General features: G+C 36.8%; 2 protein-coding genes across 3 annotated transcripts; one reads left to right on the forward strand and one right to left on the reverse strand.

Moving 5' to 3' along the window:
- The first annotated feature begins 9,188 nt into the window (after positions 1 to 9,188).
- Positions 9,189 to 16,606, forward strand: sap18 (Sin3A-associated protein). The gene is made up of 4 exons (XM_039744015.1): positions 9,189 to 9,385; positions 9,599 to 9,708; positions 12,910 to 13,032; positions 16,327 to 16,606. Exons 1-4 carry the CDS (start codon positions 9,305 to 9,307, stop codon positions 16,481 to 16,483), a joined length of 471 nt encoding a protein of 156 aa, XP_039599949.1. The 5' UTR covers positions 9,189 to 9,304; the 3' UTR covers positions 16,484 to 16,606.
- Positions 16,607 to 19,289: 2,683 nt separating this feature from the next.
- Positions 19,290 to 57,840, reverse strand: ska3 (spindle and kinetochore associated complex subunit 3). Of its 2 annotated transcripts, none has more exons than XM_039744016.1 (12): positions 57,733 to 57,840; positions 52,332 to 52,438; positions 48,923 to 48,987; positions 47,852 to 48,017; positions 45,543 to 46,014; positions 34,077 to 34,135; positions 30,123 to 30,280; positions 29,759 to 29,902; positions 29,304 to 29,480; positions 28,311 to 28,408; positions 26,670 to 26,803; positions 19,290 to 20,374 (listed from the first exon to the last, which is right to left on the reverse strand). In XM_039744016.1, exons 2-12 carry the CDS (start codon positions 52,435 to 52,437, stop codon positions 20,205 to 20,207), a joined length of 1,749 nt encoding a protein of 582 aa, XP_039599950.1. In that variant the 5' UTR covers position 52,438; positions 57,733 to 57,840; the 3' UTR covers positions 19,290 to 20,204. The 2 variants fall into 2 exon arrangements, with proteins under 2 accessions (XP_039599950.1, XP_039599951.1); XM_039744017.1 differs by lacking the exon at positions 57,733 to 57,840 and adding an exon at positions 54,529 to 54,546.
- Between the last annotated feature and the right edge of the window lie 14,249 nt (positions 57,841 to 72,089).

The raw sequence follows: 72,089 nt of genomic DNA on the forward strand, positions 1-72,089 counted from the left end.
TACTAGAACATCCATCTGTTTCTGAATCTGCTGTTTTTAATATGGAGCTGCTTTCTAATAGTGTATGTAGTACAGCTCTCTCGCAGCTCTCAGACCCCCTGTATGATTCCTACATATGTAACTTTAAAATGTTCCTTCATGTTACACTGGTTTTCCCTGTGCCTTTGGTCTTCTGTCTCATCCCAGAGATTTGCAGATCAGGCTGACTGACAAGTCTTTTGGGGCTCAAAATGGCTAAACCAGTTTGTGTATGAATGTGTGTATATGTGACAATGAACTGCAATGGACTGGTGCCACATCCTGGGCTGGTGCCTTCCTTGTTGGTTGTTGATGGAGGGGTAGCTGGTGACCCTGGATAAAGTGGGGACACAAATTGTATACAAGAGATTTTTTTTTTCAGGTGAGCTACATATGAGACTGGTGGTGTCACTACTTGAATGTTTATTTTCTATGTTATTTTAATAAATTAACGAAAATAAAGCCATTGTTTTTAAGTGATAGAATTGGAAAGCCAAATGGGGTCCAAATATCACCCAAGATGTCGTAAAAATGTCAGTATAATTAAACTATAAAAGTAACTGGCAGCCATGGAGAAAGTACATAAGAAAGGTCTCCAAACTGTTTTGATGGAGAAAAGTCATATAGTCCAGGCTATCAATTAATCATTGATTCCAAAGCACAACCTCGCTGAGACTTGAAGGTCCCAAGTGTGTTTGTTTGCACCATGTCTGGTCTGACATAATTGGTTTCATGTGTTAACAATTGCTTGTGTCAAAAATGTTTCCCAGAATTTGTATAAATCTGGTCTTAAGCAAGCTTCCAGTTGTGCCACATGTTCTTTCAGAAAAATGTTCTGCTGGCATATTCTCTACATACCCATGAATACTTAAATTAGAGGTCTAGGGTTGTGGATTCAATTATTATACAGCTCTTAATTATATCATAAAACTGATTTGAGTACAAAAAGTTTGGAAACTATCTGCTAAGTGTGTCATAATGCCAGAAGTAATATAAATTTATAAATATATATGCGTGTTGATTGGTGCTTTCAAGAACAAATTTCACTGTACGCTGCATACATAACAATAATGGCACTTTAATCCTATAAGTATATACAATGAGGATCAAATCTAGGCCTGTCTCTGTGGAGTCTGCATGTTATTTCCATGTCTCCATTGTTCACCAGGTTTTCCTCCTAAATCCTAAAGGCATGCAGGCTAAATCAGTTGGAGACTGTGAACCTGTCTTGTGTTGCTGGGATAGGGTCTAAAATGATATTAAGCTAGTCTGAAAAGAGCCCTAAAGTCATACAGAGTGGAACTAACCATGGCTTATCTAAATTGATGAAGAACAGAAAAACATCATCTTATACACATGAACCTATGAACCTCTGGGGAGGTCACAGCTAAGACATATGGCATGGTAGTACCACATATAATTACCTCTCCATGAAGAGAAAGCAGAACATTGGCGCAGTGGTTAATATAGCTGCCTTGAGGATTAGGGTACTCTGATTTTATACATCTCCAAATGTGCAGTTTAGGTTAACTGGTTAAATTGTGTCCGGTGTGAGTGAACGTGAGTGTGTGCATGAGTGGTGCTTGAAATAGGCAGCCTGTCCAGTGTTGTTTCAGTCCTTGCACCCAATGCTGCTGGGGTGGGCTCTGTTCCCTATGTGAACCTGAACTAGATTAATTTGCTTTGAAAATGTGTCTACCTTAATAAAAGGATAAGTGCCTGTGTGCCTGTCTGTGTTTCTATCTGGTTGCTTTGTCTCTCCTTTGTCTCTGTCATTCCAACAGATGGCACATCACAAAAATTAACACTGCTTATACCAAATAGTATATAACAGAGATATATGCATTGTTTTTGGTCATTTGAGCAGATGGTGCATCATAAACATTTGTAGTAATGCATTTTATTACTACAAATGTTTAAGATGTACCATCTGTTGGAATGACAAATGCAATGCATCTTATTACTACATGCATTGTAAAATACATTCTAATAGATGGTGCATTGCAAACATTAACATGTTCATTACTTAGATTTTAATCCATCATATATGTGTAACACAGCTAAGTACATGTATAAATGGTGATAAATAACGAAAATACATGAAAAACAAAGTATACAGTAGATGTAGTAACAGATTGCTTTATAGCATATTCAAATGATTGAAAGTATCAAGGTATCTGTTTATGCATCCATTTTCATTACAAGTAGGGTTGCTGGAAGCTGCAGTGAGTGAGTCCCATCAGCACCAGTCCTCCACAGTATACACACCCCAGTGCTTACTCACACCAGAGTCATCTTAAAGTTTACTCGCATCATTTCCATGTTACAGAAAATCCACATGAACATAGGGCAACATAAGTAGTATAAGTGGCACATACGATGGACAGGCATCCCGGGCAGGAATCAGGAAGATCCCTTACCTGGACAGGAGGGCCTGAGTGAACAGAAAGGCATCCCAGCCAAGAGAGCGAAGGATGACGCACCCGGACAAGGCTGCCCTAAGGGAGGGATGGACATCCCAGCCAGAGAAGATTCCCGACCCGGACAAGAAGCCCCAAGCAAATGGACAGGGGTCCCGACTGGACATGATTCCATAACCTTCCCTGGACAGGAGACAAGAGAAGGACAGGGATGGACTGTCTCCAAGGGGTGATTATTCTCCCCAGGTACTAGATGGCAGAAGCCCTCCAATATTGGTGCCCATTCAGGAACCTGCAGGAGTTGTAGTCTGGCAGCACAGCCCTGCTGGAGTCTGTGGGTGCCACAAGGGGGTGCTGCAGGAAGATACACTCCCCACTATACTGGAGTGCCATATGATCTGGAAGTGCTTCCAACTGGCAGTAGCCCTGGCACCTGAAGTACTCCTGGCTCCTCAACAAAACACACTCCCTTGTCCAGGTGAGTCGGAGCTGGGAGGGAGGAAGGAAGGCAACACTCGACTGGAGGAGGGCAGTGCAGTGGAGAGTGGAGACTGTGTCACTTTGTGGAGGTATTGTGGTAAAATAAATCATCCTTTATTTGAACCCAGGACTCTGTGTGTGTGTTCATGTTGGGGTTTGGTGCTTGCTGGCACCCTGTTTCCATCACAGTAGTCACAGAAACAGTCACAACTTTAGGACAATCAACATTCTCAAATACACTTAATCCAAGACAGTGCACCCAAATGCACATGGGGTCAATTTAGAAATAAAATGAACTCATAATACATGTCTTCGGAATGGGGCAGGAAAACCCACGCAGGCAAAGGGGGATTGTGCAGATTTACCACAGATAGCATGGCCTAGGCCCAGGAATTGAGCCTAGGTTAAAGGATCCTTCAGGACACAGCACTAGGCACTGTGCAACAGTGCTGAAAAAAGTGCAAAATATACAAAATTATTATACCATTAATTACATAAACCTTACATAATTTTGTAAAATTGTATAAAATAACCTATTGCCAGGTATGTGGAATATTTTCTAAAACAAATGTCCCCAACTCCGGTCCTGGAAGACCACAGTGGCTGCAGGTTTTCATTCTAATCATTTTCTTAATTAGTGACCTGTTTTTGCTTTGCTTTTAAATTAATTTTAATTGACTTGCTCTTGAAGACTCAGACCCCTTAATTGCTTCTTTTTCCTTTATTAGCTGCCAAACAATAATGAGATACAAAATGAACCAAAACAACTGGTGCCCATCATACTGTATCTGAAAATAAAGAAAGATGAAGGTCTCAGGAATGCTGATCTGCTCAAGTCACCAGAACATTTCAACAGAGCTCTTGGAAAGAGGAAATCAACAATTTCGGAAATGTCTGCTATTGCACAATGAGAGCAGCAACAAGCCATAGAATTAAAGAACGGATTTAACTAACAACATGAATCAGAGCCTAATTAAGAAACTGGTTGGAGTGAAATTGGTTGGAGTTTGAGGCCCTGACGTACAGAGCATCCGGAAAGTATTCACAGCACAGCACTTTTCCACATTTTGTTATGTTACAGCCTTATTGCAAAATGGATTACATTCATTTTTTTCCTCAGAATTCTACACACAACACCCCATAATGACAACGTGAAAAAGGTTTACTTGAGATTTTTGCAAATTTATTAAAAATAAAAAAAATTGAGAAAGCACATGTACATACTGTAAGTATTCACAGCCTTTGCCATGAAGCTCAAAATTGAGCTCAGGTGCATCCTGTTTCCCCTGATCATTCTTGAGATGTTTCTGCAGCTTAATTGGAGTCCACCTGTGGTAAATTCAGTTGATTGGACATGATTTTGAAAGGCACACATCTGTCTATATAAGGTCCCACAGTTGACAGTTCATGTCAGAGCACAAACCAAGCATGAAGTCAAAGGAATTGTCTGTAGCCCTCCGAGACAGGACTGTCTCAAAGCACAAATCTGGGGAAGGTTACAGAAAAATTTCTGCTGCTTTAAAGATCCCAATGAGCACAGTGGTCTCCATCATCCATAAGTATCAGAAGTTCGAAACCACCAGGACTCTTCCTAGAGCTGGCTGTCCATCTAAACTGAGCGATCAGGGGAGAAGGGCCTTAGTCAGGGAGGTGACCAAGAACCCGATGGTCACTCTGTCAGAGCTCCAGAGGTCCTCTGTGGAGAGAGGAGAACCTTCCAGAAGGACAACCATCTCTGCAGCAATCCACCAATCAGGCCTGTATGGTAGAATGGCCAGACGGAAGTCACTCCTTAGTAAAAGGCACATGGCAGCCCACCTGGAGTTTTCCAAAAGGCACCTGAAGGACTCTCAAATCATGAGAAACAAAATTCTCTGGTCTGATGAGACAAAGATTGAACTCTTTGGTGTGAATGCCAGGTGTCACGTTTGGAGGAAACCAGGCACCGCTCATCACCAGGCCAATACCATCCCTACAGTAAAGCATGGTGGTGGCAACATCATGCTGTGGGAACTGGGAGACTAGTCAGGATAAAGGGAAAGATGACTGCAGCAATGTACAGAGACATCCTGGATGAAAACCTGCTCCAGAGCGCTCTTGACCTCAGACTGGGGCGACGGTTCATCTTTCAGCAGGACAACCACCCTAAGCACACAGCCAAGATATCAAAGGAGTGGCTTCTGGACAACTCTGTGAATGTCCTTGAGTGGCCCAGCCAGAGCCAGGACTTGAATCCGATTGAACATCCCTGGAGAGATCTTAAAATGGCTGTGCACCGACGCTTCCCATCCAACCTGATGGAGCTTGAGAGGTGCTGCAAAGAGGAATGGGTGAAGCTGGCCAAGGATAGGTGTGCCAAGCTTGTGGCATCATATTCAAAAAGACTTGAGACTGTAATTGCTGCCAAAGGTGCATCGACAAAGTATTGAAAAAAAGACTGTAACACAACAAAATGTGGAAAAAGTGATGCGCTGTGAATACTTTCCGGATGCTCTGTAGTTGGTCTTCTGTTGGCTTGCTCACTTGACATTTCATTTATGTTTGAGTGACATTTAAGGAAAGAAATTAAGCAATTCAGATGAACAATAAAGAAATTCAGGGAAAACAATTTATAAAAAATCAATTAGAATTAATTCAAAAGAAGTTAATAAGCAGCAAAAACAGGTCACTAATTAAGAAAAGGGTTAGAATGAAAACCTGCTGCCATGGTGGTCCTCCAAGACTGGAGCTGGGGACCCCACTCTAGAATCACAGCTATTTTCATGTTTTTCCTTGAAGCTCTGGAGCAGAATGATCCTTCAATCCAAGCTCACTTTCTGAACTCATTTTGCAGTATTGTTTTGCAATGTTCACTTTATTATACTTTTTTTTTTTTAGTTTTACCATTTGGATGGATGTTTTGGTTCCTGCTCATGTACACTCATTGTATAAAGTTTGCATATTTTCCCCATGTCTTTTTGGGTTTTCTTCACACATCCCTAAAGACAAACATGTTTTAGGTGAATTTGCAACTGTAAAATGGCCTAATGCGTGTGAGGACTTGTGCTTGAACTTTTGTCCAGTCCAGAAATGTACTGCTGGGATAGGTGCTGGCCCCTCTTGACCCAAAATTGGATTAAGTGGGCTTGAGAAATTTTATGGCTTATTATCATCCTGTTATTGACTTTGCTGGTGTCACATTTTACTTACTCCATGGCTGTCAGATTCTGATTATAGCCCTGAACAGATCTGTGGGAGCCTTTTTGTGCCCTGACTTGGTAGGAAAACCGTTAGCTCGGTTCTTGAGTAAAACTGGGATATATGTGCAAACGGCAAAACAAACAAAAGTAAAATAAAACAAAGCGAGTGACACACAAATTACAGTAATATTCAGTAATAGTCGAAAACCAGTCAGGACACGAAAATAATCACAAAAAAGTTCAGAAGGTTTTATCTGCAAATCAGATAACACTCAGTGCAAACGCTGACCTTTTTCTCCTCTCTGCTGATTAATTTGAGGTCACAACCACTGGAGAACCTGCCCCTAGAAGTGTGGGATAGGACCCTGACAACTGTGCACCAACTCAGCTCAATTGTATTGTCATTCATTCACATACATAGTATATGATTGAACAAAATGTTGTTCTTTTCAGTCCCCAGTGCATAGGCAAAACAACATACTGTACATTTAGCATACACCATAACATTACCAAATCCAGAACAAGACAAAAGATGCAGAACTATAAAGCTTGAACAATGCTCAATATCCATATTAAAGAGCAGAGTACAAACTGACAGTACATATTTGGAAATGGCTCCCATATTAGGGAAAGGCTATAAGACTTCAAAATTCAGCCCTGATCGTGACATAAAAAAATTAAAGAGATTAAAAGAAGACAAAACAGATCAAACCTGTAGAAAAGCAATGGCAGCAGTGGCAGATTCTGCTGTCTCAAAAACTGAGCTACACATCTAACTGAGCACAGAAAACGCCCAGAGACAACATGCAGACTTCACACAGATAGTGAACCCGGTCTCATGGAGCAATGAGGCGTCAGCAATAACCACTGTGCCACTCTGCTCCCCATAATGAATACAAGCACCACATCAATGCACTAAAAAAGGGAGCATGTCGGCACAGTTGTTCATGATGTGGCGGCACAGCCCCAAGGCACTTCAGCCCAGTTGTAGCCCTGGTCACTATCGGTGTGATGTCTGGACATTCTCCTTATGTCCGTATGGCATTTGGCTTGCACCCTGAAGACATACAGTTTAGAATAACAGGTGACTTAGTTGACATTAGAGGACATAAAAATCCTAAAGAAACGGTGACAACACCATAGTCTGTTTTCTCAGGCAACAACTGTACAATAATGTAAAGAACACTTTTGTCACTGACTTTGGATTCACACATCACCAATTATAGTGTTATGTCACTGACAAAAGTTTTAGTTGCATTGCTTTCTTTTGTGGTATTTCTGAAATGACCCCGAATCAGTGAGGGTGGGAGTGTGAGTTAGCCCTTCTTTGGACTGGATCACCATGTAAAGGTGGGCCCAGTGCTGCCAAGATTTTCTCCAGTTCCATTTAACAATGCACTGGAAGAAGAGGGTTTGAAAGGCGGATTGATACTTTCCAAAGGGAGTTATAACTTAAGCCACCATATGTCTCAGTTTTGAGCAGGATGGCTCAATGTACAAACTTCTAAAAATGCCATATATTCAGAATCACCAGGGAGAAAACAAAAACACAAACAAATTCTTTAAAGCAGCAGGCCAGCGGTAATTACAATAAAGTACAGTAAGTGGAATATTATGTCACCTAGGTGGGCTCCTGTTGCATATTGAATAGTCAGCTCAAAAACATCTGGACACACTTGTTGTAATCTGCCTGTTATCTACTAGTGCTATGGTAATAAAACATTTTTACGGTAGTGAGGAATATCCAGCACTTTATATTAGATATTACCCTGTAATGGTTAAGGCTTTGGACGTCATACCCTTAAGTTGTGGGTTATACTCCTGCTTCTGACACCGTGCGATCATTAAGGCCCTTCAATCGGCCTGTGCTCCAATGGGAAAAACAAAAGAAATTAAACTAATTGCATCTCAAGTGTTGTAGGTTGCCTTGAATAAAGGAGTCCAACTCATAATAATAATGTTTGGCCAAAGGCCTGCAGATACTGCAGGATCAACTCTGCATAACGTAACTACATAATCTGCAATCTGTATCCTGTCTGGGTTTGGGTCCTGCTGTGTCTGATGTTGCCAGAAATATCTCAGGCCTCCTGAGATTCTGCATTGGAAAAATCCAGTTTATGGAATGGATGGTTTGATGAAAGAATGCTTCTTAGTGGACAATAGCTCTCCATACTTTTCTTTCTGGAATAAGTTTCAGCTCATGGACTAGCGGTTCACTGTTTTTGAGCTTTTCTTTCTCAATCATCTTCTAAAACTTGCAAACATCCACTCATTCTCTAATAACCCTTCTTTTCTCACGATCCAAATAAACTACTTTATTTGTGGCTTCACCACGGTCTTTTCTAGACGATAACAGGTTTTAATCTGGTGTAAAACGTTTTGTAGTCCATTTTGTCAGTTTGACAACTGTGCAGTTCAAAAGCATGCATATTAGTTTGGTTAGGTTTTACAACCATGTGCCAAGTATTTATAGCATCAGTGTTTTACTTTTGAAGCTGATGACCACATATTTATCTCACACTTTTCTTCATCCATGTTGGTGCTTAACTTTAGGAGGCCAAAATCTTTTTAAAAAATCGCCTATTCTGTTGAAGACATTAACTTGACTGAACCAAGTCCGATCACTCTGTTACACAACACCTTCAAACTCTAAAAATTCTAGCCTTCATGTGGAGAACAAAAGCCAACTTATTTAGGTTGCCGACCTAAATAAACATTTCATAACCTGAAGTTATATCATTTCTTCAGACCACTGCCTATTTCCACTTTATTATGCTACTGAACAATATATTCGACCATCTTCACAATTCTTTTTTTTTTTCACAAAAGCACATCTCCCGCATCCATAATCGACACTATACTAATCACGTAAACAGTAATTCATAAAAAACATAAGGCATTTTTATACTTCGCGTTTTAATAAAACAGCTGTGTTGACCATTTACTGGTTATTTTATCACGCATCATCCCAGTTTCTTATAAACAGAAATACTTTAGTGTACACGACACATAAACCCCTTTGACCCTGACGTTACAACCCATCACATATCCGACACTGTGCTGTAATATCGCGATAATAACTACGTCACAGCTACATCCGGTGTAGCAATGCGGTGACCTGGAAGTGCATTTTGAGTGGTCGGTCGTGTAACTCAGTAACTGAGCATTAATTAACGTTTGTTGTTTGTTTGCAAAAAGGCATTCTTTATGGAAAAAATGGCAGTAGAATCCCGTGTTACACAGGAGGAAATAAAGAAAGAACCGGAAAAGCCAATCGATAGAGAAAAGGTGATATGAACGCTATTTTCCCTCGGTTTTTCGTACTTGCATGTTGACCGCGTTTGCATCTGTATTTTAAAGTGGTGAAACGGGGCTTAAATCGCATTGATACCGATTTTTGCACACTGTATGGAATGACGTACTTTGGGATAAACCATTTTATTTGCTTTTTAAAGATTGTTTTCGGTTTACAGTTCGGTTTTGTTTTTTCCCCCCCAATAGACGTGCCCGCTCTTGTTACGAGTCTTTACCACAAATAATGGTCGGCATCACAGGGTGGATGAATTTTCCAGAGGAAACGTTCCAACTAACGAGTTACAGATCTACACCTGGTAAGTATATTTAAGCATGTGCTTAAACGGAAACTTTAAATTCCATCTGACAAATAATGGATGTTTAATTTGGTGAAAAGTTCGGTCAAACATTTTAATTAAAAGTAGTTGAACCGTTTTTACCCGTGTGTATTCTCTTATTGTAGTCTGTCTAAAACCAGTAGATCCATGAGATTGTAGAATATAAGTACAAAAAAAGTGAGAGCACCACTTAGAGGACTTAATGTAGGAAGTGATTTGAAGAACAGTCGCTTCTCGGCACAGCGTTTGGCTTCATATGTAATCGAGAAGCTTCAGGGCCGTGATGGGTTTACTCGTTTCTTGTTAAAAAATAACCTTAGGTAGACCACATTATCGCCAAATCAAAATTTGTTTAAAAAATTTAAAGTGTGTATATGTATGTATGTATATATGTATATGTGTGTGTGTGTGTATATATATATATATATATACACACACACAGTACAAATGTATATACAATATACATATATATATATATATATTAAGTTGAGCATTGGTTTTTGAATTGGAATTGTATTTTTTGTTTCCTAAAAGGTGTCATTTTACTTGACTTCTCACAGCATTTGTTTCCTAACAGTACACAAAAATAAAGATGAAGTCTAAATAAGACAAGTAACAAATCAAATGCTGTTTTTATCATTACAGCGGTTTTTCTTTGGGTTTGTAACATTATTTTTTTCATAGTTATACCAATGAATCCAGTCAAACTGCCCTTGTGAAGGTTGACTTTCTAGTTACTTTTCTCAAAACAAAACGGAATGCACACTGTACTATGTTGGTTTTTAGTCTTACAATTTATTAGCGGCCCTTTGTTGGACTGGCACCCTTTCCCATTTTGTTTTCTACCTTGTGTCCTGTGCTGTTGGGTTAGGAGTTGGCCTTTGTGACCATAAAATGAATTAAGCACACTTGAGAATGAAACTAAATTGTATTGGCCTTTTAATTTAGCTGTTATCCAGGGATATGAAGAACATTAACTCATAAATATAGGGAACAAACAGTGCATCCAAAGAAGGGTTTAGACTCTTTTTAATCAATCTTATGAGAGAGAGAGAGACTGAGTCTATAAGAGCATTTAGTCCCCGTGTTGCACCATTCTGTACATTGCCTTGTAATGCAATTTGGTGACATGGATGATTCCGCCCTCATAATAATGGTGTCAGTGTATTCGGTACATCATCATTAACCATTCTTCTGTTTTTATAGTTTCCATGAAATGCCATAGGTTACATCATATTCTGACTGATATAGTTTAATCAAAGGAATTAAATATTAGTGAGGTGGGGTTCGGAGGTTGTTGGTTATAAAGTCTTATTTATTATGTGCATTTTCTTTTCAAAGCCTGCATATTCTGGGTTCATGTCCAAATGGCTATCCAATGAAAACCCCATTAACAGACATGTTTCAACCAGTTAGTTCTCTGGCAGTTTTTGTTTTTGACTTGAATTTTACTTGCGCTGAGTCCCGTTTAAATGTGTGTGATATCGAACTTGAATGTGTGTAAGTCAGAGACCACGGGTCCTTTCTTCTGACTGCATTGTAATGTTTCTGTGTGGCAAGTGTTTTTAACGTTTGTCCCGTGTATGCTGGACATACATTACATAGTATACTGTAAACCGTGTTTCTTGTCTCTGCTGCAGATTTCTTGGTTTTAGATTTAAAAAGCACTGTGTGCAGTGTGTTTCTAGGCTTGTGTGCTACTTTGATGCCTTCTCTGGGCAGGACACATGCTGTGCCTTCTGATACCCCTGATGCCAGGTGGGATGTGGGGTTTTGTCAGGTTGGAGTCAATTGTTTGCTTGGGTCTCTCGTGCCTCCTCACTGTAAGATGAATTTCTCTGGGTAGTTTAGCATGTTTTTTTGTTTTAATTGCTATACTGCCATTTCTACATTTCTTTAAGCATTACAGAAAAAAATCAATTATACCTGGAGGTTTGTTTTCAGCACACTTAGTTTGAAAAAATATTTAATTTCTGTTTCTCTATGCTTAATACTAAGTTCGTGTTTGACTTTTGATACAAAAAAATGCCATTTATGTGTTATTTCAGCCAGGGTTCCAAAGCTTGTTTTATGTCCTTTTTGTTGATGTTACTATAATGTTTCTTATGTTCATTGCCTGCATTGTGTACAGTGCCTTGGTTAAGTCCCATGTGTTCTGTGAAGGTCCCCTGAGAGACAGGGACACCCACCAATTGATGCAAGGAACTGCCCTGTACCTTATAAATCCAAAGGATCTTCCACAGTCCCTGGTGGTTCAGTGTGAGTGCACTCTGCAGTGGGTTAGTTATTTTTTTTGCTGTGTGTGTGCCTAACCCCCCCTGGAATTTTGAGCGTTTTGCTCTGTTTTTGACCTTCGCCATTGGATTGTAAATTGGGACTTTACTTGCTATTGGAGTTGCCTTTATAGGCATTGTATTTCCTTTGTGCTCATTGGAGCTTCACAGTTTTGTTCAGAACATTTTTGATTTTTGTTAGAAATAAATCTTGTTTTATAAAGATTCTTCTAACCTACCTCTTTTTGTGTCTAGTCAGGGATTTCTGAGTGTTGTCATCATTCAGCCCTTTAAGTGCTTTTGGAACTTTTGAGATATGTGCTTTTGTACACCTAGTTTCACACCATTATGCCTTCAGTGGGGAAATACTTAAGATCAATTCATATGCAATTTCTGCTAGATTTTTAAATAAAAATTGTGTTCTTTATGAAACATTGAACTAGGAGATGATGTGATCTATTACGTGTTTTAGTCATACATTATGGGATTGCTGATGGTGACAATTGAATATTGCCCAGTTTTTGTTGCAATGTATAATTAGTAGATTTAAGACAAGCAACAAAAATTGCATCTACTTTTTTGTATTTGGGCATGTGGAAATCTCTGCAGCAGTGTCAACATTCCCAGCATGCCCTCTGTCATACAGCAGAAGCAATTCATTTTATAAATGGCACACTGAAAATGTTAGCACTGCTGCACAGATTCCGGGAATAACTGTTGTGTCTACATTTAAGGCAAACACTTGGGTTCATTTTGGTTCTCAGTGTTGTAAAAGAAAGTAAGAACTTAATATGCAAAAGTCAGTTTGCCAGCATTGTCATATTAAAATTGCAGCAGTTAACATTTGTATATGCTTATGTTTGTATTTTTGTATCACAAAGCTTTTTCTTTTTCCTCCTCTTCTTAGGATGGATGCTACTTTGAAAGAACTGACAAGTTTAGTTAAGGAAGTTTACCCAGAAGCTAGAAAAAAGGGCACACATTTCAGTTTTGCCATTGTGTTCCCAGACCCAAAAAGGCCATGCTACAGGTAGGTGGAGTATGAAGCTTTATTCTGCCTATTGAATGGAAGAGGTATTCAGTAAAAGATGGTAACATCATTCTGGATGGTAGCACCTGTAATTGTGTAGTTCGACTAAGTCAGTAGACACTTTGAATTTGAGGTGCAAACAGTATAGCTGGAGTAATTGTGTGTTATTAGGTTTACAATATGTTCTGAGCAACCAAGATCCCATATTCACATTTTTGTGTAACATTGGCAGATGTTTTTCAAGGAACCAATAAAAATTTGTTAAAAAATAAAAAGCCCATCAAAGTTGTATTCTAGAAATGTGCTGCAGACGTATTTGTGATTACATGTAGAGTATATGGTAGGGTACAAAGAGAAAGTTGAGAATCATGTAGCTTGCATTAAAGTGCAGTGTTGGCAAGCTCCTTCAGATGCTTTGTTTGGTCCTGGTTCTGATTTACCACTTCTAGGGAGGTAGTAACAAAGTTCCACAAGCATAAAAAAGGAAAACGAAGACCAATGACTTTAAATTTCTTCTTCTTCTTTCGGCTTCTCCCATTACGGAATGCAACAGCTGATCATCTTCTTCCATATCTTTCTGTTCTCTGCATCTTGCTCTGTCACACCCATCACCTGTATGTCCTCTCACACCACATCCATTAACTTTCGCTTAGGCCTTCCTCTTTTCCTCTTGCCTGGTAGCTCTATCCTTAGCATCTTTCTCCCAATATACCCAGCATCTCTTCTCTGCACATGTCCAAACCAACGCAATCTCGCCTCTCTGACTTTCTCTCCCAACTGTCCAACTTGAGCTGACCCTCTAATGTACTCATTTCTAATCCTATCCATCCTCGTCACACCCAGTGGAAATCTTAGCATCTTTAACTCTGTCACCTCCAGCTCTTTCTCCTGCTTTCTGGTCAGTGCCACCGTCTCCAACCCATATAACATAGCTGGTCTCACTACCATCCTGTAGACCTTCTCTTTGACTCTTGCTGATACCCATCTGTCACAATTCACTCTTGACACTCTTCTCCACCCATTCCACCCTGCCTGCACTCTCTTTTTCACCTCTTTTACACAATCCCCATTACTCTGTACTGTTGATCCCAAGTATTTAAACTCATCCACCTTCACCAACTCTACTACCTGCATCATCACCATTCCACTGACATCCCTCTCATTTACACACATGTATTCTGTCGCAGTGGTCCTACTGACCTTCATTCCTCTCCTCAACCTGCTCCCTACTATCGCTACAGATCACAATGTCATCAGCAAACATCATAGTCCACGGGGACTCCTGTCTAATCTCATCTGTCAATCTGTCCATCACCATTGCAAATAAGAAAGGCCTCACAGCCGATCCCTGATGTAATCCCAACTTGAATGCATCCGTCACTCCTACCACAGACCTCACCACTGTCACACTTCCCTCGTACATATCCTGTACAACTCTTACGTACTTCTCTGCCACTCCCGACTTCCTCATACATACCACAGCTCCTCTGAGAGGCATATGACAGGGAACCTCAAAAGTACTCTTTCCATCTGCTCACCACACTCTCCTCGCTCATGAGTACGTTTCCATCTTTATCCTTTATGACCCTAACCTGCTGCACATCTTTCCCAGCTCTGTCCCTCTGTTTAGCCAATCAGTACAAGTCCTTTTCTCCCTCCTTAGTGTCCAACCTCTCATACAACTCATCATATGCCTTTTCTTTAGCCTTTGCCACCTCTCTTCACCTTACGCAAGGTTACAAGAGCATAAAGATTTTTCAGTCTTCTAACACATCTGATACGCTTCTGTTCTTTTAAGGTTCATTTCAATAAAGTCTTTGCTTACTGTTTACCTTAAGCTGTTTGTAAATAACTTATTTTTTGCATGCACATTATTCATAATTTAGGGCATTTTATGATTATCTTAGACCAAACAACAATCAGACATATTTTTGTGGTATATATAGATATAGACATATATATATATATATATAGATATATATATAGATATATATATAGATATATATATATAGAGTATATATATATAGATAGATAGTGTATATTTTTTTTAACTGTTAAACTTAAGTTAAAAGTAAACTTCATTACATAAATAATTTGTATTTTCAGGTATGTTTGCATGTAACGTGAAAAGTCTTTGTCGTGTACTTCAATAGTCTGGTTATTCATGTAAACCCTTATTATAGAAATCAGGTTAACAGGAGTAGATTTTTCTGGAAATAACCCAATTATGTGGCCATGTAAACCCAGAACTGGGTTACTGTTAAGGAGTTTGTAGTGTGCATATTTCCATTACACTCCATTAGCCTGCACATGCGAAGCTATTACTTTCAGTAGCCACAGGTAGAAGCATCCACAAAATACATTTCCAGAGGCAAATATTCAGGAGAGAATACATTATTCCTTCTCCTGGCTGAAATAATCTGTCTCACTGTTTCATCAAATTTGTGAATTTCCCCATGGGATTAATAAAGTATCTATCTATCTATCAATCAGAATTTACAGTATGTTGATGAGCTGAACATGTGGTGCTAAACGCCCAAACACAATCTCGAGCAGTAGGGTAACACATTAAAAGTTACATACATTACGTGCTCCAGTTAGTTTTTAAAGTAACAAATAACCTAACACAGTACTTTATTTTATTGAAGTAAAAATACCTGCGTTGTTATTCCAGCAGCACTTTGTGTAAGTCAAGAAGCACACATAGCAGGTCCTCAGCCCCAGCGTCAGAGCGTTTTGACAAAGGAGAACTCCAGAAGATGACTTGTGCCTGTAAATTCAGAATTTTAACTAACCGGGTTATTCACCTTAATCAGATTGTGTGCACATGTAAACACTCGGAATGTCTTGTCTGTCTGCTTGACTCTCTGTACATGGATTTGTTTGAAATTGGTACTCACTCTTCAAGGGAATTTGTAAGGAAAGTTCCACTTTTTGCTGTGGTATCTGAAATACAGTAAGCTGTGCATAATTTTCGATTTTAAAAACTTTGTCTACTTTAAAAGTGAAACATGGTGTCCCTTCAATTACAGGTTAGTTTTTGTTAAATTTCCCTTGATGGAGGTCACTACAACTTGTCTATTTTGTATTTTTTCCCTATTCGTCTATCAGACAGACAGACCACCCAATACAAGTAAATGCCATCAGAGCTGGGCACGCTATTATGTGCTGCCTGTGTGAGCTGCGGCGGTGACTGGAGCAAACCGTGGGGCTGAGTCCTGCCTTCATCACATTTGCTTTTCTGCAACTTTACATGCCTTTAATAAATTTGTGGCTGTCTTCTTTTATTTCCAGAGTTAAAGAGATTGGCAGTACAATTTCTGGAAGAAAAGGCACAGATGACTCCATGACATTGCAGTCACAACGATTTCAGATTGGGGACTATTTGGATATTGCAATAACTCTACCAAACAGGGCGCCACCACCTCCAGGGCGCATCCGCCCATATTAAAGCAGGACCACCAGGAAAAAATTAATTTGGCTGACTAATCTGTTACTTTTTTTTTTTTTTTGTATATCATTCGGACCCCCCCATCCCTAGAAAGATTTTGAATAAAAAATGGCCAGTGTTTTATGTGGTGTGGTTTTTGTTTTTTTAATTCTAAATTAGCAGGTTGGAACTCAATGTAGAATTCATTGTGAGGAGTTGCAAGTAAGGGGTTCCTAACTGTCATATCCAGTCATGGCCAAAAGTTTTTAGGATGATACGAATATTAATTTTCACAAAGTCTACTGCCTCAGTTTTTATGATAGCAATTTGCATATACTCCAGAATATTATGAAGAGTGAGCAGATGAATTGCAATTAATTGGTCCCTCTTGGTCATGAAAATGAACTTAATGACAAAAAAATATTCCACTGCTGTTGTGAAAAATGTCCAGCAACCGCCGGGACCGTCTCCTAAAGTTGATTCAGCTGCGAGATCGGGGCACCACCAGTACAGAGCTTGTTCAGGAATGGCAACAGGCAAGTGTGAGTACATCTGCACGCACAGTGAGGCAAAGACTTTTGGAGGATGGCCTGGTGTCAAGAAGCGCAGCAAAGAAGCCACATCTCTCCAAGAAAAACATCAGGGACAGACTGATATTCTGCAAAAGGTACAGGAATTGGACTACTGAGGACTGGGGGAAAAGACTTTTTCTCTAATGAATCCCCTTTCTGATTGTTTGGGGCATCTGGAAAAAAGATAGTCCAGAGAAGAAAAGGGGAGTGATACCATCAGTCCTGTGTCATGCCAACAGTAAAGCATCCTGAGACCATTCATGTGTGGATTTGCCTCTCAGCCAAGGGAGTGGGCTCACTCAAAATGTCTAAGACACAGCCATGAATAAAGGATGGAACCAAACATCCTCTAAAAGCAACTTCTTCTAACCATGCAAGAACAGTTTGGTGACAATGCCTTTTCCAGCATGATGGAGCACTGAGCCATAAGGCAAAAGTGATATCCAAGTGTCTCAGGGAACAAAACATTGAAATTCTGGGTCTGTGGCCAGGAAACTCCCCATTGAGAGAACTTGTGGTCAATCCTCAAGAGGCAGGTGGACTAAGACCCACAAATTCTGACAAACTCCAAGCATTGATCATGCAAGAATGAGCTGCCATCAGTCAGGATTTGGCCCAGAAGTTGAATGTCAGCATGCCTGGGTAAATTGCAGAGGTCTTGAGAAAGAAGGGCCAACATTGCAGATATTGACTCTTTGCATAAACTTAATGTAATTGTCAATAAAAGCCTTTGAAACTTCTGAAATGTTTGTAATTATACTTCAGCATACCATTGCAACATCCGACAAAAAGTTCTAAAAACAGTGAAGCAGCAAACTTTGTGAAAACCAATACTTGTCATTCTCAAAACTGTTGGCCACAACCAAATAAACAAAACATTACCACAAAATGTTTTTTTCTTAAATGTTCCAATTATTACTTCAGTGAACTGACTGGGAATTGTTTTAAGTGGGAAGTGCAAGTGAAGCTGTGGCACTTCCACCTCCACTTTGTTTTGAGAATTTTCATGAAGTCTGTAAATAAGCTGCTGTTTATATATTGCATCACATCACAGACAGAATTTTTTGTTTTGAAGACTGACCCTGAAAATGACTTAGAATTGAGAAAGAATAGAGGAAGTAGTGCTACACGTTACTGCCAGGTTTAGCAGGGGCTCAGGCTGTTACATGTGGAGGTGATGACAAACATGCTAACTGCTGTGTATACTTTGATACTTCTGTATGGTACATTATGAGTAAATGTGAATTAACCTCGGACTGGTACAGATTACTACACAATCTTAAGACTTAGTACTTCTGAAAGATAAATGATCATATGAAAGGCTCAAAGTTATCATAATGGTAAATCAATTCATTTTCTGGACTGTCAGTAACAAGTTACTGGGATTTGGTTCAAGGAATAAGCTGATTGTGTAATGGATGACAGTCAGTTGCGGAGTACACCGTTTGTTGCCAATGTTCAACAAATAGTCTTATAAACCAAACTAAAGTTTCCATTAAAATGTCATGCAGTTCATTGTCCGCATGTGTATCTAAATGTCATGGTGGACACAAGAGGCAATGAAAAGACTTCTATTAAGAGAATCTTCAGTGATCATCTTTTATTTGTGCAAACCCTCTTCTGTAGCCAACCTGACATGCTCAGGAGGTGGAATCTGTGGCAGTTGCAAGGGGCTTGTTCTGGGTAACGGCAACTGTGGCATCTCATTGAACTTAACAGTTGGTAAGAGCCTGTGGAGGGGGAGCATGGACACGTATGCAGTGATATTACTTGGTTATGTTGTGCTTTAGTGGGCACATAATCACTTTGGAATACACCATCAAGATCATTAAAAACACGGTCCAGACACTGGTTTGATTCTTGAATTTCTTGGCCGTTGAAAGATTCTCCATGTTCCTGTTTGGAGCCTAAGTCATGGTGACACATTCACATTTCATTACTAGTTATGAAATGCTTCTTAAATTTCTTTTTTCTAATTAATTAATGGTTTGAAGCCTCACAGTATCCATTGCTCCAGTTCAGGACTCGCACAATGTGCACACCCTTAGTCGGTTGTTAACTGCACATGAATGAATTCAGCAGACCCAAATCAAATCCCTGTAGTGTCCGCCGTGTCACACATTGTCACTTTTGATTCTTCATTACAATTCACTCCAAGCTGGAACATTTTCTTCTGTCATCCACTTTGGCTGCTCTTCAGGAGGAGTCCTGCAATGGCACAGTTCCACCACTCTGATCTTGGTAAACTGATTAGTCAAGAATGGATAACTGCTGAGTCGGACTGTTCTCTACCTTTAGACATTCAATTAGAACAGGAGACATTATGTTGGGATTTATTTTGTACAAATTGGTTCATCAATAAGCAACACCCACTGTAATGCTAGAACTTTGTAATTCACATATCTTAATACAGAATAGTTCATCACAATAGAACTCTCCTTCCAGGTAGAAACTTTTTTGATCCCCTTTTAATTAATGTAACAGTGACACAGCACACGTTTGATTTTGATGTGTAGCTGGAAGGTGAAAGCTGTAAGGCTATCTATGCACTGCACCACCATGCTACTCCAAGATATAATTTGTGAACTACCTTTATGGAGTTGGTTTCTGTTTTGACACCACCACAAGTAATGAAACAAACACAAGAAAGAATGCAGCCATTAAAGATACCAGGCCTGTAGGTCATTTTCTTTTACTCAAAATGCAAACATAAAATGGTATGCAAACGTTTTTAAAAAAAAAAAAAAAAAGAAAGAAAGAAAGAAAAAAAGCCATTCCATTGTGACACAAACTGTTTTCAATCCAACATTGAAAACTGAAAGAAAGCAAACAAAAGTACATAAAGTCACCTAAATTCTAGAGCAGCGCTGCAAATGCAGAGTTGTGGGTCATAAGTCCAGTCCTTTAACTTTTCATATCGCCCAGCCACTGCCTTTGACACATACTCAGATTTTTAATACCACTTGTCGCCCCCCCTTTATGAAACAGTGCACATCCACTGCAGCTTTTCACTTCTACTTACACATCAAATAAGTTGATTTTAAGAAAGGTCTTCAAAAGAAACTAACTGCTTTAAAACGTTATAGTAAATCTTTGGACATTAAAAAAGTAGGCATAACAGAATTGTGGAAACAAACAAAACCGAGATCCACAATGAAGCACTCAAATGTTCACTTCAGAACTAGACTGTACATGCTGCCATAGGTAGGAGTCCAGTTTTCACTAAGCCTGTTCAGTTCAGTCAGACAGAAAAGGTACATTTTAACTTTGGCGCCTGTCCCTGTTATGTCTTGCAACTCCTTCTCGTTAAAATTTGTCTCCGGGCAGTTTGAGTCATTTCCTGAAAAAGCAGAAAAATACACAATAATCGTACTATGAGTGTTTGTATACATTTAGACCAAGTACTGTGCACAATGCCTTTGATTTGATGGTCATCAGATTATCAAGTTCCACTAAAACAGAAGGCTGCACGAGGGAGAATCCCAAGGGAAAGGGTGGGTGGCCATTTGCGGAGGGTCTTTGTATGCTGTAACATTTCCCTTCCCTGCCACTTCTACTACTGTGGCTGCTGGGAACTCCTTCACAATTGTTAATGTTTAAAAACCAAATGCTATAATCAGAATACACAATACAGTACTTACATGTATTGTAATGTAACATAATGCCAACAGGTGATATCAACTTGATTATAATGTACTTTAGGGCACATCAAAAACTGGTCTTTTGGAGGTAAAAAGCAACACGCAGTATGTCAAAAAATCAGCATGACGCGTTAAGACTGCCGCTGGGAAGTGTTAAAATAAGCCCAACATGTCAAAGTTTTAAATTGGGGTCCTGATCATCTGTGGAGCATAGATGTATGAAGGAGTATTTTGTACAAAACAAAATAAACAAACATAAATAAATGCACTGAGAAATGTGCCAATAAAAAAAAAATCATGAAGTGATTATATGGGTATAAATATCATGAAAAATGTTTTCTGTTGCTTATCGATGTATTATTAACATTAGTTCGTTTTATTGCATACTTAACTTAGGAGGGTGGGCTTTAAGGAGTGCTGCATTTTGATTGGTGAACTGTCAGCAGAGCAGATTTGAATCTTTGCTTTAGTAAAAGACTTGGCATTAAGGACATGCAGTTTTCTGACTGTTATGTATTGATCATCAGGGTCACATTTACAGCAGACACTTCACATGCAAAACTCCTGTTGATAAATTCAGGGCTTCTTAAATTGAAAGTCACTTGCCACGGTAATGAGGAGTGCAAGAAGAATTTGCCCAGATTTGTCACAGATGCCCATGCACTTCACCAATTAAAACACAGGACCCACTAGAGCCCCCCCTCTCAACTCAGACAGGTAAAAACAGCAGCTTTTATTTCAAGGCGTATTTCATGGTATATGTGATGCCACTGAAATGAATAAGCGAGAAAATAAAAACAATAAAATAAAAAAAATAAATAAAAAATAAGTATCCAAAAATAAATTTGGCTATTTATCTTCACATATCATTTATTTATTTATTGCCATATTTACCAAAAGTAGTAGTGTAAGAAGTATGTAACTAATATGAAAAATGTTAATGAATTTTTTATGAAGTACACAGAGTTGGACTGATGATATGAATTTATAATCTCTCAATAAGCACGTGTTAAAATTGCTTTAGTAAAAGACTTGGCATGAAGGACATAGATTTCTGACCGTCGTGTACAGATGAGTGGTGGATGAGATTACAGAAACCTTAAGAAATGTTTCCTAGATACTTACCATAGACAAGAACAATTCCCCTTTCCTTTTTTGTGTTATCTTTGTTGTGAATTGTTTGCTTTGAATTTCACAAAAACTTCTTTAAAGTTTTTTTGTACAATGAGTCATACTACTGCTAGAAAATCTTTCTGGTAGCTGCATTTGAACTATTTGGGAACCCTCGAACAAAGCAGTTACAGTATATTAAAGGAACATGGATGCCAAGTCCCAATTCTTTCACTCCGGATTGATAAATGCACTTCTCCAATTTGTATATTAAAGTGTTGTGGGTACATAATGTGTCGATAAATATTAAAGTCTGCCCATAAATGCAATTTCAAAAAGGCTCACTTGGTATAAAGCCAGCATAAGTATAAGAAATTAAATACTGTACTTCACAAAGTTGAAACATATAACAGTTGTGTCTTATATCTTTAATATTAAAATGTGTGCTTCAATTCAAATGCTTAAAGTCTGAATATTCTCAACTGTAATTTGTCATTTTCACCCTCTAATGGAGGGCTAAAAAAGAGGGCTAAAGAGGGCTAGGACCACTGGTAAAGAATATCAAAACTATTATATTTGTAATCAGCAACCTCAAAATTGCATAGACACTCTGAAAAATTGGAAATTGGTAATATAGGCATGCAAGTTTTAACCCCTCATTTCCCGTTAGGGGTGAATCCCTGGGGTCAGTTGATGTAACATGCACAACTTCAAGCCTTTTTGATTTAGTTATCATCATAAAGGTGTCATTTTCTGCAACAATATATGGTCCAAAAATAGCTTAAAAACGAGAGTGTTTCATCCATAGGATGTCCAGAAATACGGGGGAACCCCAAAAAAATGTCTTGCACAGTGTCATAGGAAACAGAGTGACAGGCAACTTAGGCGGGATGGATGGTTCTTTACCCATCTGGGAAGCCTTTATAAAGAAAGAATGGAGGGAAGCCACTCCTGGGGCCACATGCTTGCCAAGTGTGATAGGTGGCAGCATCCATCTGGTAGACCTCCCATGTGCACATCTACAAGGTTGCATAGGAGTTGTAGTCCCAAAGGGCAGCCCCCAATAATTTTGCGTTTCTTAGGAACCACCAGGGGGAGCTGCTGGAAATATTCCACCTGACCCAGAAGTGGTTCCTGGGTGCACTGTTATAGCAGCAGATATGGCTTAAAGGAGGCTGCTCTGAGTTGAAGTCAGGTGGAAGAGGACAAAGCTCACCTGGGAGGAGTGGAGGAAGAAGGGAGATGAAAAGTGAATTATAATCATGTGTACAATTTGACAAAAGAAATGTCAATTTGATGAAACCTGTTTCAAAGATATTTTTTAAAATAACTAGGGGGCTTCGCTCGCCAACCCCCAACTTGTAAGATTTTTTTTGTCTTTGAATTGTTGGCATTTCATTAGTTTCACTGTCATTTCAGAAGTTCTGTAAAAACAATATTTGGAATCTTTCGTGTCCCAATATGATGAATCTTTTAAATGAGATCCGTGAGACTTGCGTTTAATGACTTTGTACCATAATTAAGGATAAGTTTCTGTTTGGAATTTCAGCACAGACAAAACGATCCACATCATCAGTAGTTAATGATTGTTTTTGCAAAGTAACCAATAAATGCATGCGAGTCAAACCCCGTTTTTGAAATTCTATGACTTAAACTAATTTCTTTTTGTCTTCGTCAATGCAATCTGTGCTATCTTTTTTTTTTTTGATACTGTAGCAACTGACTTAATAAAGTGTCACAAATGTTCTACTTTAACAATCGGCAACTGCGTAAGCCCAAACACAACCTTTTGGCACCCTCTTCAACCCTTCCTCCCACGGGTCTCGCCTCCCCCTTACTGCATCAATCAACACCCAGCAACCAGTCTGCCTTTGTGTACTCTGCCCTCTCGTTGCTATTTCATTAGTTTCACTTTTATTTCAGAACTTCTGTAAAAACAATATTTGGAATCTGTCGTATCCCAATATGCTGAATCTTTTAAATGAGGTCTGTGACACTTGTGTTTAATGACTTTGTACCATAATTTAGGATAAGTTTCTGTTTGGAAGTTCAGCACAGACAAAACGATCCACATCATCAGCAGTTAATATTTTACTTTAACAATCGTCGACTGTGTAACCCCAAACACAACTTTGTAGCACCCTCTCCAACCTTTCCTCCCACGGGTCTCGCCTCCCCTTTACCGTATCAATCAGCACCCAGCTATCAGTCTGCCGTGCTGTACTCTGGCCTCCCTCGAACAGACCTAACAGTCACTTAAAACAAAAAAGGCTTCAGCTTGGCTGGGACACTAAAATACTTTCGACTGTGAACTGCTTTCATATTCTGTACCTTACTCTGCATATGTCTCTCTTTTCTCCGTGCTGCTCTTTCTTCTTTGCTAAGAGAACAGGCTCTGTGTGTGCCACATGCCCTTACATGAGTGACTGTTTCTCTGGCTGTCCGAGCTCTTAATTGATAAGAAGGATGTCTTGCAAGACTCTTGTTCCACGTCCCCGCGAGACGCTCCGTGGCCCGTCTTTGTTGTCTCGCAGGTCTTTAAAATGTCTTTCGAGAACTTCCGAAAAGATCACGTCTCGTCGCCTGGCTTTTACATTCCAGGATTTTTATTATATATATATATATATATATATATATATATATATATATATATATATATATATATATATATATATATATATATATATATATATATATATATATTATATTATATTATATTATATTATATTATATTATATTATATTATATTATATTATATTATATTATATTATATAGTTATATATCTATATCTAGAGAGAGAGAGAGAGAGAGAGTTTTTATTAGCATCAGAACGTGTGTCTGTGGTTTGGGTGTTGTTATATCCCCTTCAGATCATACTAGACATCAAGTCAAATTGAATGGTATATCATATGTGGGGGTTTCCTAATGTAAAAAGGCACCAGACAAAAGAAAACCTGAAGTGATTTCAAAGCGCTCATATATAGTAAGTAATTCTTATGAACACAATTTACGTAAGGTGAAGAGCAGCCGCCATACTAGTAATGTTGGCAATGCAAACTGGCTCACAACCACCATATTTCTTGCATTTCTGAATTGTTAGGAGTGAGCCAGTATAAAAGAAAAAAAAAAAATGTATCTATTAACAATAACTAAGTATTTAAAAGTAAACTTGCAAAATGTAACTAATTTCTTTAGAATAAGGTTAATTCCCTTTCAACATATAATTAAAATATTATATTATAAATACATGATGTTCTTGAGAGTTGTTTGGTTGTCATTTTGGGTATGTTCGCATAAAGTGCAAAAAGCACCTACTGTGATAGCCATGCCGGCCTATCTATCTGTTGACACAAAACAACTTGGCCCCCTGTGGAGCGATTTTATTGGAATTTGGCACAGTTACTCTTCAAAGAAATTTGATGAATTAGTTTACTTTTCATTGATGTATCTTGAACAAAATCAGGTTGTACAATGTTTTGAAATTTCAAAATCTTCCATTGAAAAACATTAATCTACGAGGGTTGTTCAATAATTTGTCCGAGTATTATGTACTTGTGTTACTGTACAAATCTGAACTTGTCACTAGAGATCATGACATATCTTGGCATGCCATACATGCAGTTTGAGGTAATTTCACATCAAGCACTCCTGAAAAACTTGGACCTTCTTAGACATATCCCACTGATTTTTTTTCACGTATTGTTACTGGGGATGAAATATGGATTCACCACCATGTTCCTGAAATGAAACAAGGGTCCAAAGGTTTCAGGCTCTCATGAAATTGTGTTCAGCATTCTAGTAGAAAAGTCAAGGCAACAGTTTTCTGGGATACAAAGGGGGTACTGCTATAGGAATTCATGCCACACAAGTTACCATCACTGGAGAAACGTACTCTTCCACAATGAAGTCATTACATTAGGCCATCAAATAGAAATGTGGGGAAACTGTTAGCAGGCATGTTGCTGCTTTATGACAATGCACCGTCCCACAGATCTCAAAAATTGAAGGTTGCTATTAGGAAGCATAGCTTCATATAGCTTAACTATCCACCATAAAGTCCAGAACTACTGGGTTTTAAATTAATATTAATAGCAAGATGCGTAACTTTTGAATTACGGTACTTTTCTCCTGTCATATGGTAATGATAATACTTTTGCTAGTACTGATGATTTTGTATCAATAGTTATTTTTCTTTTCACAATTTGTGGGTACTACGCTGTGCAGTATACTTTAAAAAAATATGTTTAAGAAAATTGAGTAGCAGTTAGTCAGAGACTGTCCATGACTAAAATGCATCAATCAATGCCATTTATACATGACTTGACTTGCAGTCTAGAGTTTATAATAACCCCTGCACCACCACAAGCCGATTTACTCTATATTTTGAAATACATGACATTGTAAAGTACTGTTAAAATGCATGTATTTAATGTAGTCTACTAATACATATGATTGTATTCTATTAAGTCTGTTAATTTTGAATGACTCCCTGTTACCAATTTATTTTATAAACAAAAATGCAGCAGCTAAATATTTTAAGGTTGGCAGAATTAATAAGCAGTAATAATAAGCAGTAGAAAAAAAGATGGCAAAATTAACATCTGCACTTGAACAAATGCTGTGCATTATGGACTGCACCAGTGAGAACTTCACCTGAAGTCTCATCATCATCAATGCTCTTTTGATCCACATGTACTACACACAAAGTATTGTGTTTTTTGTTAACCAAGATAAAATTGAGAAAACCTTTTGATACCCTATTTACTGCCACGAATTTCATAATAAAGATTTAATTGGATGGTATAGTAGGTCTATAAAAATGTCATTGGAGCAAGAAAATAATGCTGCTCAGAAGAAAACAATGTAAAATGTATAAATACTAACCTTTATATTTTTCCTTGAGTACTTCATTAAACCTCTGAATTAATCTATTTAGTTCTTCAAGTGAAACTTGTCTCAGATGATTGGGTAATGCAAGATACTCCTTTTCAGAAATGATGGCCATTTTTAGAGGACCTCTATAATTTGCATATGAGAGAGAGAGAGAGAGAGAGAGAGAATATAATACTGTATATGATAGACTCCTCAGCAAGTAATTAAACCTTCCGTTATTTTAGTACTCTCTCTCTCGAGTAATTGTAATGGATCATGCTACTTGAATTTCTTTAATATGGACAAAAATACAGTACGAGAATGCATTCCCTTTAAAAATTATACTGTGACGTGAGTTTCTAAGGAAGCACAATTCTTCATCCCTACTGTGCTGCACTTTTTCCAAACGGAACTGTAAGTGTATACAAACACTAAAGACATTGCCAACTACATGAAACATAAAATGCAGCACCAAGGAGTATTGTAACTTACTGAGATGAATGTGAAAAGGCCCCAACTAGATTATTAAATCAAATTTAAACTGTTTATGAAGTTGAAGTTTTTATGAAGTTAAAATATACAGTAATTATTTTAACAATGTAACATTAGTAATTAGACACTGAAATCACAAGTTAATGATCCAGTCACAAAAGTCAAACTGCAAGAACTGAAATCACAATCAAGATAAGCAGATTAACTGAATATATTAACTCCAAAATAAGGATGAGACTTCATGCATCATTTGGTGCTTATACAACAGGTTAAAATAGAATCAGTGCTAAATATATCAAATATTCAGTGTTATGTTTAATTGGTCACAAAACTGTAACCACATGGCACCATTAAATGGTCCAGAAAAGTTACATCTTCACCATAAGCCCCATTTATGTCCATGCAGAGTGAGGTTAAAAGCTTTGCATAAATACGGTTACATATTTACAGGAGAGCTGTAAAGCACCTCTGCTCACTCATATAAACTGCCAAGAAATATAATAATAATCACTAGTATCATTAATTCAAGTTAACACCTGACATCAAAAACTTAAAGAGGTCACAATAATGTGACTGATAAAGATGTTGTTAATTCTATCACAAAAATAGACAAAAATTAAATCACCTCAGTCGATTCCTAAATAATTGCCATTTCTTTGTAAACTTGTTAGCACATGTCAACTTTTTTGGTTATGAGAAAAGCTACCACTATTATTCACTGGGGAGGGGAAAGCCAAAGCTCTGGGAGATGACCTGGCATGCTGAAGCTTGATTCAGTGTTTAATCGGCCATCTGGCTTTATGCTACTGCGTTAAACAAATCCAGATGACAAGCATTTCCAAAATGATACTACAGCTAACACAAGATCTGAAAAGGCATCTATAGTGTGAACATGCCTTTAAATAACACCTACAGCATGCAGGATAACAAATGTATTACACAACATTCAGGTTATAAGCTTTTTTTTTTTTTTGCATACTTTAGTTAAAACGTTAAATCAAATTAATTCAGATAATTACAGAAAATTAGTGTGCAGTGTTTTTTTAAGATGGTGACAACAGTTCACTGAAAGAAAACATCTCAATGCAAGATTTTTCTGCAATTTTCAGCATCCATTAAAAGTGTAGTTAATCATTAGGGTTGTTGCAATATGTTACTTGCCTGTTTTCCTTTTCTTTTTTGGACATGTCTGAAGTAAAGCTAGGCTTTGTGGGAATGACAGACAGCTTTTCATATTCCAAACCTTGGTTATGAATCCCCTTTAAAAAAATAAAAAAGTGAAGATCTTCAAGCCATATTGAAGAACAGAGAGCATCAATTAATTTTATACAACTAAGCTTTAGATCATTCATCCATTTTCTTAACCATCTTATCCAAGGCAGGGTTGCAGGGCTGGAGCTTATCCCAGCAATCTTTGGGTGCAAGGCAGTAACAACACCCGGAGACAGGGTACAAGCTGGGTGAACACAGAAATACACAATCTAGAAACCCCAATTCAACTTAAACTGCATGTCTTTAGAGAGTGGGAGGAAACCCATGTGCACATGGTGAGAACATGCAAACTCCACAGACAAAGGAGCCAGGAGTGAACCTCCGTCACTCTGCAAGGCAACAGAGCTACTGCTGCGTCACCATGTCACCAAGTTTTAGATCAACAAAGTTTAATTTAAACATTTAGTAATGGCTGCTTAACAACAAAGGAAAAAATTAAAACACCTAAAGATAGATTAATCCTTAAAATAAAGATACACTCAGAATAGAGATTATGATAAAAAAGTAAATAAGAATACACCTTAAGTATCTCTAGAAAAAGTATTAAATGTTGATTGTGCCAAACAAATCTTGGTATTTTACTCCAATTAAATTAGATTATCTTACACTTACATTTTTGCATACTAGTTATTTTACTTATATGATATGCTGCGTTCGATTTTTTTACTGTCAAAATCAATACATGGTATACAATTTTAATAAAAATACAATACGGTAGTTTCTGTGATACCTTTGCTAAATTAATTCAGAAGACCAACTAAATGCTGATCATTCTTAACCATTAACTTTTTACCACTAATGTATTATGTTGTACTTCTGCTAACTATAATCAGAACTATGGTATTCTATTCAATGAATAATACACAATATGTTATTTCTAACCATCAGTGCACATGAATGAAGAGAAAAATTTGGCCTCTCTGGGGTTTTCATCTCAAGTGCAAAAATACTACGCTTTGGAGGGCTTCTCAGTTGGATGTCTTCTACTTTTGACAACTGAGAAGTGAGGACTGGTAGGTCAGGTTCCTTTAAAATGAGATGGTTGGCTGTGTTTGTTTGCTGCAAAGACAAAGTAACAATATATTATATTAATTGATAAATAGTATCAGAAAAACCATATTAACAAAAAAAAACACCACACACACCATCCGCTAATTCAGGTTTAAGGGCCTAGCAACATCAGATACAAAGCAAGAACCTACTCTTAATAGGGTCTACAAACACCCAACTAATTTAAAAATCACCAATCAGGTTTACACATACAAAAACAAACAAAAAAAGTACTGTAGACAGCAAATACATCATTTTGTAATCAAAAAACTAGAAAAAAAAATTACAAATGTATTAAAAGAAAGCACTGGAGGATCCTTGGAGCTTTCAGTACATTCATATTTCTTGGACTCTAGTACTGGTGGAGATGGCGCTCTTTGAGGTTTTTCATTCAAATTTACATTATCGGATATTTGTTCCGTTTTCTTTTCCTAAAATAAAAAATGGAAATTTTTGAAATCTTTGATAAAATATACGCACCATCACATTTGAAAGTAAAGTATGTTTCAATAAAGTATATTATTTCATATTATTCAAGTAATGAATTTGAAATTTTTATATTTCATTAAATGAGTAAGACACCAAAAATGTTGCAGAAGTGGAATAAACAAAAAAATAATAATTGACAATTCTTTTGGCATTGTGACTTACATGGATTAGTTTCTTGAAATATGGAGTTTCAAAGGCTGGGATCTCGGGAGTTGAACTGGGTTTCTTTTCAGGGCTTAATTTTTCAGGACTTTTTTGTGAAGCAATTTTAAATCCAGGAGTTTGGAAAACAGGTAGCAGAGGGGAATTACTCACATCAGCTAAAGACAGACAGAAACACAAAAGAATCAGATTTATCAAAAATCGTGTTTGTAGACCAATAATATTTCACTTTGCACCATAAGTTTAAGGGGGGGGGGAGAACATGTCTATCAAACCTGTGTAGCCAAGCTGTTTTTATTTATTTTATTTTTTTAAATAAAGGGTCTGAACTTTACAAAACTTTGATTTTAGAGTATTTCTCCAACTCTGTGTCTAATAATTGTTTGATGGCTTGAATATACAATTTACTATTCAGCTTTAGATATTATGCTCAATTAACATTATTGTACATGATGTGCGAAAAAAGATTATATTCAATAGTGTTTACAATATAGTTAAAGATTTGTCATTTTCTTGTTTCTGTATAGCCACATAAGGTATTAATATACATAAATCCCTCAGTTCTTTACAGTTTACTGCAAATTTGCCTTGAAAATTAATATATCTTGTTGCTGAATATTATTCCCCCATTCATTTTCCTAACCTGCTTTCCAGAATTGCGGGGTAGCTGGAATGTAGCTCACTATTATTCAGAATACTATTCTCATTTATACAGATCAGCATTTTTTCCCTATATATAGTTTCCATTTAGACTTATGGGTCTTTAAATAAATGGGGATCCAACAGTTTTCCCTTAGAGAGTATATTGGTTCACCTTACAATGGACCTCATCCTGGTATTGTTCCTGCCTATCGCCCATTGATTGATGGGATAGGGTCCAGCTGCCCCACAACCCTGCAGCTTTCTAAATACGGCAAAGGAATTAATTTTTCAAGATCAGAAACAGGTTTTAAAAACCTCTTTTTTTTCTAATTTTATTGATTTTATTGTAATCATTTCATACAGATAGATCAATTTTTACAAAATATAGGATTGAAAACAAATCAACTCAACCCCCACTCCTGAGAAAGAGAGCATGGCCAACAGAGTAAAACTTAAAGCTGGTCAAAATACATAAATTGAAGAGTTTCATAGGCGGATAAAAAAAAAAAAAAAAAAAGAAATGTGAAGAGAATTATTTCCTTCGGTGCTTTAAAAGCTTTTTCTAAAATATTATTGATTAGATCCTGCCAGGTTTTGAAAAAGTTCTGCACAGATCCTCTAAGTGAGAATTTAATTTTTTCCAATTTCAAATATTATACAACATCAGTTACCCACTGACTTAAAAGAGGAGAGTTAGGATTCTTCCAGTTTAGCAAGATAAGTCCACGTGCCAATAGTGTAGTAAAGGCGATCACAGTTTGTTTGTCCTTCTCCACTTTAAGCCCATCTGGGAGTCCACCAAACACAGCTGTTAATCGGTTAGGAGGGATTGTGACACCAAGGCTGTCTGAAAGGTACTTAAAAAAATTTTGTCCAGAAAGGTGTTAATTTGATGCAGGCCCAAAACATGTGATCCAGTGAGGCTGGAACTTGACTGCAGCGTTCGCAGGTTGGATCTTGACCTGGAAACATTTTGGACAGTTTTAAGTGAGACAGATGTGCTCGATATATAATTTTAAGTTGAATAATTGTATGTTTTGTGCATGTGGGGCTCAAGTGAATTCTCTGCATTGCTACCTTCCACTCCTTTTCTGATATGTTGAGCGATAGATCTTTTTCCCAATGTCCTCTTGGATCTTTGAAAGGGAGGGACTGTAAAAGAATTTTATATATTGCAGAAATGCTGTCTGAGTCCTCCAAACTGAGCAATATTTTTTCCGGCATAGACGAAGGTGCGAGATGTGGGAAATCAGGCAGGTTCTGTTTGAGAAAGTTTCTGATTTGAAGATAGTGAAAGAAATGTGTTGCTGGAAAGTTAAATTTGGAATGTACTTGTTCATAGGATGCAAAGATTTCTATATAAAGATCTCTAAGCAATTTAATCCCAAATGTTTTCCAGATATTAAAAATATGTTTGAGAGGGTGGAAAAGGTGGTTCTCATGCAGAGGTGCCACAGATAAAAGATTCTCCATCTTAAAATTCTTTCTACATTGGTTCCATATTCTGAGTGAGTAAAGCACAATTGGGTTATTAGTAAAATATTATTTTTACAAAAAGTTTGGTGATGTCACCAGAGAAGAATCTCTCCAGTCTTCTCCCTCCCCAGTTCACATTCTTACACAGAAACAGATTGTGACTCCAGGTTTTAATTGGTGTCTGAATCAGAAGCAAATGCTTACCAAGCTTTGCCAAAGAAAATTTCCCTTAGTCCTCTGTCTTGACAGAGTGACAGTTCCAATATACATCAGTATACAGTACAATAATGTTATGTATGAAGTAAAAGGTTATAGAAATACTGTATTACTATTAAGTTTGTGAAATTAACAGGAATGATTATTAGGTTCATCTACTCCCGACCGTGATTACCACATACACACGGTGATCCTAGTCTTGAGTGGGGTCAATTGCCAGTGACTCCACAATATTCCGCATAGGGATTATCTAAATGGAGACTTACTATAAATGCACACTCCATTGGTTATATGCCACTTAACCAAACTGTCTTGTTTTTATCACAATTGTTCTAATTATTGAGCGATCTCAATAGCCTTGATACCCTTCAATCACTCTAGATAAAGGAAAAAGTATACAAAATATAAAAGCAATGTGTTTTGTTGTCACTCAAAAGCATTTTTGAATTCAGCCTCTTTTTGAGACAATAAGATCTGAATTAAGAGAAGACATTTTTCCTATAATGATCTTTTTTACAAAAACATAAAATTTGGAGGTGTGGCACGGTGGTATACACATGTAAATGCATTATGTTCTAGGAGGCTGATTCTGGATATTGAATAAATTAGAAAAGTGAGGGGAGGTACTTAACATTCAATGAAAGAAAAAAAAGCAGATAAACAGTGTAAAAAGTGAAAAATTTAAGCCTGCATATAAGGCACTGAGAGCTGTCTTGTTTTAATCTCATACATTATTCTAACTAAATCATATGTCACGGCCAAAGGGTCCAATTCAGGGCGTGAAAACATTGGGCAAAGGGTTAGTAAAGGGTACTAATGCCTTCTCTCATTCATTTCCACAGAACCACAGAAGATTAAGCAATATTCCGTCCCACCTCGATGACCTCACCCTACTTCCGGCAATCTCAACATAAATTCTCAGTCTCTTCATTTATCAGTTGTCTTTTTGTTATTTTACCTCTTACAAGAATTGTTTGTCTTTTCTGACTACTTTGCCAGACAATATAAGGGGCCAATCTCCAAATTTTAATTTTTGTTTGTGCAATTATTCTACACCTACTTTAACCTTTTATCTCTTCAGCATGTTCATCCTTCTTGTTTTGATGAGCCCAACACTGCCTTTATTACACAGACTCCTGCAATCTGCCTTTCAATCGTTCTGTGAGTAGCTTTTAAAAATACAATTTTAGTTAACACTTTGCCCTAATTTGGGCAAATGTTCCTTTTTTCACTATTTTGATAACTGCTCTGTGAATCTTAAGACGTTACATCAATTTAGGACTGAAAGTTAGATAAGCTGCTGCTGCAACCGTAGGGACATTTTTTGCGCTTTATACCTGGTCTTCATTCAAAATGGTCTTTAGTGCTTTTTTAACTCTGATGTACAATACTTACCCATTTTATTGTGGCCAACCACATGAACTGACATGTATTTTGTTATGCAGTTATAATTTCTTGAATGCCGCAACACCTTTTAATTGTTCTGCAGTTTATTGGTTGTTATCTCACAAAGTAAAAATCTTATTGATCAGTAAATTGTTATACACATGTATAGCATATTTAAAAGATACATTTAAGAATGTGAAAGTCACGGTACTGTTAACAAGTGCAAACAAATACCTGATGTACCAGCCTCACAAGTTCCAGCTGCCTCTATACTTTCAAAATCTTCATTTGTCCTGTTGGAAAGTATTAAATCATGTGTTTATTAGGCAAAAAAAGAAAACAAAACATCTAGTTTATTTAACCACTTAAAACAATTGTAACTGAACAGAAATCATTAAATATACCAAAATACTTGCATATCACATTACTGTGAAAATAATTCTTTCCTGATAAATGAGACTATCACTTTTATATAAACTGAAAGCTTATATCCATCTTCACTTGAAGTCACTAAGAGGCAGGGTATCAAATCTTATTGCTGTTGGATATTTGAAAATGTATGTTTATAAAATTAAAAACTACACAAGCTTCAGATTTTCAGTGATAATTCCAGCTAGATGATCCCAGGTTACAGGTGTAGGACAATTTGTGTGTTGCCCAATTTAGTTAGGCTTTCAGTGGTGGTACTCAAAACATTCCTTGTGAAAACCAAAAGGCTTAAGAGTAAGTGTAATGCATAAAGCCAGTTGCCATGTTCCCATTTCTACTCCAGACCGTACTATCCTATAGTTGTCCATTTAGCCAACATTTGGACAACTTGCCTTCAGAGGTTTATCCGATAATAAATGCTGCTCAACAAGAATGAATTGACATGTAGACAGTCCTTCAGACACAAAAGGCACCTAAAAACAGCAAGCATAACTCTTTTCACTCCAATGGTCAAAATAATATACCTAGAAGTAAGCACAAGATCTATATCTGGAACAAACCTTGATCCAAATTACTACATGCCTGCATTAGTTCCGTCTCTTTAGAGCAGAAATGTGACCCACTCTGTTGGAAGCAGGAAGGAACTTTCTTTGGGCCTGCAACCTATAATACTCTTCATAAAAGAGATAGATGCCCTGAACTAGCTTTAAGATCCAAACTTAAACTCTTTACCAATCATTAAGCACAATATCATAAAAGTAATGAGTAGAATTACAGTATCGGCCCAAATTTGACGCGGCCCCCAATTTTTTCACGAAGATTTTAGAAAAAAAAAAATCTGAATTTAACGCAATCCATTCATTTTTCGTAAAAGAATTCAAAGAAAATAAAATTCAATCAGATAATCATTTATTTAATAGGTAATATGTCAAGTTACATTCATGTCAATAAAATTAAGTAGTAATGTAGAACAAAATTAATAGTATTCAGTAAGTTACAAGATACCTAAGTGAAAGAAAAATGAAAAAGGAAGTATTTATTCAGAATCAGAACTCTTTGTTGTCGCATCGTTATCGTCAGTATGCTCGCCCACGCTTTCAGTCTCCCACAAAATGTCATCTTCAGTCCCATTTAAATTATTGGAAATGCAGCATTTCTTGAAACCTTTAACTATCGATTCAGGTTCGATCTTCTGCCAGGCGGTCGCAACCCATTTTCCTAAAAGTGAGACTGAGGGTTTTTTTTATTTTTCCTGTAGATGTTAATGGATGATTGCCCGCTAATTACCAATTGTTTTATTCTTTTCTTAAGTTATCTTTAAACGGTTTATTAACCACCACATCCAAGACTTGCAGCTGGGATGTCATAACACCCGGTATTATTACAAGATCGGAATTCAATGTTTCAATTTTTTCCTTAACACCTGACGTGAGGTGGCCTCGAAATGCATCAAGGACTAGCATGGAGCGAGTGTTTCTCAGAAAACCTGGCCGTTTTCCCCATATCACATTCAACCAGTCCAATACCAATTCCTCTGTCATCCAAACTTTTTCTTGGACCTGAAAAATGATTCCTGGATGCAGCTTTTCTTTGGGCATTGTTTTACGTTTCAATATAACGTAAGGTCGAAGTTTTTGTCCATCAGCAGTAACAGCAAGCATAACAGTAATTCTGGACTTTTTGTAACCAGTTGACTTCAATAAGACCGATTTTTCATCTTTCTTATTTACCGTAAGGTTGGAAGGCATGTCAAAATAGACAGGTGTTTGGTCTGCATTTCCGATATTTCCAAGATTGTAGTTGTTTTTTTTGCGTAATGTTATAAACATTTTTCACTAAAGTCGCCAGGAAGTTTTTGCGCGAGAGTTGTCCGCCGTCGTAGTGATAAACCATTCTGTTTCATCATTCTTTTTACACCAACCCATGCTTGCTTTAAAGTCCATTTTAGGGATGTTTAAATTAGCAGCCTCTTTTAACGCTTTAAATTTTATAACTTCACGGAATATTGTGAATCCTTCATTTCGCTTTTCTATTACGAATTTTACCACTTGCTGCTCAACTTCTTTAAACCTTCCTATTTTGGGTCCACTAAAAGATTTTCTTGAGGAATTTGCATTCATATATTTCGTTAAATCTTTTCTCCAGAGACGGACGTTTACTTCTGGAACTCCGTATTTCCTTGAAGCTCTCATGTTGTTCGTTCTCTCTGCCTCGTTTTCAACCATAATCTTAAAATTCATATCGTAGGTTCTCCTGGTACCTTTGTCTTTTTGATGAGCCTTTTTTCTCAACTCTACTATTATAACTCGTGCTCATTTTTTATGGGCAATAAAGAACCCGTCGCTAGAGCAAACATGCAGATTACTACTATAATAGTTGTGAGAGACGTGGACTACACTTACCTGTGAATCATTGACACAATAGCCACTTGCTGGCGTACGCCGGATGCGCGCCAGAATAGAAATGCTCGAAACCAGCGATTCCACCGGAGCTAGAAACTCTCGTGCATTCTTGTGTAGTCGAACCGATCCAAACTATACCGAACGCGGCACGCTCAACCTACACGCAGATCGGTCTGAGGCATAGGCGTACTAATAAGAAGAGCTGTTACGTTGAATTGCCTTGTCCTCGAATTTAACGTGAGTCCACTTTTGAACGGAAAATATTTAGTCAAAAAATGTTGCGTTGTATTTGAGCCAATACGATACTTCAAGAACAAAACTTCAGTATAACCATTCTTGTGCCAGAAACAGTGACATTTTTTACTATGAAGTGGCAGAAAAAAAGTCTTAAATGCAAACTGGGTAAAACAACACTAAAGCATAGACAAAGGCAAAATGGTACTGCAGGCAAATCTATACTAATAAAAGGCAAAGCCCTCACTCACTCACTGACTGACTGACTCACTCACTCACTCACTCACTCATCACTAATTCTCCAACTTCACATGTAGGTAGAAAGCTGAAATTTGGCAGGCTTATTCCTTACAGCTTACTTACAAAAGTTAAGCAGGTTTCATTTCGAAATTCTACACGTAATGGTCATAAATGGTCAACAACGTCCGCCATGTTGAACTTTCTTATTTATGGCCCGATCTTCTCGAAATTTGATAGGCGGCTTCCCTGCACTAACCGAAACCAATGTACGTACTTGTTTTGGTGGTATGATGCCACTGTTGGCCGCCATATTGAACTTTTCTACAGTCTTTGTTACTTATGGGCCCATCCTCAAGAAATTTGGTACATGGGTTCCCAACACTAACTGAATCCTACTTACGTACATATATACGTCCATAGCCTGTAGCTCGCTCACCGTGTGAGGTGGCGTTGGGTCCCCCATCCCAACGCCTCCCACGTTGTTGGCTGCCTTCCTATATAAGACCGTCTGTCTCTCCGGTCTCTACATTCCCTTCCTTGCTTCGCCACAGGATTCACGTCTCCCTACTGATAACTACAGCCTTTTTGTTTAATCCACGGCTTCTCCGCTGTTTTATTGTTTATTACAATTATAGTTATTGTATAGGTATTTTAGACTTACTTTACATTGCTCAGGTACCCATTTCCTTTATCAGTCCAACCCCCATTACCATGTCTATCGAGGTGATCACCATCGATGAAAGAACTGTCACTTACCGAGTGGTTTCCATGCCCGGAGATGGCACCTACCTTTTCCATTCTCCGTTACATATTGCATGGCCATATCAGGCTCACTCTTGATATCCGGAGGAACATTGTGTCTTATGTATTGAATGACTGGGACAGGTTCAAGGTGTGGACTGATGACGGTACAGGAGATAATTATACTACACAGGAGCACTAAAAGAGTGAAATGCTTAAGCCCTTCACCTATGGTTCTGCATGCGAGTTGATGGCTGCCGCTGAATTGTTCAGTTGTTGCTTTCAAGTGTACCGAAATGGCCAAATATTTTACACCTTTTGACAACCGCCAATGCCTCTTAAACATTTTAGATTCACAGGTGACGATTTCAGTAGTGGACACTTTGATGTTTATGAATGTTTAAACTCTCAAAAGCTGGATGTGATTTTATCGATGAAACCGGTTGTGTGCTTACAACGCTTGACAGATGCTGAATGTCACTTTAATATATATATATATATATATATATATATATATATATATATATATATATATATATATATATATATATATATGTGTGTATATACCAAGGTTATTATAGTTTTGCCTTTTTATTTTAGTTTTTATTTCTATATTTTTTCTGACATTACTTGGAAATTCAGTTTAGTTTTCCTTCATCGTGTATTTTTAGTTTAAGTTTTTATTTCACAAAGACATTTCTATTTTATTTTTATATCTATTAGTTTCAGTTTTAGTAATTATGGCATGGAGCTCCTACGGAGTTTAGTTTTGTGTCACTATCAGATAGAACTGTACACTTAACTGTAAACTTAAGGTTTGGATACGAGTTTAATGTTAGTGGAAGCTTACTGCACTACATGGTTTACAATCTGGTTTTGATTTTGTCTGATAAAAACATGTATAATCAAAACTAGATAGTGAATATGAACAATTTTCTAAGTTTTAAAATATTTTCTCATGAAAATCACGGGGGCTTAGGAAGAACAGGACTCTTAGACTTGATTCAGTGTGCAGACCCCACACTAGCAGTATTGAGGGAAACAAAGAACAACAAACATGTAGTGTGAAGGTTAGGGGCAGTGAGACTTGAATAGCCCAACATAAAGGACAGTAAACCCATAATGAGCAGAGCAAAAGCAGGTAATAGGAGTACGATAGGCATAAAACGACAGAGATAGTATCTGAGAGTAAGAACAATATATACATTATCTAAACCTGTTTATCCAGAGCAGGATTGCAGGAAACCTGGAGCCTACCGCAGCAGGTTTGGATGTAAGGCAGGAAAAATCCCCGGTATGCAATGAGGTTGATGTTAAGAACAAAACGAATATGATATTTCAACTATCGACAGAGAGAGAGAGAAACATGAAAAAAGGGAGACAAATATTTTAAAATATAATTATGCTAATGGATTACTTTCACAATATCAGGTATTTTGAGTTGAGAATATGAACCAAAAAAAATAAATGAATAAATATAGAATAAATACAAAAAACCCATAGTATGTTTAGTTTTTCATCACTTGGCAGACTCTCTTCGCCTACCTACCTTTGTTTGTGTCGCTTTATTGTTAAACAATGTTTTTAAAGCAAAAATGATTGGTCAGTAACAATATGCTGATCTTATATGATGACCTAGTCAGTGTCTCAATCAGTGCCATTTTATTTTCAAAAACCAGGAGTGGTCTCCCGTACACTATCTTGTATACTTGGATATGGGGATGGATATTTGAGGTGTAAACCACAAGAAAATGATTATATTTTTATATTATGTACGTTAAGGAACCATCAACAACAAATCAAATCAAATTAATAATATATTGAACAATTATTATAAAATTAAAGTTGAATAAATCGGACTCTGCAGCTGCATGAGTAAAAAAAAAAAAGTGTTCAGGTAAAGTACCACTTCTGGGTGATGTATTTGGCCCAAATACACATTTACAATTGTAGTGTAACAACCACATGCCGAATTTCATCCATCTATCTAGTTGCCTTTTTGAGTTATTGTGTTTATATACACACAGACACACTTGCACACACATACCATTTCAAAAAAACTGTATTTTTGGACTCTGGTAGGTCTATAACGTCAAGATTCATCAAAATATCGAGGTCAAATGTTTTCATGTTTATTATACTTTCTCTATACCTCGTATATGAGAAAGTAAACACGATTTCTCCTGTGCGAAGTGGCAGGTGAATTGCTGTCGACAAAAAGCAGTCACCTGAGAAATAAACTGAAACGTTACTCACGTGATTTTTCTCTCCATATGGTAAATGTTTTGTTGACCAGCACATTCTGATTTCAGCCGTTTCAATTACATCTTGATATACAACAAGCGCAAAGAAAGGCAGCACGTAAATTGCTTTCTATTTCACATGCTTTACATACCCATATTCAGCTTGCTCTGTCACTACAAATTCTTTTTTAGTGTTAAACTTACAAAGGTTAAAGACTAACGGCAAGAATATTCATTCAAAAACGAAAACTAAAAATATTTTAGTAAATTATTATTTTATTTCAGTTAGTCTTTCTAGTTACTTTAATAGTTTTATTTAGTTTTAGTTTTTAATTTTGGTTTTGTTAATTATTTTATTTCAGTTTATGAAAACTTTTTTTAATAATAGTTTCAGTTTTGATTTTAGTTTTCGTTAACTATAATAACCTTGGTATATACCTCCTCATTCAATGTGTTTTCTTTATTTCCATGACCATTTACAGCACTCCATCACTCTCCTTCTTGGTCAAAAAGGCCTTACAGAGCCTGGAGGTGTGTTTGGGATCATTGTCCTGTTGAAAAATAAATGATCGTCCAAATAACCTGACTTCTGCACAACACAACTGCTGGTCCCAACCCCATTGATAAAGCAAGAAATTCCACTAAATAACCCTGATAAGGCACACCTGTGAAGTGAAAACCATTTCAGGTGACTACCTGTTGAAGCTCATCGAGAAAATGGCAAGAGTGTGCAAAGCAGTAATCAGAGCAAAGGGTGGCTATTTTGAAGAAACTAGAATATAAAACATGTTTTCAGTTATTTCACCTTTTTTTGTTAAGTACATAACTCCACATGTGTTCATTCATAGTTTTGATGCCTTCAGTCATGAAAATAAAGAAAACACATTGAATGAGGAGGTGTGTCCAAACTTTTGATCTGTACTATATATATATATCTATACTAGCAGAATACCCGCGCTTTGCAGCGGAGAAGTAGTGTGTTAAAGAAGTGTAAATTAAGATTGTTAATGTAATTGTTTTGTCATTGATATGAGTGTTTTTCTCATATCTCTCTCTCTATATATTATATTAATATATATATATATCTATATCTATCTATCCGCTTGGCAGCAGAGAAGTAGTGTGTTAAAGAAGGAAAGAGAAAGAAAAGGAAACATTTTGAAAATAACATAACATGATTGTCAATGTAATTGTTTTGTCACTGTTATGAGTGTCGCTGTGATATATATATATATATATATATATATATATATATATATAGCAAAATCATGTGTTAAAGAAGTTATGAAAAGAAAAGGAAACATTTTAAAAATAATGTAACATGATTGTCAAAGTAATTGTTTTGTGTATTTGGCGGCAGCGCCGAAGTTGTTTTCGGTAGCTGCATCAGAAAATGTACCACGACGTCTGACACGCCTCCTTTTTACTGTTTTCTCACAGCTTGGATTGCTGCTGTCATATTCATATCTATATACATCTATACATACATATACACATATACATATATATACATATATATACACATACATACATATATACATATATATACACATATATACATATATATACATATATATATATGTGTATATATATATATGTGTATATATATATATGTGTATATATATATATATGTGTATATATATATATATGTGTATATATATATATATATATATATATGTGTATATATATACACATATATATATATACACATATATATTGTGAACGCTGGCCCCGGCACAGACAGACGGACAACATTTTTTCACCACACACCATTTATTTATATACACTATTTACAAGTTTGTGCTCACGTGCACCCCCAGTGCCTTCTCGCACCGATTTCCCCAAAGTCCAGGCCCACAGTCTCTTGTGCCTTCCTGGCCGCCTCCAGTCCTTCCTTTCGCTCAGTCCGCTTCCTCCCGACTTCCACCAATCACTGGAGGGAGGCGGCCCCTTATATAATGCCCCCGGATGAGCCCCAGGTGTTTCCGGCATCTGCTCCTTAGCCACGCCCCAACGTGGCGGAAGTGTCGGCTGTCTTCCTGGCAGCTCTCCGGGCGCCACATAAAGTCTTCCCCCCGGCACTTCCTGGTGAGGCGGAAGTGCCGGGCTCCCGGGATAATTAGGCACTGGGGCGCCGCCTGGCAGTGGCCACGGGTCCCTACAGGGCTGGGCTTCCATGCCCTGTACCCGAGGCCCCCTGCCTAACCAGGACGGACGCCCCCACTCGGTCTGGAGGAGGCACTCACCCTCCTCTGGTCCTCCAAGGCGTCCCGGCCGGGCTCCAGCCCCAGCCGAGGACCGTCACGGGATAAACCGGCATCGGCGCCGCCTGGTGGTGACCACGGGCCCCTACAGGGTAGGGCTTCCATGCCCTCGACACGTGGCTCCCAACAGAACCAGGACGGACGCCCCCTCGCGGTCTGGAGGAGGCACAAGCCCTCCTCACGTCCTCCAAGGCGTCCCGGCCGGGCTCCAGTGTGTGTGTGTGTGTGAGAGATATAGATATATATCTATCTCTATCTCTATCTCTATCTCTATCTCTATCTCTATCTCTATCTCTATATATATATATATATATATATATATATATATATATATATATATATATATATATATATATATACACACACACACACACGTATATATATACATACACACACACACATACCTATCTACATCATATATACACATACATATACTTGTGTGCATGTTTGTATGTGTCTATACAGTATGTGTGTGTATAGCTTTGGTCACTGAGTGCAAGGGAAAAATAATAAAATATAGTCTATAAGTTATTAAACAGTAAAACATTAACGTTTTAAGAAGTACAGGTACATTGAGCACTACTGGAGTGGTTGGGTAAACTACATTTTAAAGACTGTGTAACACAACAGGTAAGTAACTAACAGCAGCTAAAATGTATATGGATCATCTCTCAGTAGTAGATCCCTTTTGAAAGCGCTACACGACGGCTGTGGTATAGAAATTACATTTTCTATGTGAACGTTCAAATTTGTGCCTCTGGTAATGTGCCTTACCGGCATTTAAAGAAAATTAGTTTTGTGTCCTCTGCAGTGTTAAGAGAGAAAGGCTTTGGTTTGGGATAAAAGGAAAAAAGGTGTAAAGAAAGGAAAGTTGCCTTTTTCTTTTATATAGTATAGAGAGATGTGTTCGCTGACGTTATGATCGCCTTTTGGGGACAGTCGCGGTGGGTCTTGTGTAGACTGGTGAGGAGGCCCCGCCATTAATCGGCTGTGATGGCACTGTCAGTCCTCCACTGTGCGTGTCTTCATAATCCGAGGTGAGGACCTCATAATCATATACATGCAAAAGAAAGTGTGAATCGCCTTAATATTATTTTGCCGTGGTGTAGAAAAGGAGTCCCGTGTTTGCACTTGTCTGGGCTATAGCGCAGGGGGAGGATGAAAAAATTAAAAGTGCTCACTTTGACTTAAGGCAGAAGCGCAGTCAGCGTCTCAAAGGCCGGCACAGCTATGCACGCGCTGCTGCTCGACTTTTGCAGGGCAGGAGACCACAGTTTTTGCAGACACGTTCATGATATCCAAAGTCTCAGCGCTCTTTGGAGGTCATTCATATATATATATATCAAAATACCCGCGCCGCAGCGAGAAGTAGTGTGTTAAAGAAGTAATGAAAAAGAAAAGGAAACATTTTAATAATAACGTAACATGATTGACATTGTCATGAGTGTTGCTGTCATATATATGCCTGCCTAAATAAGTCACCCTCGCTTTGCTCTTACTTTATTTACCGTTCATTTAATCATGGCTAATGGCGGAAAAATTATAAAATGGAAGGAGGAGGGCTTTACCAAAACAATTATTGATGGCGAATCGATTATTCATAAAGCTTGAATTGGTGATCTGTTTTTCTGTGTTAACCTCATATTTTTTCATACTTCTTCTCAAACTAAGGTGGTGCGAGGGTAAAATGAATCGGGATGCGCTGATCAATGTAATCGTGTACCAGGAAATCATGCATTGACAAAAGCTCCCCTTTGCTTGTAATGCAAAGTGTGATTAAAATTATTTTTAACGCGTTATGGAGCACATGCATGAAGCTTCTCAGCTGTGCTTGTGCTAAGAAAAGGAAAGATTTTAAAAATAACGTAACACGATTGTCAATGTAACCTTTTGTAAGTAGTGCCTGGAGGATTCAGTGTGGAGAAACTCTAGAGACAGCGTGTGTATTAACTTGTGGATTTTTCTGTGAGTATTTGGTGGCAGTCTGACGAAGTTGCTTCGGAAGACGGCGTTAGCCGCGGAGCTCAGCTCAGAGCGAAATGAGATGAATGGGAGGGAGATGATGGCGTGACTCCCCACCCGCCTTAACTGTCAATCCCCACAAACACAGTCTCGGAATTTGCATAAGCACACCCCTTCACCTACAATTTTAACTTAGTTACAAAGTGATCAAAACTCGTTTATATCCTCGTCCTCTCATTAAACTTGTATCCCGCATTACCTGTGGGCATGTGAAACGCAGCGTAGCCTGTCTATGAACTTAATTTAAAGTCTAGGTTTACACCTTGCTTTCTTTCCGAGGTAGCAGCACTCATGAATATGGTAGTATATGTCACTCGCTCGCTTCTTATTGTTTCGCTGCCTTCTCAATTATATAATGCATGTTTTCTTAAGCGCTTTTTGGAGGTCTTCCTGGTTTTCTACGCACTGCGTTGACAGTCAGTTCACGTGATTACGTGGGAGGCGTGATGATGTCACATGAAACTCCGCCCCCCCAAATCATTCCAGCTCAACTCCATTACAGTTAATGGAGAAAATACCTTCCAGTTATGACCATTAGGGTAGAATTTGAAATGAAACCTGCCCAACTTTTGTAAGTAAGCTGTAAGGAATGAGCCTACCAAATTTCAGCCTTCTACCTACACGGGAAGTTGGAGAATTAGTGATGAGTGAGTGAGTGAGTGCGTGCTTTGCCTTTTATTAGTATAGATATATCTATCTATCTATATATCTATATCTATATCTCTATCTATCTCTCTCTCTATATATATATATATATATATATATATATATATATATATATTATATTTATTGTATTTATATGTTGTATATATATATATTTGTATTTATAATTACATTGACAATCATGTTACGTTATTTTCAAAATGTTTCCTTTTCTTTTTCATTACTTATTTAACACACTACTTATCCGCTGCGAAGCGCGGGTATTTTGCTAGTGTACTTATATTTACCAAGTTAGGAAGCCAGAACATATAGTACTCTGTATATAATTTGAGTGGAGGAAAATGCAAGTAATATCTTAGTGGTATATTCATTTCATCTAACAAATAATAAAACAAATATTTCATACACTCAAAGAAAAATAGAGTAATACATTAAATAAGCAATACATTTTAAAAATCATACCTTTTAGGATTGATGTACTTATTCTTCTTCATCAGGGCAATTGTGAAATCATCATTGTCACATATAGAATACTCCCCAATACCAAAATCTCTTAGGGGTGGTGTAACAGCGTCAGCATCAAGGTTCAATGCAAGCTTTGGCGTTCTCATCACGTTTGGCAGTGCTTTATTACAAAGACTATCAGAAGTTATTTTTTCTTGGATTATAGTTTCAGATGTTACAGTTACTTGTTCGTTCTTCATTTCTGATGGGTTGAAAGGTTTACAGAAGCGGTATTGTGAAAGGCCAAATGCTGAAAGTCGAGGTGTGCGCAAAACATCAGTATCTCTGGGCATTTGTTGAGTGGGTACATCATTAGTAGGGGATTCTGAACAGGAGTTGGTGTTCACTCTGGTGTTCATATTTTCATTCTCTTCTCGATGCACATTTTTTTCACTGTTAGTACACGACAATGCTGATGCCTTGTTCTCCTCTTAAATAAAAGCATAGAAAAAGTTTACTTGGTCAATAAAAGTTATCTTTTTATCTCCATGTTTCTCTTTTCAATCACATTTGTGCAATCATTATGTTTATTGGTGCAGCATACAAGAAATTACCCAAAGCTTGATAATACTATTACTGTATATACTTAGGGATAGTACAATTAATACCTTTAGGCACAAATTCAAATCCGAAAGCCAATAGAGACAACATAATCATAGACCAATACACAATTACTAAATTACAAAATCTTGGAAAGAAATAGTTAATTGAACTGTAGAAATATAGTGGTACAGTATAACTTCTGTACAATGCAGTGTAGTACATACTGCACTGATTTTTTTCTTGCCATATTTTTGAAAGAAAAAATATGATTATTTCTTTATATATTTAAACTGGATCATACAAACTGGATTAATAATTTAACAATGTATTCTAGGACAGAAATGAACTATTTTTGTTTAACTGTTGAGTGCAACATTTATATTGGTATTAAACTGCTTCATGAAAAATACTTTCAGAACATCTGGCATAATCATAACGCATTACAAAATTAATAAGCAGATTTTCTTGTTTTTATTATTGCATGTCTTATTTACAACACATAGCCTATGTATAGTATTAACAGTATATACTGTTATGATTTTGGGGAAAACAATGTGTATCACAAAGAAATAAAAGGAACTACTGATGGTATTAACTTGGAAATATCCAAGCCTTTGTTTGTGACTGAACAGGACTTCAAGTGACAAATGTTCCATACTGAAAAATTAAGTCATTAATTTAAGTGTCATGAATAATGAATGAACGTTAAATCAACTGGAATTTGTACTTTTACCATATAACAGTTTTAAAAATCATGGCACACATTCTTTCATCTTTAGCTAGTTTGTTTGTACAAGAATAAAAAACAGCTTGATACCAATAGGCCATTCATCATAAAAGTTTTTATGCTCCTATTCACCTAGTGTTTTTAAAACATTAACGATGTTTTAAAAATTCACGCAACGTATTACTTTTTAGTATACTTTTCTATAGTTTGTAAACGAGTCTTAAAGCCTTTCTAATTAAAATCAATTTTCATAGCAGAATGCTGTAAAATTAATTACTAATTACGTAGTACCTTGAAAATCAAATCTTTCAGTAGTCACCCCAATGTGTGTACCTTTTACCAGAAGAGGGAATCCTTAGACCTGCTTAATTCAGTTTAGTGGGATGGGGCTGTAAGGAACTGAAATTTATTCTTGCAGCATTAGCTATAAGGTAGAAATCAACCCTAGACAGTGCAACAGCTCACTGCAAAGCCCACACATAAACCATAGTCACACTAAGATGAAGACAATTTAGAATCATCAATTAATTTAGAATGCAAGTCTCTGGGATATAGAAGGCAAACTGATGTACCTGGAGAAAAATAATCCACACAGAAATGTGGAAGAATGTGTAAACTCTACACTAACAGTGACCAGGTATGGGATTCATATCCAGGATGTTGGATTTATGAGGCAGCTGTTAACCGCTATGTCATTGTGATGTCCAGAATAGTATTATTATTATGTACTGTATATTAAAAAGATTACAATATAAACTCTCAACTTTTCTCTTCCTGTCTCACACTTACACTTTCTCTTTTGATTCAATCAGATTGTTCTCTGGGACTGGACACACATTCAGACCGTAGTCCTTTATTGGGTAGTAGATATATTTACTCTTTTGCAAGTATGACTCCAATATGAATATATAAACATACAGTATAAAAACAATCAAAATATTCAGTAAGCACAAATGGCATATATATTACCCTTTTTTACAAAAAGTATAAAGTTCACCTTTGTTTTGAGCAGATAGTGGCTTATAACCATATTTCTGGAACTCTTCTTTTATTCTTTCAAGATCTGCTGTGATTCTTTGCTTTAATATGCAGTACGATCGGAGTAATTCACTTATTTCATCTTCTGTTGACTTATTAGCAGCAATCTGTTGTTGAACCTCTTCCTAGACACAAGACCAACATTATCAGCATTTTATTTTCTTTTTTAAATTGCATTAAACAAAAATTATTTTTTAGACCTATTTCACAAAGAAAACAATCTTGATCAAACAAAATATTTCTTGGTTTTTAAAGTTATGTACTGTTGCACACAAAAATCCCTATTATTGAGATATGCTTGCTGTCTACTTTAAACCTGAAATTGCTACAAACCCAGTGTCTAAATCAATCACTTTGTTGCAACTAATTCATTTTAATTACATTTTATAAAATAAATTTTTATCATACAAAAATAAAACATTTGGTACACATTACATCTTAAAATGAATTAGTTAAATAAGGTTAAAAATAAACAAAGTGAAACATTTGACTTCACTACACCAACAGGCTGCATTCCACACATTTTGGTCATTTGGCTCCAGAAAAAGCACTGGACCATAACATGTAATTAAATATAAAAAGGTATATTAAAAGTAGTAATTGCCTTGAATTAAAATTTAATCAAGTGTTTTGATTAATACCACCTTTATTTATTCTTGTCATCTCAATAATAAATACTCTTCACCCACACGTGTGCTTAATGTAATTTATGCATAAATGCGAGTGCTTTCCATCAGGCAACATAGGTTATGCATAAAACAAACTTCTTTAAATTGTTTTCACATTGTGTATAATGTACACTGGGGCAATAATATTTCTATTATTTCTTTATATCTTTTGAAAAAAAAGTACACAAATATATACTCTATATCAATTTCATTATCTAATTTGATAAGAAATAACAGTTCAAACCTACCATTACTGATATGCAGCACAATATACAGCATATTAATCTGTCCAATAAAACATGTCAAACTATATCTAGCACACAAAAAATATAAAAACTTGCTCACATTTTGTAAGTACTAACCTTTAAACCTCGCACTTCTGAATGCAATTCAAAAAGAGTTTGCGATGCGCCAGCTTCACAGTGATCTACAATATTTAAAACATACCAAATTATTGTAAAATAGTACAACTTAAATCCTGCATCGTACAGTATATGGTTAGAGTATAAACCAAGCAAATCTACCAAAATCAAGAAACATTTCAAATCTGTTCAGTCTGAGATTAAAATGCATCTCTAAAAATAAATGAGACATACAGTGTAAATTTAAAAAAAAAAAAAAAGGTACAAAAACAAAACATTTAAATCAAATTTCTGGATCACAAGAAAGAAATATGCACAAATTAAAATATTTATAGCATCAGTAAGAAAAACTTGTAAATAAATATACATATTTCTATATAAATATTACATTAAGCATTGTTTTTATTGCATGTTATTTGCGTTTCGTTTTTCAGGATCCAGCATAATGGGTTTGAAGTGTACTTTACAAGATTTAAAGATGTTAACAATTAGCTGTTGTTCAATTACCTTTCATTAAGAGTCCAAACCTAATAATTTAAATGTACACTGGGAAACTGTTATGTTGCACTTTAATGTCTGGTACAGACTTATTTTCAGGCTTTTTTTTTTTTTTTAAAAAGACACACGAGGGCAGTATTTAATATGTCAGATCATGAAACCAGAAAAGAGACCTTCGGAGAACACAAAGCATGGTTAATGTAGTTTTGGGGAAAGTATTTCCTGAAAATAGATGACAAACCTTTCCAAAAACTATGTAATACTGAGCTGAAACAAAAAAGCAGCAAATCTACACTTTATTTCCAGACACCCAAAAGAAGCATGTTGAAAAGTAAATCACCCAGGTGATGTGTACAATCACAAGACAAGACACGACACATTAACAATCCAAAAAAAGCATGTCTTTTGCAAAGTAAATCATACAGAGGATGTGTACGATCACAGGACAAGATACACTGTCAATCATCATGGCTGATGCAGTCTTTCAGTAGCTAATAAATTATCAGACTGTCATTTCTTTGACAAACTTGCTGAGAATCCCCCACACACTGCAATTCTTAATCAGTGTTTAATTTAACTTATGTGTAGTGTAGTGTAGTGACAAGCTATCTGATTATGCCTCAATCACTGCTTCTATATGCTATTCTCTGCTTTTGACCTGACAATTAACAGGCTGCGCCCATGAGTCCTGAGCATGTTCATATGCTCCTTATTCTAAGCACAAATGCATAAAATGCTATTTGGCTAATGCTAATTTGGCTAATACTGTCCACTTTTGACATGGTTTCCTTTAACAGTAAAAAAAATTTTTACAGCATAAGACATAAATACAGCTTTTTCTTGGAAATTAATCCTCAATGACAATTCATATTTTATAATTAAACCTCAAGAATTACAGTGTCATACAGCATAACTTTTGGTAAGAAACATATACTACATATGTAATTAACATGACAATTCATATTTTAGAATTACACAGAAAAAAAATACAACTGTATAAATATATTAAAGTATGTTTTAAGAGCAAAAAGCCATAGTGCAATTAATGATTATAATGATAAGAACCTATAAGTGCATGCATATTTATATTTAAGCAGCATTTAATTGCCAATATCAATTAATTGATTGTGTGAGAATATATATAATTTGTTGTTAGAGAAATGGTAAAAACTACTGTTTTAATTAATAAACTAAATAATATGGCAACTTGTAATTATGAGAAGCAATTTATTTTCTTTTATGCCATATTTACTGTATCATGAATAAGTTTTCTTCTACATATAGTATGTATTTTAAGAAAATGTTATTTATTTCAGTATTTTATGGTCATTGAACAGTCAGCCTACAGAATTTCATTTTGTTAATAAAAAATGAACAGCTAACACCTGTTGTGTAGAGTTGAATTATACAAATTCACTTTAATATGGCACTATCATAAGACATGTGTGTCTGGTTACGCAGGAGATTTGCTTAAAACGTTTTTTAAAGGGATAAGGGGAAAAAAAATCAAGTAACATGAAATCTGTGATATTGGCCTTAAAAAACCTGATCTGAGCATCCCTAGTTGCCATAACCAGTGTCAAAGTGTATAAGTTAACTAGCAGGAAAAGGTTTGTACAAAGTTGGTTTACATGGGATGGTGGTTTTTCAAAATACATAGGTGTACAAAAATAAGACTTCTGCTACGCAACATCGTGATCTGAAAATACACGTCAACTATGGATTTCAATGCTAGACATGTTTAGGAGAAAACCACAAACAAAGAATCTCTTACCATGTATGAAACATAACAATGGTGTAATTACTGCTTGGGATTGCATTTGTACCGGTCATCACTTAATATACAATATACCAGAGAATACTGGAGCAGAAAGTCAGGACAACTGTCAAGACGCAGAACTGAAAATGATTCTTAACAACAGGACAATGCTTTTGAGATACAATACTGTCAACAGTGTCAACAGTATACAAAGATATTGTTTTATAGTTTGTTTTTTCGGAAACCAACTGAAAACTAACATACTTTTTTACACCAAAGATAACACATTTCATGAAATTATTCAATACTCACTAGAAAAAGCTGGTATATGCATTATTTATTGTTAATACAGTCTGTTGAAAACACAGCCTCATAACAAGCTCCTGTTTTGAATTTTAATCATTGGTGTGGCCTATTGCCAAAATGTTATAAAATGTCAGAAATACGTAAATATTATCTAAATAGTTCCATGTAAATAGTAAAACAATCAAACATTTCAACATGTGGTATCTCATTATATTTCTTTAGTCTTCTGCCCCTTAAATAAATAAATAACTCAAAAGGCTTAATTTCTCAGCAGGCAATATTTTTGGTCAAGAAAAGATATGTAAAGTGACTGAAAGGAATCCATTTTTAATTTGTAGAGGGTAAAACTGAAAATCCAGCCAATTAAAGTGAGCTCATTTCAAAGACTGAGGAGAATGATTTGCATAATCTGAATATTCTAAAACTGGCTCCTACTAATTAGTTTGAGGCAACAGTTTAAGCCAATTTTACAGAGTTAACTCTGAAACACTAACAGAAATTATAGAAATAAGTTGTACCAAACATCTACAATAGAAAGTTTGTGTTTCATTGTTTCAAGAACACCACACTTAAATGAAATAAATGGAATCTGTTACATTACAATAACTGCGGTGGGCAGGCACCCTGCCCGGGGTTTGTTTCCTGCCTTGCGCCGTGTTGGCTAGGATTGGCTCCAGCAGACACCCGTGACCCTGTAGTTAGGATATAGCAGGTTGGATAATGGATGGATGGAAGTTACAATAAATTGGTGCCCTTACAGCTTTTGCTGAACAGTACAGTACATATAGAGTATTGCAATGCATGTGTTAAATTGTATTTAATATGAAAATTGTTAAATGGACATACCATCATCATCACTGTTCTGATAAGCATTCTTTATCTTTTCTGTTTCAGTGTCTAGAGTAACAGCTAAAGATCTGAGCCTCCAAAAGAATTTTTCAGTGATGTTCATTCTAAGGGGAGAGGGGAAAAAAAAAACCTACTGTTACTTGATATAGCAGAATATCATATGCACACAAAAAGTATACATGCATAAAGTACTGTACTTCATCTGTCATTATCATTGACTGTGTAATGCGTTTGGTTAGTTTTTGCTTCTTACACACTTTTCAGAATCTTTCTAATATCCTCTTAGAATTCTGTCAGCATTACATCTGGTCTTTCTTATTTGCTCATCTTTAGTAACTGTATTTCAGTCTTCAACTGAATTTCTAGTATTTCTGATAATTTAATGAATTCTAGCAATTTTTTTCATTTTCCACTTCAAACTTGTCTATCCTTGGTTTGCCTTTCTTAAAGCCCAGACCTAAAATATATATAATCTGAATTTAAAAACAGTTGCAGATATACAGTTGTGTTCATAAGTTTGCACACCCTGGCAGAACTTGTAAGATGTGTACTACACTTTAAAGAAAAGATGATCGATCACACCAATGACATATCATTTACTTTTAATGGAATCTTAGTTAAACTATAAGGCATCACAGAACTGCACAACAATTAAACAAAACATTGTAATAAGGAAAATAATGAGATGAACTCAGTTCAAAAGTTTGCACACCCTTAGTTCTTACTACTTTTTATTGCCCCCTTTAGCATCAATGATGGCATGCAGTCTTTTATGATAGCTGTGGATGAGGCCATTGATTTTCTTGGGTGGGCAAGATGCCCATTCGTTTTAGCAAAAAGCCTCCAGCTCCCATCAATTCTTGGGTTGCTTTGCATGAAATGAACATATGAGATCTCCCCAGAGTGGCGGAATGAATTTGAGGTCAGGCAATTGTGATGGCCACTCCAGCACTTTCACTTTTTTCTGCTGTAGCCACCAAAGGGTCAACTTGGCCTTGTGTTATTGATCAATGTCACATTGGAAGATCCAAGTGTGTCTCATGCACAAATTCCGGACTGATGAATGCAAGCTGTCCTCGGAAATTTTCCAGTAACATGTTGCATTCATCTTGCCATCAATTTTCACTAAGTTACCTGTGCCGCTGTAGTTCACACACCTCCAGAACATCAGCGATCCACCCCCATACTTCACAGTAGGGATGGTGTGCTTTTCGTTATGGGCCTTTTTGCATCTTCTCCAAACACAGCATTTATGGTTGTGATCATAAAGTTCAATTTTGATCTCATCACTACAAATGACTATGTTCCAGAAGTTTAGAGGCTTGTCTAGATGCAGTTTTGCATATTGTAGGTGGGCTGTTTTGCAGAGTTGACACAGTAAAGGCTTTTTTTTTTCTTTTTGTTCAGGTGCCTCCTAATTGTGCATCTTGAAACAGCAAGACCGTTTGTTTACAGAGAAGCCTATATCTTGGCTGAAGCAGCTTGTGAGTTTTTCTTGGATTGAATAAATGAACCTGGCAGTTGTGGATAAAACCTTGGTTGGTCTACCAAACAGTGGCCTGACAACAAGAGAATCCCTTTTTTGTTTTAAATCAGAGTCTGAACACTACTGACAGGCATTTTCAGATCTACGGAGATCTTTTTATATCCTTGTACTGATTATAGAAATCAACATTTTCTCCCAGATCTTTTGCATTCCCTGTGGCTTGATATCCAGCAAAGTCAGTGCAGCTCTACATGAATTTAAATTGACTATTTATACACAGGCAGGATTATAATAATCCAAGAGGTTACAGGTGTGAACACTCTCCCTTAATATGCGTGAGTCAGCTTGTGTGTGTCTTATCAGCCCCAACATTCAAGGGCATGTAAACTTTTGATCCAGCCCATTTGGGTGATTTCAGTTATCATTATAATTTATAAAGGGCTCATACAATGATGTGATAATAAATTGCTTCACCTGAGCATACTCCCTAACTAAAAGGAAAGCTTTCTGTACGATTACTTATTTTCCAAATAGTGGCCAATATTTCACAAATTCTGCCAGGATATGTAAACTTACTAGCACAACTGTATAGACACTGCTGATATTTTTGTGTATTTTGAAAATACTTTTCAGAGAGTAAAACTGAAGAATCTGATACAAATGTTAAATAAAACATAGTTGTACTAAAGAATGAATAAGAGTCATTACCAAATTGCACATTCAGCACTATAGATATCAATCTGTAAGTCAGAAGAAAGACAATCAAAAACTAAACAATGAATAAAAATACACTTTGTATGAAGCAATACTTTTATTGTTACTATTCTTATTATATTCAAAAATAAGAGATCATGCACAATGCTGACTCTGAACACTCAAAAAGGAATTCACTTTACAGCGAGAGCATAAATACTGAATTAGATGCTGCTTTTTACATTGCAATACTACATGAATCTATGACTGTTGCTTGTAACTCATGTTTAAATGATATTTAGAAAAAAAGCAGCTAGTGTTTAAAAATACAGCATAATAAAATTATTAAAATGAGCCTAGGTAAACAAATCTTTGGTAAAAATATGAATGCAGCATATCTTTATTATGAAAATAAATGAGTAACAGCAGACAATCTATATTCTGTTTCAGGATTCAGTTGTTTCAGTCTTGACAGCTGAATTTTTAATTAAATTTATGTATTTATTTGCTTAAGCAGTGTTACTGAGCTTCCATCTTTGCATGTGAAAGGCTTCGGTTGATAAATTAAACAATTTGCTGAAAAACAGAACTCCTGTATTTAAAAAAAAAAAATACTGTAGCTTAAATTATGTAGTCTTAGCATTACTATCTGTACCTGATGGTTTCTCTGAAGTGGTGGAAAAAGATCAAAGAAGGCATTTGAAATACTTTAAGGTATTGAATCAAATAAATAAATACAATTTATATTGTTGACTTTAAATGTAACAAAATATAATTTTGATTGCAGAAAGGACTCATTTCATGTAGTCTAACAATTACACCAAAGCAAACTTTATTAGAATAACAAATCTCCCGTTCAATATGCTTTATCTATAGTATATTTACATTAGGGAAAGTGTCTTTTGCTCTGTAGCCATATTGAGAAAACACTCATATCCTCCAAGCTATTTAATTCACACATGGTTTTCCTGCCAATTGTTACCATATATTTCTTCAGTCACACTCATTTAACAAATAAAAGCTTAGGTTTAATAACAGTTCAAATAATACATTTTCTTATACAGTGGATCTCAAACTCAGTCCTAGAGACCCCACATTAAGGATTTGGTCCAACCAAGGTTTTTTTTTTATTTTGACCCCTAGCCTAATTAAAAAGGTAGCTATTTCCCAGTTTATATGTATAAGGTTCACTGTATAAAAAAATTATATAAAACGTTATAAAAAAAGTTTGTTGAATTTTATTAGACTTACCATGTATGTTTGTTAAATAAGAATAATTCTGCGTTTTGCTTTTTTTTTTTTTATATATATATATATATAAACTCTTGTTCTGATTTAATCCATTATGTACTAATGATCACATTAGTTGGGCTGCTGCTGAAATGGTTGCACCTTTAAAGATGTTCATGTTGTTTGCCTGCGTGTCTGTTATGCTCATTGTCATGACATGAGAATAATTAACATAGCAAACTACACAGAAAAAGGCAAATTCATAGAAAAACAAAAAAAGATTAAATATTTACATCTATAGCAAAAATACAAATATTTCTAAATGTCTTCTAAATGTTAAAAACAAACTGCTGTATTTTTCTGAATGCAGAAGTGAAGTGAAAAAAGATGAGCTAATTAACTGTGATCGGTTAGAAGTAAAAGGACTCACTGATTGTGAAACTGGTATAAACAAAAATCTACAATCATATGGGTTGCAGAAAATGAAAGGATCAGTGGGATGACTCAGGTTTTAGTAAAAATAATGATTTGATTCAACAAAATAACAAAACCATTTTGACCGTATTTCCTCCTTTTATTTGAACACATACCAATTTTTTTTCTATTTAAATAATCATATACAGTAAATCTTCATTTGCTCCACAGAACAATTTAAGATTACAAGTGTTATGATGCTGAACAACATAAAGTAACCCACAAATGACTTGCAACTTAAACAAGCTTAAAATTAAGGCCCACTTTACACAGAAATGGATTAAATGGGTCTGAGAAAAACATATTATTAGTGATGTAAAATATAACCAGAACATAAAATAACCATCTCTAAGAGCTCATAATTTTATACATTTAGCAGGCTTTCAATTGGATCTGTAAAATCATTAATACCATGACGTTTTTAGTTGCCATTTTATTTATGCACTGATACATATATGTATGAAATACTACCCAAGGAAGACTAGAAAGTGTATTATTAGAATTCCAAGTGATTTGTTTAGAGTTGTGGAGCTTAATTTCTCCAGATGATTTTTTTAAAGACTCATTGTAAGCAAAACTCGGTTGAAGGTTCATACAAACTAAATCTCATTGCAACCTCTCTCTGTATGTTAAATATTTATCCAAAATATTAACACAGCTTAGCATTGTTTTTAACTCCACAGAACTACATTACTGTAATTTCCCAGCAATATTTTATTAAAAATTATAAAGTGTCATCACAATGCTAACAGCACTTAAATATTTAAAATAGGACTACAGAAGCGCGTCCACAGTAACTTTATAAAAATATATATACTTTTTAGCAAAAAGATACACTGCTGGTACTAAAAATTCAATCATCCAGCAAATCAAAATGAAATACACACAGTCCGAGAAAATCGTGACCAAATCAGCACAACACACAGTTCTGCTTGTAGATGGAGGAGCAACACAGTTTACACGAGCGCTGGGGTTATGCTTGGAAGAGATTTTAGCAAGAATAAATTGAACCGAAACAAGTAGGATTAAACGCCTTCTTAAACAGATTTGCTTTATGTAGTAATGGGCAAAGTAAAAGACGAACACCAACCAGGGGCCCGCTCAGATTTAAGCTGAAGAAACTAAAAAAAACACCCACGACCACAGCATTGGAGCAAATTTGTGTGAATATTTATTGGAGGATCAAAGCAGAATGACAGTAAGCACGTCCAGTTGAGCACATAATTAATTAACTTGGTTAGACATGTTGTTCGTTTTCACGTAGGATGAAACAAAAAACCACCTCGAAGACAAAGTTTTTCCATCTCCTAAACAACTTTGTGGCGCTGACCAGCCTGGGTTCGTCTAAGTGTTTTTGCTCGATACTGTTATTTTCGAGCTTAGAGACCCGCATGATTTTTCGTTTCAATTTTCAAACTGCACCGGCCTCACACTAACCAGACGACAAGAGGCCGGCTGTCACATTAAGCATAGGCTCGCACGATTAAAAAATCGTCATATGCATAAGGCGCTTACCTCCCAGTTGTTTCTCGTAAATAACAAGAAATGAGATATTTTCAATTTGGCGCTTCTTTCAACGAGCGGTTGTCAAAGACAACACTTTTCTGCTGCTGGCTCGTTTTCCGTTTTGTTGCCCCCTACCGGTAGGAGGAGTCGTGGGAATCACACGTCTATTTATCATCCAAAGGGCGAGGTCAGCATACGCAGCTCTGCGAGAGAGTAGTGTTTTTTCCCCCCCAAGATAAAAACTGATTCGTTCAAGTATTTTATAAAAAGCAAAACAACAAAGTATAATATCCGCTTGCCATACAGAAATTCATCATTCATTAACGGAGAATAAAGGAATTCATTGTTTACCTAAACTATTTGATTTCTACAACTATAGGTGTATCAACATGGGGTAACAAAAACAAATGTACAACTGTATTGTTTTCACTGTCTCGTGGTATTCATTGATTCTTGTTTGTATTTTATAGTGTCAGTATTCTATGGGTGACGCCTGAATGTGAACTTCATTGTACTGTATAACCAGTACTAGTTGTCACAACATGCATTCAAAATAAAATTCTTTCAGAAAAGGGAACGATTTTAGAAAACAAAGATATTTAGCATTTTCCAACTGAACAAGTGGTATAGAAATCGGGTAAGAGGTACAGCAGGTAAGTGTATTTGTGTTTTATCCGAAGCTAAATGGAGGGATATGTTTTAATACTTTCCAGTTTATCACTGCATCAGAGAGTGGCAACATGTTATGGTACCGTTATAATATCACTCATGACAGTACTCTTATAAACACTTGAGAATGAATATCCTCCATGTAATCATTCTTTTTGCAGATAGCTTACATGAGCAGATGGAAACTTGGTGAGTTCTGCATTGGCATAAACCAAAAGTTAATATTCAATTTATTTTTTTGATCTAAAAGATTAATGTTTGACAGGACACTACTTTTTAAATTTAACTTCATTGATATTATTTGGAGTAAACAACATTATATACAATCATGTCAAACTTAACGCTCTCCACCCTTGAGAAAGAGAGGAGAGACTACAACATGAGCTAATCTTTAAAACAAAAAGAGAGGAAAATGTCCTTTACCCCGATATAAATGTTTATTATAAGATTTGATTAATTAGATCTTACCTATTTTTTTTAAAATTTTGGACAGATTCGCTAAGTGAGAATTTATTTTTTTACAATTTCAAATAGTATAGAACATCATTTACCCACTGTTTATAAATGGTATACTGGGATTTTCCAGTTGAGCAAAAAAGTCTACTTGCTAATAAGGAGGTAAAGGCAATTACAATTAATTTGAGCCCATCTGGGAGTACACTAAACACAATGGGTTAGGAGCGATTGTGACACCAAGGCTTTTTGACAGGCCAAAATGATGTTAATTTGGCGCACACCCAAAACATGTGGCCCAGTGAAGCTGGAGCTAAACTGCAATGTTCACATGTTCAATCTTGCCCTGGATACCCTTTTGACAATTTTCAGTTTGGTAAATGTGCTCAATGAAAGATTTTAAGTTGGATGATTGAATGCTTTGCATATATAGAGCTGGAGTGTGTTCTGTGGATGGCAGTTTTCCATTCCTTTTCTGAGATGTTAAGTGAAAGATTCTTTCCCCATCGTACCCTGGGATTTTTGAAAGGAAGAGACTTTAAGACGTTTTTATATATTGTTGAGATGCTGTCTGAGTCTTCAAGACTGATCAGTATTGCCTCTGGAAAAGAAATGGATGGGAGGTGAGGAAAAGTGAGGGCAGATTCATTTTTAGTGAAGTTTCTGATTTGGAAGTAGTGGAAAAATGGTGTTGTCTGCCTTTTATAAATCCAGTTTGGTCTTGTGATATTACAGAGGGAAGCACTTTCTCAGTCTTTCTAGACAGAACTTTGGAGAGTATCTTAACATCATTATTCTGAACTGAAATTTGTCTGTATGATGCATATTGTAGCTAGTCCTTACTTTTTTTTTTGAAAAATTACAATATACGGTGAAACATTTGAGGTAGAATTTTATTGTCTCTTGTTTCTATAAACATTGCTATTAATAGTGCAGCTAACTTATTTGAAAAACCTTTATAAAATTCCACTGCATATCCATCAGGGCTAGCTGCTTTTCCACACTGAAGTGAGTTCATAGTGTCTAGTAATTCTGAGAGTGACAGAGGTTTATCCAGTTCATCTTCACTAAGAGTATCTAGCTGTGGTATTTGTAATTATTTGAAAATCCAATTAGATTGTGTCTTATCGTCTTTAAACTGCATAGAATATAAGGGTTTATAATACTCTAAGTGTGTGGATTTTTTTTATGGTCAATGATTTTATCTCCATCTGTATTGGTAATTTATGTTATTGCATTGAAAACTTCCTGCTTGTGGATTCATTGAGCTAAGATTTTATTAGCCTTCTCTCTGTGTTCATTGTATTAATGTCACAATTTAAAGATGAGCTGTTCCATTTCTTTTGTTGTCAAGAGGTTAAATTCTGATTACAAGACCTGTCTTTTCCTATAAAGTCCCTCATTTGGAGACCTGGCATATTCTTGATCTATCCTGGTAATTTCATTAATTAACGATAATGCTGTAATAAGTATATAAGTTTAATATGTCACTGTGCGCTTTACAAAAATATTTTATGAATCCACTGTTCTTTCTACTCACAAGTACAGCTAACACAAAGCCTAATTTAGCACACAGGAGTTGACCATATAAGAACTGCTAGGCAAGCATTTTAAGACAAGACAAGTTAAGGACTACTGCAAAATGGGCAAACGTGCACTATTTGAGTGTGTCAAACTCAGAATGAAATTGTACCCTCTCTTTGCTTTGTTTGAAATTGTATTATTCACCTAAGTGGGGGCCTGCACATGAAGGAAGAGTATAAAACCTTGGAATATTGCCTGGCAAACCTTTGAAGCCGACGGACAGATGGGAGATACCGTTATCCGATCCGGAAAATCCTTCCAATACAGCGATGAAAATGGCAAACTCTATACATGGGGCTCCCACTCCTGAACTGGGTTTTTGTCATGGCTTCCTCGTCTGTTATGCCATGTAAACTGTCATGAAAGAAAGCTAAGTTATTTTACCTATGTGATTTCTTACTGCTGTATCACTAAGGGAAGGGTATCGCCTTTTTATATTATATCTATATAGTTTTGGGTTATGAAACATGCTGCAATTACAAAAGAACTTATTCCATCAAGGGAGCTAGCGCCCCTGCTGGATACAAATGCCTTCATGGATTTAGGTTTATTTTTGTGGGAAAAATATGAAATAATCTGTCATCTTAAAAAAGTCTTCAGAGTTTCCCAGAGTATTCCTGCAGAGACCTCTGAGGATTCATTTGTCTCTAAAAAATAATCAGTTTGCTCAGAGATGAATTCTGTATAGTTCCCACTAATGACAGGGGTTAAGATGCCAGCTACGAGATGAGTGGTGGCAATAAATTATTATCAATAAAGAAATAATCAATTTTTGAGTAACTGTGATGTACTGGTGAGAAGAATGAGTATGCTCTTGAATTTGGTTTTAAAAATCTCCATGGATCTGATAAGTTATGATCCATTACAAATTGTGTGATTATTTTTCCATTGTTAGATGTTATCACCCCTGTAGATGAAAACCTATCCATGTCAGGATTTAAAACACAATTAAAGTCTCTGGCCATTATAATTTTATTAGGGTTCACATTAGCAATAGATGTACATACATTTTGGATGAAATCTATATCATCCACGTTAGGTGCGTAGAAATTTGTCAAAATTACGTTAGATATATAGATCATATATCTATATAGACTATATAGACTATAGATAAATAGATTACTCATCAACGTGACATATCACCCTTCATGATCAGATACTATGTTTGATACTGCAAATGTTATTGTTTTGTTTATTAAGATTCTCGTACCTCTAGTTTTCTTTGTATAGACGAAGTGAAAGATTTGGCCAATCCAATCTCTTTGCAACCGAAACTAGTCCTTATTATTAAGTGAGTTTCCTATAAAAAATACTATCTTGGCATTCAGACCGGTTAGGTGAGAAAATACTTTTTTTCTGTTTTGATCGTGATTGAGACCTTTGACATTCCAGCTCACAAAGTTCACTGTTTGGTCATAGAGACACTGCTTCTGAACTTTTGAGGACATTTTGTAAACTTAAGAAAAAGTACATTGTTTCATACCATGGCTTTAACCTTGATTTCATATTGTTGCCAAGTATTGTGGCTACAGAGCCTATTATCATATTGGCACTTATCCCTGTTAGGGTAAAAAGGATAAATAAGAAGTAACTTGTTCTCTTTCTGTCTAATTTTAATTCTTTACTAATCTATTTCATCATTAAGGTGGAAGCCTTAAAACAGGAAAAACTGACTTTTTTATCAATTGTCTTTATTACTTGATTGCCATTACAATCATTACAAAAAACCGCTAGCAAGATGATGAACTCAGAACATTCAAATATTTTTGCTTTGTTTTGTTTACTTCCAAAATCTGATAACTGAAACATTCAGGCTGTCTGCATGTACTCGTTGATTTTTCTTTTGTTGTTATCCAGCAGCATGTTTGGGCCCGGCCAGTACTTGGATGGGAGACCATCTAAGAAAACCTTGAATTGCTGCAGAACGAGGTGCTGGTGAGGCCAGCAGGGGGCACCTAACCTGTGGTCTGAATGTGTATCCCAATCCTCCAGTGCAATGATGGGGACACTGTGTTGTAAAAATGTCGTCATCTTTTAGATAAGTCATAAAACCAAGGTCCTGACTCTCTGTGGTCATATCCCTGGGCATTCTTTGTAAAGAGCTGAGTGTATCCCAATGTCTAGTCTAAACTGCCCTCAATGGCCTAGTCATTCTGGTCACCTAATCATCCTACATCTCTAATTGGCTATCACTCTCATCACTTCCTTACCTAATGTTTGGTAAGTATACTGGAGCAAAATGGTTGCAAATTCCATAAACCAGGCCAAGACTTCACTGAATCTGACAACAAAAAAGGCCTCACCCAAGTGACATGTCACGAATTTCAAGAGGTGAGTTTCAACGTCTGCACAGGTGGTAAGTGGAACTCAGGTATTTAAAAGTTCAAAACCAGTGCTTAAAGTGGGCCAGTACTCACCGGTACACAGTACTTGGACCACTTCCAAACTCAACATAGAGTACTGGCACTTTTTTGTGTACTTTCACAGAGGTTTCCACATGACACCCCCAACTTGTTCTTCAATTGAATGTTAATTTGTTGATGTATTCTAACACTTGAAGGTTCCTAGGGAGCAACCCCACTATAGGTCTTTGATGAACTCTCACTGTATTTTCACTATTGAAGTTTCACGATACTGGCCACTTTTCTTAGTATACCAGTGACTAAAGCCACCTTTTCACAATTCTTCATAGAGTGATTCCCCACCATTTGAGTGTTGATGTATCCCAGAATTCAAGGCCTCACAGGGGGCCCACCCTCTAACTCTGATTGAATGTCACAGTGTCTCCATAAAAAGAGTATCACCAGTAATTTGGTTCCACTTCAAGTACTGTTCAAAATGCTTAAAATTCACAAACATGACCATCAGACAAGATTATATCCATAATCCTCTACCTTAAGGAGACACAGGAATCAAAAAACTGTTCATAAATGAATTATTTAGTTTTATGAAAAAGGAGAACAAATAGGGCAAAAGGCAAAAAATAGGTAAAAGAATTTGCCTAAAGGTCAATCCAAGGTTAGCAAATCCAAATCTGCAATCGAGAAAAAAGTAACCAAAGACAAAGCAAAGATCCACAATAACCCAAAAAAGCCAAGAAAATACTTACACCAATGAAATTAATTCCTTACCAATCAAATAACTTCTGAGGGACTTGTCTCCTCAGCTTCAAGTTAAGTGAAGTCAATTTTATTTTATTTATACAGCACAAAAATAAACAAAGGCAAAGGGCAGTCACTTAGAAGAGACATCATGCTAGCACTGCCTTTTAAAATTTCATCCACAGAGCACAAGGAATGTTGCCTTGAAACATTGCGATGGACGGCTGGCAGCTGAACTTGGCCGGGACACCAAAAGGATGGAAGGATGGGGGAAAGCAGCTACTTTTGGACACTGCCTCCCCCAAAATGCTAGATGGCTGCTCTCCTGGAGTGTAGTGGTGCCCCAGATTCTGGCAGGGCATCCTGGGACTTGGAGTTCGGTTTCTCAGACATTTTGGGTATCATGGGTGCAGCCAGGAGGAGCTGTGAAAGGACTGGGGAAGTCATGCCTCATCCATATCCCAGAAGTACTCACAAGTCACAAGGACAGAAACTCCAAAGTACTTCCGGACTGAAGAAAAAGCCAGTTCTCCATCTGACCCAGAAGTGCTAGCAAGTCATGTTGGCGGAATGACAGAAGCACTTCCATGTAAAGGACTACAAAAAGGACTTCTGTAAACCCAGCAAGCGAGCCAGAGTCAGGTGGAGGTGGACAAAACTTGCTGGGAGCTGTGGAGGAGAGTTGTGTATATTTTGAGTATTTACCTGTGTATGATTATTGTGGCTGTGGTGCTTAAGGCACTGTCGCTAAGAAGAAACAGTATAAGAAATTGCCATGCTTGCTGGCTCACAGCCAGGAGGCAGGTTTAATGATTGGCTCAACCTGTTTCCAGTTAATCAATGTAACAATATCGATGTGCCGGAGCTGGAAAGGCTAATCCAGCCTATAAAAAGTTTTTTTGGGTGCTATATTCAATCAAGAAGATGATCGAAGAACTGGGAGCAATGGCCGAGGTGCCTTTAAGAAGAATAGAGGAGTACATGCAGCAGTTTGGTCAGGGGCTTCCCCAAGTAATAAATTCGGCAGTACAGGTAAGTCAAGCCGGTATTATACAGGAAAAAGGGACATATAGCGAACAGGAGGTATGATCTACTGATATCGGCTGAAAAGTAGCTTCACATCTGACAATTGACAGAGGGGTGATGACCGAGTGCTCGGTAGAAAGGTTGGATAAGTCAGAACAGCTGGGTAGTGCAGACTTCCGGGTTATCTCAACCCTTGATACATCGGCACTGGTTGACCGAAAATCAAAAGGGATACAGTTACGCATAAAGAGACTCAGATTGTGGTAAACCCCAGATCCCACAAGAAAAGCAGAGATCTCCTGACAGGGTAGTCTTCAAATGATAAGCTCATGCACATCTAAAGGATGTTCTCCATGGAGGCGGGAAGGCAGTCCACCCTCAGCTAGCTGAGGGGCGGAGCAGGCATTCCCAGCCTGTTTCCAAACCCGAGAGACACGAATATCAGGAGGGAGGCGGCTGTATTACGAATGCCACTGGCCCAGTCATGTGTGGTAGAAATGTCTGCTGAGAACTGGGGAGGATGTTAGATGACAACATTTGTGTAGTATCTCCCCACAGGTCTCTTGCTATTACTTTTCAGGGCAAAGCCACGGTCCAGCCACAGCAGACAGCCCCTACTGGAGAAGGACAATCCTCGTGGGACTGGACGCTTCGCCCCACAGTCCTCAGCAGAGGGAGCAGCAATGTGATGGATGACTGGCAGCTCAACCTGCTCACTGTCTCACTGCCTCTAAGAAGAAAAAGTATTAAAATACTTCTTGGGACTTTACTCGGTGTCCAGAGCAACAGTGACCCCTAGCGTTTACAACATATATATATATACAATTCTAAACTATTACACAATATTTACTTAAAATGATATTAGCAAAATTACTCTACATAAAAACAAAACAACAAAAAAAAAACATGAAAAATGCTAATTTAGAGATAACAATAAAAAGGACATTAAAATTGTTATACATAGACAAAAGCAAAACAAAACAAGGAATGGTCAAACTTTTATTGTAAATAAAATCATGCCTAGTTAAACAGGAGTAACACTAAAAACAAATCACCAAACCAAAAGATAAGTGAAAGTCATAAACGTGAAAAAGAGAGAAGAGAATTGCCAGACTAAAGATAAACAGGGGCACTTTAAAAGTGAGCAGTAAATTATAACTAAGGTCATCTTACAACACCCAATTTAAGAAGAAGATACACCTGATAAAAGGGCTCCATAGGCTATTGCCAAACATAATGCATATAGCTAAAGTTGGCATAAACAGCGTCAAGGCATGAAAGTTTTAATTAGGTTCCTAGAGTATGCCAGGAGGTGGCACTGTGTCACCTGTGATTATTTTGTATTGGTGTAGGAGTAAAGCTGTCAGAGACATTTTGAGTATCGCATAATGCTTACAGCAGGTAATAATTCACTCTGCCTGAAGTTAAAACAACTTCAATCCTGGTTAAAAAGAGTACACAGTTCTGAGGAGTTACAATAGTGTACAGTATATTAACCTGTGATCAAGAATGACATTTTCCACATGTGCCATATCATCTTGTTTTAGCTACATTATAGTCTATTATTTTGAATGTTGAGTTTTTGCAGGAGGGCTGTAGTTGTTAGTTGAAATGTTTGGATGGACTTCTTGAAATTGTCTGCTACTACATCAATTTCTTCTACATTATTTTTTTGTGTTGCCTGCATACATTAAAGGTAATAAGATTATTGAACAATACTCTGCAATGGGATCAGAGATAGCCTTATTGATGAAAGTGAAATTGATTTTATTACATCTTATGTGCTGAAAGCCACCTGAAAACACTTTTCAAGAACATTACAGGTATTTTCTATTTGTGCATCATGGGTAGGAACAGGTTAACTGACATGCATAGAGTTTTGAACAGAGTCAGTGACTGGCACTAAACTTTCAGAGTTCTTGGCCATGAAAGCATGTGGTCCTACACTATGCTAAATCGTGAACTAGAAGAAAGCAGAACCCTTACCTTAAGACCCAAAAACTAAGGATTTGATCCTTTGCTTTAAATATTTCTTTCTTCGAACAATAACTACCCCCTGCCTAATGCATCCATTTCAAGGACTTAGATTTCCCTCTACAATCCTACTCTAACAGATTCATGTTCTTCTGCAATATACATCCATTTCCTGAAGTGATTCTCCTGGGTAGAGTCATGCAAAAGCATTGCATTTCATATTGATATCACTAACGTAGTTTTTCAAATTGACAGACAAATCACAGTGTGTTTTTTATACTCTTATACAGTATGGGCAGGTTAAGTGGCCAGTGCAGGGTCACATATTGAAAATTAAGTTTTCATTCTAATTGCATAGTTACTCTGAAACACTATTTTAACACGAGAAGCAATGTTTTCATATGTTTTCCTTCTAAATCCGCTGTTTAGTGAACAGTATCTTTTATTGTCCTTGAAAGACTGTCCTCACTAACATTTACAGGATTGTGTACTTTACTGTATTGATTTTGCAGCTTATCAGTTAGTGAGCTCCAGGTAAAGTTTACATGAAGAACATACTTTTAGCCATGTGAAAAATAAAATAACCTTGGTAAAGTTTAAAGAGGACAATTGGCTAGTGGCCTTGGGGAAGAGAGTGAAAGAATGTGAACATTTTAGTCTAAATGTTTGAATTGATCTTATATCTTATTTTTGTTAGAATTTGCAATTTTTTTTGTCAAATACATGTTGGTGTTTGGCCTATCTGACACATTTTTTTCTGCCATCTTCTATAAGTTACAAGGAGTTTCCAAAGCAATAAATGTGAAGAAAGTAGTAACGATGTGGTTGATTTTTGTATACACCATTTTCCAATTGTATATCCTGCAATTGCAGCTGTTTGAAAATTCATTTAGTAATATTCCATAAAGCTGCTACACTCCACTTAGGAACTTTACCAAGTAGGTAAAATCAATTATTCAGACTTTAAAATGGTTTTCATAGTTTGCACACATGAAGTGTAGTTTCATGACCTAAAACATGTTAGCAATACTGATCATATCATGAAAATGTTAAAATAACATTTAGATAGCTTGTGCATAGAGAAGCATGTTGGTCCAATGGTTACCACTGATGTCTTTCAGCTCCAGAGTCCTAGGTTCAAATTCTGGGACTGGTCCCCATTTTGTCTGGGTTTTTCTTTAGGTGCTCTGGTTGTTCTCTCATATCTCATATCATGTTAGGTTATTTAATAAATCTAAATTGGTTGCATGTGGCTTTGTGCTCCATTGTGTCTCCTGATAGATGATGGGCTTTTGAGGGTTGGCCCCTACCTTGAGCCCAGAACTGCTTAAAAAGGCTGCAGCCCCTGTGACCTTGAACTGAATTAGGTGGGATTAATGATGGACAAATGAAACAGAAAAATGCTACACTCATGCATCAGCCATGTAAAATGTCAGCCCTAAGTTAGGTTTTCCTTCGATGTACTGGTGTGGCCTAGAGAATATGCATAGGTGAGAAATTCAAATAAGGTAGGATCTCGATTTAAAGTTCCAATATTTAATGTTTTCCCTCATTTTACATTCTTTGGATGATGTTGTTGAACATAAAAAGCTGTTCAAATAATGTATCTATCCTGAATGTGCCATGCATGTGCAAAATACACTCACCTAAAGGATTATTAGGAACACCATACTAATACAGTATTTGACCCCCTTTCGCCTTCAGAACTGCCTTAATTCTACGTGGCATTGATTCAACAAGGTGCTGAAAGCATTGTTTAGAAATGTTGGCCCATATTGATAGGATAGCATTTTGCAGTTGATGGAGATTTGTGGGATGCACATCCAGGGCACGAAGCTCCCGTTCCACCGTATCCCAAAGATGCTCTATTGGGTTGAGATCTGGTGACTGTGGGGGCCATTTTAGTACAGTGAACTCATTGTCATGTTCAAGAAACCAATTTGAAATGATTCGAGCTTTGTGACATGTTGTATTATCCTGCTGGAAGTAGCCATCAGAGGATGGGTACATGGTGGTCATAAAGGGATGGACATGGTCAGAAACAATGCTCAGGTAGCCCATGGCATTTAAACAATGCCCAATTGGCACTAAGGGGTCTAAAGTGTGCCAAGAAAACACCCCCTACACCATTACACCACCACCACCAGCCTGCACAGTGGTAACAAGGCATGATGGATCCATGTTCTCATTCTGTTTATGCCAAATTCTGACTCTACCATTTGAATGTCTCAGAAATCGAGACTCATCAGACCAGGCAACATTTTTCCAGTCTTCAACTGTCCAATTTTGGTGAGCTCATGCAAATTGTAGCCTCTTTTTCCTATTTGTAGTGGAGATGAGTGGTACCCGGTGGGGTCTTCTGCTGTTGTAGCCCATCCGCCTCAAAGTTGTGCGTGTTGTGGCTTCACAAATGCTTTGCTGCATACCTCGGTTGTAACGAGTGGTTATTTCTGTCAAAGTTGCTCTTCTATCAGCTTGAATCAGTCGGCCCATTCTCCTCTGACCTCTAGCATCAACAAGGCATTTTCGCCCACAGGACTGCCGCATACTGGATGTTTTTCCCTTTTCACACCATTCTTTGTAAACCCTAGAAATGGTTGTGCATGAAAATCCCAGTAACTGAGCAGATTGTGAAATACTCAGACCGGCCCGTCTGGCACCAACAACCATACCATGCTCAAAATTGCTTAAATCACCTTTCTTTCCCATTTTGACATTCAGTTTGGAGTTCAGGAGATTGTCTTGACCAGGACCACACCCCTAAATGCATTGAAGCAACTGCCATGTGATTGGTTGATTAGATAATTGCATTAATGAGAAATTGAACAGGTGTTCCTAATAATCCTTTAGGTGAGTGTAAATAAAAACAATTTTGTCTCAGACAGATGCAACCTAATAGGAAGATGCTAGTTGCTGCGCCCTTTGGTATTGTTTTCAGTTTTGTGGACATGAGAGAAGAGCAAGGACTATTGTGAACATGATTTTGAGATGAAAAAGGGATGAAAAACCTTCTGAAAAATTGTGATTCCATGTCATTTTTTGCTCTTAAAAGATTAGACTTATGCCACATACACTGAAATGAAACAGTGGGAATTGAGCTGCAGTGTGAATATATTCTGTTTTTCTAATTAGAAATTAAACACAAGGTTGTATGAGTGCCAGGTTTCAGGCTCTTGTGGTTTAGCAATGGCGCTGTTGGTATCAACAACACATGGAAAGGAATAACATCTTGTAACAACAAAAAGAACAATAATCATTGAACACATTAAATAGAACAAATCAGGACACATTCAAATTGGATGATCAGTAATCACAAAAAATAACTAGAGTGAAATTATTAAAAAAAATGTTTAACACAGTGAATTTAGAGATATTTTAATGATATAACAGGCAGCTGGCACAGGGGTAGTGCTGCTGCTTTTCAGTTAGGAGATTGTGGATTCACTTCCAGGCTTCTCCCTGTGTGGAGAGCACTTTGAGTAGTGAGAAAAGTGCTACATAAATGTAAAGAATTATTATTATCATTATTATCACTGTTATCCTGACAAGTCAGCAATCATTTCCTTCATTTAACACTTTTCCTGCATTAAGCACTTGTGACTATGACTGTGTATACCAGTAGAGCCAGAAGTAAGAACTCGATTGATTGCTGGATGAAAAAAATTGATAAAGAAGCCATTTTTTTTCATTATGTCTTAGAGCAATACACCAAATAACTCCTAGACTACTTACTTAAAGAGTGTATCTAGGATCCAAGGAATAGGCTTCTAATTCTGGACAGATGCATTTCGTGAGAAGAGATCAGAGAAAGCAGATGTCCAAGAACCAGTATAAGACTAAGTCTGAGACCAGAGGTGTTTCTCAAGTTTGGAAATGGCAGGGAGTCACTAAGGGATTCTTGTCTTTATTTGGAACTAGTAAGTGGACTCTGAATTGTGAAAAGAGGCCTGGACCACCCACTATTCTTACATACTTACCACCTAGATAACAGGATCTGTGCTGGTGCTTCTGGCAGGCCTTGTATTGAGAGGTATGCTGGTGCTTGTTATTTCCATGTAGACTGTGAATTTTCAGAAACAGAAGGAAAGAGGCTTTTGGAGGCAAATGGCTTTTTAAATAACGTTTCAGATTATGAGAGCAATTATATACAGTATATGGAAAGCAGGTGTGGTTTCCCTAAATAGTAATATAAATAGTCAGTCTATACCAGCCAAAAAAGCAAACACAAATAGTAATTATTCTCAGTCTACACAGGGAGGAGTGTACAGGTCTCAGTGAGGTTTTACTGTTTTCTTCTACACGTGTTTACACCTTTAATCCCTTTTTGCATTCCATTCATTTTTAATTCTATGTTTTCTGCTTCAAAATCACGTAGATTAGGATATTAGTTGTTTCAGTAATTTAAATGAAGACTGAGGGGGCAACAATGTTGTACAGGATAACTAGGATTAATGCTGCAAGAAATAAAAAATAATACAGAGAAATTCCTAAAAGAAACAAAAAGCTCATAAATGATAAAGTAAAGACAAAAAAAACAAGTAATACATGCAGGTTTTCACAACAGGCCAGAACTAGTATAAGCCTGTTTTTTTTTTTTTCTTTTCAGTTAGAAGTAAAATTTCACAGTTGCCTTCAGCCCTACTCAATACTTAGAAATGTTAAACAGAACCTGCCCAGTTTTCCTCACCTCCCTCCTACCTCTATGCCGTGAAAAAATATTGTCTTGAGGACTCAGACAGCATTTCGGCAATATATAAAACCATTTTACAGTCCCTGCCTTTCAAAAATCCAAGAGGACAGTGGGAAAGGATCTCTTACTCAATATTTCAGAAGAGAGTAGGGTGAAATGACACCTTTTATTGGCTAACTAAATAGATTACAAATGCAAGCTTTCGAGACAGCTAAGGCCTCTTCATCAGGCAAGAAACTGAAAAATACTCTCACTTATATTGGGACAGCAAAGTGATTTTTTTCTTTCATCTTAACAACCTTTTTGTTCAAATGTTAGCAAAATGAATACATCTGAGATGAATTGACCCTGTAATCTATTTAGTTAGCCAATAAAAGGTGTCATTTTACCCTACTTTCTCCTGTATCAATCTATGGCTAACACGGTACAACACTCTACTGTTATCAATATTTCAGAAAAGGAGTGGAAAGTAGCAATGCACAGAATTCACTTGTACTCCATATGCGCAAAGCATAAAATTATTCAACATAAAATTATATTTCGAGCACATCTCTCTCGTTTAAAATTGTCCAAAATGTTTCCAGGGCAAGATCCAACCTGCGAACATTGCAATCAGGTTCCAGCCTCACTGGGTCACATGTTTTGGGCCTGTGCCAAATTAATATCATTCTGGACCAAAATCTTTAAATGTCTCTCAGACAGCCTTGGTGTCACAATCCTTCGTAAGCCATTAAGAGCTGTGTTTGGGGTTCTTCCAGATGGGCTTAAAGTGGAGAAGGGCAAACAAACTGTGATTGCTTTTACTACACTATTGGCACGCAGACTTATCTTGCTCAATTGGAAGTATCCTAACTCACCTAAGTCAATGG

Source organism: Polypterus senegalus, chromosome 2 (assembly GCF_016835505.1).
Source record: "Polypterus senegalus isolate Bchr_013 chromosome 2, ASM1683550v1, whole genome shotgun sequence".
NCBI lineage: Eukaryota > Metazoa > Chordata > Cladistia > Polypteriformes > Polypteridae > Polypterus > Polypterus senegalus.

Coding starts and splice junctions, on each gene's coding strand:
- sap18 (XM_039744015.1), top strand. CDS start 9,305: ATGGAAAAAATGGCAGTAGAATCCCGTGTTACACAGGAGGAAATAAAG. Junction 9,386..9,598: donor AGCCAATCGATAGAGAAAAG/GTGATATGAACG, acceptor CCCCCCCAATAG/ACGTGCCCGCTCTTGTTACG. Junction 9,709..12,909: donor GAGTTACAGATCTACACCTG/GTAAGTATATTT, acceptor TCCTCTTCTTAG/GATGGATGCTACTTTGAAAG.
- ska3 (XM_039744016.1), bottom strand. CDS start 52,437: ATGAACATCACTGAAAAATTCTTTTGGAGGCTCAGATCTTTAGCTGTT. Junction 48,018..48,922: donor CAGAAGTGCGAGGTTTAAAG/GTTAGTACTTAC, acceptor TCTTGTGTCTAG/GAAGAGGTTCAACAACAGAT. Junction 20,375..26,669: donor ACTCAAGGAAAAATATAAAG/GTTAGTATTTAT, acceptor CTGCTTTTTCAG/GAAATGACTCAAACTGCCCG.